This window comes from Adiantum capillus-veneris, chromosome 5 (genome assembly GCF_014529385.1).
Source record: "Adiantum capillus-veneris isolate H3 chromosome 5, ASM1452938v2, whole genome shotgun sequence".
Classification (NCBI taxonomy): Eukaryota; Viridiplantae; Streptophyta; class Polypodiopsida; order Polypodiales; family Pteridaceae; genus Adiantum; species Adiantum capillus-veneris.
Window position 1 is genome coordinate 96,759,628 of NC_140935.1, and position 72,089 is coordinate 96,831,716.

Sequence of the window (72,089 nt, forward strand, 5' to 3'; positions counted from 1 at the left end):
GTGGTCTTTGCAATCTTGTTTGCGGTAAGGAAGTTTCGATCGTATCTTCTTCCTGTGCCATTTGTTTTTCTCACCTTAGAACACAATCTACCATATGTAGTACAACATTTGAACCTCTCATCTAGAATAGCAAAGTGGGTGGTTGAACTCCAAGAATTTGAATACACTTTCCTTGTAGAAGATAGCACAAGAGTAGGAGGTGCAGACATTCTCACCTACAAAGTGAGAGAAAGGGAAGGATCACGACTACAAAGAGAGGAAGGCTCAAAACAGTTCAAGGTGAAGGAGATTGATAATGCACATACTTTATGCTTTGACGGAGCTTATCAACGCCAACAAGAAAAAGCAACAAGGGGGATCATCATTTTGAACCCACAAAAGGAGGTAATGGTTAGAAAAGGTATCACTCTACCCAATGTTCACTCTAACAATGAGGCTGAGTATGCTACTCTAACTCTTGGGTTAGAAGAATGCAAAGAATTAGGCATACAAAGACTTATTATAAAAGGTGATTCTTTGCTAGTGGTCAGGCAAATCCATGGGACTTGGAGGTGCAAGAATCGTACATTGTTTGAGTGGCTTAGTAGTGTAAGAGCTTTGATGAAGGGTTTTAAAGCAACACAGGTACAACACATTGTGAGAACTCATAACAAGGAAGCAGACTTACTCGCAAATGAAAAGCTTCAAATGGCGGTAGGAGGTGTGAAACTATATGAACCCAAATATCAAGGTCAAGAGGAGCTGAAATACATTATTTTCTTTCTACAAGCAGGTGAGTGTCCCAAACACTTAGACAAGGTGCAAGGACATAGACTAGTTAAGAAGGCCACACCTTAATACCAGTTAATCGGGGATGATTTATATCACAAAGGGAAAGATTTTGTCTTGAGAAGAGTACCAGGTGTGCAAGAGATAAAGAAAATTCTTCTTTCATGTCATGATGATGTCTGTGGTGGTCACTTTTCTCAGGATATTACAAGTAGGAAGATTTTACAAGCAGGGTTTATTTGGCCGAGCTTACATCGTGATGTCCAATATTGGTGTAAGGCATGTAAGCAATGCCAATTTGCTGGGGATAGATGACTAACATATGAGCCTCGAGTCCCAATAATATCTTATGGCCCTTTTGAAAAGTGGGGTGTGGATGCAATAGGTCCCCTACCTCGTACTTCTACAGGGAAGGTTTTCATCATCATGGGTGTTGACTACATGACACGATGGGTGGAAGCAACAAGCACAACCCGAATCACAGCTGAAGAGGTATCAAAGTTTATTTTTTATCATATTTGTAGTATGTTTGGAACACCCTAGAAATATTATGAGATCAAGGCCCGGGTTTTAGGGCTGACCTTCTGAATGATATCTTGAGGAGGTTAAAAGTGAAACACTTGCATTCCACACCCTAGTATCCTCAATGCAATGGATTGGTGGAAAAGGTGAATGGAATGATATGTAAGATCATTTCTAAGCAGGTTGTGGACCGGCCTAATGATTGGGATCACCATTTGACGGCTGCTCTTTGGGCGTATAGGACATCTTTCGAAGTATCTACCCAATTCACCCCTTTTCATCTAGTTTATGGACAGGAGGCACTTCTCCCCATTGAGGTAGAGCTCTCAAGCTTGCACGTTCTTGCAAGAGTGGCAAAAAACCAAAAGAGGTTCTACATGAAAGGATCTTAGATCTCCAATGACTTGAGCTAGATAGAGAAGAGTCCATTGATCACTACATCACCAAAGCGACAAGCCAAAGGGACAAAATCAACAAGAAGCTCAAGGGGAAAGGATTGAAGGAAGGTTCTTCGCTATGATAACCGACTTGATACTCGACTTGACAAAAAGTTTTTGCAAAAATGGGAGGGACCTTTCGTGATAATTTTTTTTTTTGGGAATAGTAGCTATAGATTAGCAGATTTATCAGGAAAACTCCACAAGACCAGAGTCAATGGATGGAGATTAAAGCCCTACTTTCAATGTATCAATCCGTTGTTGATAGGAAGTCATCTACCTACATCATCTAAGCTCCAAATTGGCATGGCTCCCTTCAGCTTGGCAAATGCTCCACCTATTTTTAAAGCTTTGATGTCCAAAGAAGAACCAACCTTGGAATCTGAACATACCCAAGGCAACCCTCCCATCTCCGATTTATGGGATTGAGGTAATGAAAAGCAGGTCGAATGGAGTAAAAGAGTGCATGTCCCTCCTCCTATTTAAAAAAAAAAAAAGGAGGAAAAGAAAGAAAAAAGAAAGAAGAGAAAGCAGTAACATTTTCCTCCTAAAGATATGAATATCTCTAGGCTTGGGGAGAGCTAATATGAGTGGCATAAAATGGTAACCATCTTTTTGCAACATTTTTCCGTCTACTCAACGTCCTCTTCCTCATATGTGTATATATTTTTCTACGCTATTAAGTTATCTAGAGTAAATTCTCCCTCTTCGTTTAACCTTTGTGGCGACACATACATTGTACTCTTCCCAAAAATGTCACCTTAGTCATATATTTATATTACCACCCTTTTCTTTTTTGCTTTGTAAATAAAATTAAGCATACAATAACCAACTATCTACCCCCAAACTTTCTTACCTCTTGTAAATTAGTAGTAGAAAAATAATATATCCATCTTCCATCCCATATAGATAAATTACCATGGAAAATTAACTCTCCACTTGTCTTTACCAAAGATTATGGTCTATCTCTACAAGTCTTCTATGCCCCCTACATAGGTGGCCTAATATCTCTTAAGAATATACATATAGTTTTTCTCCTTTCAAAAAGATTCAAATTGTATATTCTTTTCACAAGAAAATAATATTGGGCCCTCCTCTATTTGTTTAAGCATCATACCCATTTGAAAAAGCATGATGCATACAAGCAAAGGGCCCATACAAGCAGACTTGGAAGCAAAAGGTTCCCTAACCTAGTGTGGACCTTCCAAACCGAATTCCTTGGTGCATGGACATGAAGAATAGTCCAAATTCATATCAAACATGTTGAGAAGGTCAAATTTTCCTTTTGAAGCATGTCATTCCGAGCTACAGGTAAAAAGTTATGGTCACAATAGTGTAAATCTATCAGATTCGCAGCAAAAAGGAACTGTAAATCAAGTAAATCAAGAGGGTGAGATCTTATTTTCCCCCTACTCATCTTCTAGAGGAGCAATGAGTGTTCAAGGTCACTTGCATGTGATGGGACCAACCTAAAGATGCGTTCTAAATGCCAAGACAGACAAGTTGAAATACCCCGCAGGAGCCACCCGTAGGGCCTCATGGTGGGGCCCACCTACATTATGCACCCCTATGATGCCTTCAAGGTCTAAAATGATATTTTTGGTGAATAAATAGTCCATTTTATGTCCAATATTCAATGAGTGGTCAAAGGACACTTAATTAGGGCTAATCACTCACCCTAATTAAGTGTAGCATAATCCCACTCCTACACAACTATAAATAGCCCCTCTTGGAGAGACTCAAGGACACACACCCCAACTCTCCCTCTTTCACATCCTCTCTCCTAACCCTCCACTTTGGAGGAAGTGCAACTCTATCCTCCACTCTTTCTGTTCTACAATCTCTTACTCCACTAACCCAATAAATCATTTGTAGCACCTCAATAACTTGTAAATACATCATGATCTCTCTCATGGTTATGTTAATGATCATTAAGTCATCTTCAAAACATTCAAGTGTCGCGATTCGTGATGGTTAGCCAGCGTCTGTCTTCCCCTTAAAAGGTGTGCGAGAAATCAAGTAAGTGTTCGATTCTCAATTCACCATTGGTTTGTTTCTCCACACTTATTCAATTGGTCTAATGAAATTTCTCACTCCAACTCTCTTTTGCTTCATTACATATGCATGTGGCTACCTCTCATGGTGGCAGATTCAAAGATGATGCGGCATGTATGGAAAAAGAAACCTTTAATGCCAATTTAATCCTTCACTAATCCACTTTTTTAGGATTCAAGATTACTTTTAAATGAAGAAATTTTCATAGTAAGCTCAATAATGTAAACAATCAAGTGTCCATGGTGCAAAAAACACTCTTTGGCATAGTAAAAGTTAGGCTGTTGAGCCACTAAATGAGAAAATTGTCAATCCCAAAGCTTCAAGTCATGTTAGACTATGTGCTAAGAGTCACAATTATCAGGCTTATGCTCAAGCTGTAAGATTTGAGCATATCTAAGTTGTGTCTCTCATGTTGGATGAGATGAGCATAAGAGTTAAATTCTATACTTAGTCATGGTGGAGTGACATAGAATCCAACACTCACGTGCAGTGCACAACAGAAAGATGAGATCACATATCCTCGACAGCGAGAGCCCTTCCTAAAGGGGTGACAGTTGGCAAAACCACAACATATGATTTTATCACTACACCTTCTTTTAGAAGAACCCCCCAAAAAAATTTATTGCACAACATATTGTTTTCCATGCATTTCTATGTATGCATATAGGATATCCCATCATTGAACATATACATTAGACACTCTTTTTTGTTTCCAACTTTGCACCTTGATTGTACTACATCAGGCAAACCCAAAATTCCATCATGCTACTCTCATATTTGCTACCCTCTTATTTCCATATCAATCAACAAATAATTACTTCAGTAATTTACTACTATTTTCCTTGCTAATAAGTACTTTGATAATGCTTGTATCCTAAAAGCATTTTTTCCCATTGGGTTTTTTCCCTTTGGTCATCTAGGTATTAGACCCTAATTTAGATATTCACCATTCTACTTCTCTTGTACATAATTTTAATAATAAACAAAAGCCTCACCATACGTTGCTACAACGGACAAATGCGACATCATCTTTCACATCAAACACGAATTTGAACCAGTAAAGATTCTCCAACAGAATGGATCCTATCAACCAATTTAAAGACAACTGAAGACAATAAAAACCATCGACAACCAATCAACAACCTTCCAACCTCCACGGACACTTTTCAACAGTGCTCTAGGATGGGCACTAAAATTGGAAGAGGGGAATGTTAACTGAGCCAACGTCAATTAACAAAAGCTGCTAAATTCCCAAGCCTTATGAATGCACGTCAAAGACAGATACAAATAAGCAATGAAGATTGGAGTTACACATTTTTCCAAAATGGCCATGTATTGTAATTTGTCAATTTACTTCAAGCCATTGTAATTTTTGTAACGTGTTACGGGATCAATGGGAGCTCCAAGTTATAGAGAATAGTTCAGTTAGTGTGCCTAGGTTACAGATTCGGTAAGTTGTGGAGCCTTAAAGGCTTTGGTCACCCGAACATTGCATATTTTTACCCTGGATATATAAAGAAATGTGTAAATGGAATTAGGGTTTTGAGTCTCATTTGTTGAGACCACTCTTTGATGAGATCTCATGAGGTGTTTGGCTATGGATTTCTTAACACTAGGTTGGTAATGGGACACTTTTATGTCCTATTAAGTGACCATTTTCCTTGAATTATGTCAAAGAGTTTCAAAATGGATATTGAGGTGCTATCTGTCTAGAAAGTTGTCTCATGACCTGAAAAAAACTCGACATTTTTTTGGAATATCAATTCCATCTTTAACCTTGTCCTTGCACAACATTTCACAACCTAAAGTGTGTGAAAAAACGGGTCCTGATTTTGGCTTTTTTCAACTTTTTGCAGCTATACCACTCTAGAATTCATGTTTGTGAGGTCTATAATGCTAGAGAACTATCTTTAGTGGTCCTCAACATGCCTGATGCTTCTAGGGAGAAATAAATGCTAAAGTTTTAAGTTACGACCGAATTACAAAAATTGTCAAATCCTGTTTTTTAGCCAATTTTAGCTCTTCTATGATTTTTTGGTGTCTTTCATGATATCCAAATGCAGTTTTGATTTTCTATGTCACATATTGTAACATAAAGCTAATATTCCTTGCGTTTTGGGGTACCTAATACCCTATTTTGCATAGTAGACAATGATGGTTGATTTTTTCAAATATAGAAGAAAACGAAACATTCTAGTATATCAAGTATAGCTTTTTCAATATTGTTAGTTTCTTGTGACAACTACATGCATTTTGTAGGTAGTAACCATATTTAGTCATAAGGATCAAATTTGGCTAGATATTGAATAGTTTCTATGGGATTCTACAACTCATAATGTTGAACCCAGTTTTTTCATGTTTGCTGTATTTAGTACTTCATCTTTGTCCCCAAGATTCCCCTTGGTAAGAGATGTATTATTCTTTTGACATGCTCCATGGCTCCTTATGAACCTAAAGGACAATAGAGAACCAAGAAAACATGCATATATTATTTGTATTGAGCGTGGCTATAGAAACTTTGATGATAGGTTTGCAGAATGGTAAAAATTCAACTTTTTGTACCTATTTCTTTTGGCAAAACAAAAAATAGTGAGTGATAAGCAATAATATGTTCTGATCACCAACCCATTGAAGTTAACTAGGGAATTTATCTCAAGTCCTACAAAAATCCCTAATCTTATTTTTATGCAAAAAAATGTAAGAAATGACTGTTTTGATGAAAATGTACTGGTCCATCAACTTTGGAGGCTTGGTGTGACCAAAAGATGAGAAATTTTACAAGTTTCTTATTTTTTCCATGTGTAGTAGGCCTTTAACTATAACCTCATGAAAGGATTTTACAAAATAAATGGATCTACTATGGTTTTAAAAGCTTTTTTCAAAACCCTGAAAGGACACTTTTATGTCCTGCCAGGTTACCAACCTAGTGTTAAGCTTCTTCTTGCACGTGACTTGATTAACACTAATCAATGCTTAATTCTCTTTCACTAAATGATACTCTCTTGTGATTTCTAATGATGCTTCATTAGCTAGATTGTAACTAATTAGTGGTTAATCCCTCCTTAATACCGCCCTAATCATGTGATTGCAATCTATTCTTTGTGTGTGCATCTAGGTTTGATTGGAGTGTGGATGCTCAATAGAGCTATGTGTATGCACTTGTGATTAGTGTGTTGTATGATAGGATTAGTTATGTGTGCATCTTTGCAATCATTAGTGTGTGTAATTGGGTTGATTTGAGGTGAACAGAAGTGGATGTGGATATTTCCAGACATCGTGGCTTCCCTCCCCCATAGGTTGATATGCTCATCTCATAGAGTTATCAATTGTGTTTCCATGATAATAAGCTCACTAATAAGCTCAAACCTTCGGACTGACAACGTATTGTTGGTCATTGGAGCTATGCTATGATGGTACCCCCATCATTAGGTGGTTTAATTGCATTTTGGGTATAATAACTATATTTTTAGGTATGCTAATTAGCATAGTAGCTATGCTAACTAGCATAGCATATTTACCAACTAACATAGGAGTTTCTATAATAGCTCAATGGCATACCTACTATAATAATTAGCATACCTAAAAAAGCTAGCTGGAATACTTGAAATTCCAACTAGAATACACGTATGCTAACTAGCATACCTGATTTTATTACCATAGACTATGTTGACCCGTGGGTCAACAATACAATTTTTGTACCAAAGTCTTATTTCTTGAGAGTTATCAAATGCTATGCATTATGGTTAAAAACATCATTTGTAATGAGTACTTAGTCTAGTTGCAAAGGTAGGATGCAATGGAACTTCCTGTTTGTACGTACAAAGCCATTTTAAGCCTTGAACTCTAATTTAGGTTTAACCTATGGTAGCCTTAGTATATAAGGTACCTAGGTCATTTTGTAAAAAACTTCTATCACAATCTAAGTCTTAAGCTGTCATCGACTGTGTGTGAGAGAGAAAGAGAGAGTGCGTGAGATTCATCCTAACACATCTCTCGGCTTGTTCATCACATTGGAGATCCAAATGCACCATTGCACTAGGCTCGGCAAGAGCTACGCTTTAATGCCAAGCATTCCTTGTGGAACAGAGCACGTGCACTAATGAGTCTACAAGCTATTTGCAGCTATAAGTATATCAAACAACCATTGTCTATTTTTTGCTTGCAAGTAGTCATCACAATTGTGGCGACATAAGCTACGCATAGGTACTCATAGACTTCAATTTCAGGCACTTTTAAAATCCGGCTCTGTCTTCATATGTGTTTTCCGCAAATGGGTCTAGAGTGAGTTTTTTGAGTGTAGAGGCATTGTTACAGGTGTATCCTAGTGAGGGGTTGGTGTTCCTTGAGTTTTGTACGATTCTGGCATGGTTTGGTGAGTTTCCTTTCGTGTGTGTGTGCGTGGGCTCTATGGTGTAGTTGAGAGTAGCGAGATTCTAGATGTGGTCTAGTTGGCCTTCCAGACTGTTGTATGCATGGGATGTCTCATCCGGGAAAGCTAAATCTGTGTCCTTGATTGACATTATGTTGCTCTAGGTTTTGTTGCATGCACTTTATAGGTGGTGTGATTAGCTCACGCAACATTGGCGTCGCTTTTGAGGACACAAGGACCCAGTAATGAACACTTGTGTCATGATTGCTTGCTTTAGTTTAGGCTAAAAAAATCATTGTTCTTAAGTGGATCTGGAAGAGGTTATTCCTACATCAAGTGGATAGCCAAGAAGCGTGTGTCTTGCCGAGAGTCTGTGACAAGGTATAATTAGTTAGGATTTGTAGTATTAGTTGTAGATTAGTGTAATTCTTGGTGGTTAAGTGTTTGTGAGGTAATAAAAGTGTTTGCTAGTCCGTGTGTGGCATTGAAACGTTTTCCTACTCATAAATGAAAAACCCCATATGATTTGTACATGTAGCTTTAAGTGAGTGATCTAATTTTGATCTAGCACTATTCATCACTGATTTTTTTGTTGAAGTTCTTGTTTGCATTTAAAATCATGAAAAGTCTGCTTATGAGGGGAAAATTCAATAAACAGATTTCTGTCGACATTTTTGCATGACTGATTGGTGTTGTTCATATAAGAGGGCATGTGCAATGGTTCTGTGAAGAAAAATTTAAATTATGTAGAGTCGAATATCATACGTGTATGATGTCTCAAGAAGCATTTGGAGACCGAATTTGAAAAATTTGACTGCACTACAGTGTTCATAAGGGGGGTTTTACTCTATGTAAAAAAGTTCAAATTTGTTGCCAGAATCACCCTTCGTACATCATACATGTATGATGTTTGTTGATGAATTTTTGGATAGAATTCATTCACAAGCATCCTCAAGTCTTCTACATTGGTTTTCAAGGTTTTCTACCAATTTTCATGCAAAAATGTGCTCAAGATCACAAGTTTCTATTTTTTCTGTTTCAGACACTCTGTATTTTGTCTTTTGGGTGTCAAGAGTTGGACAAAACTCTAGTCTCAGTGTGTACATAGAGTAAAACCCCCCTTCTAAACACTCTAGTGCAGTCAAATTTTTCAAATTCGGTCTCCAAATGCTTCTTGAGACATCATACACGTATGATATTTGTTGAGCTTATATGTGAAGCTACTCAATATATGGCTTCTCTATATATGGCACCCAGGTCCCCTCTATATATACATCATCTCATGTGTGTATTCTACACACTTTGGGGTTCTACTTCTGTGTTCTCTCCTTCTCTCTCAACATGGTATCAAAGTAGTACGTTTTTGTTTTCAATTTTTCTCCTGATCAAAATCGATTTTGCAGAAACTACCCGCAAAAGGGACCAGATTCGATGTGGTCTACAACTTTACAGAAGGAAGTTTTTTCAAATTCTGCACCGATTTTGAGTTATCGTTCACGGACTGCGTACATACCTGAAAAACAGCTTCCGCGTTTTGTTTTTAATTTTTCTGCTAATTCGAAATGATTTTGCAGAAACTACCCGCCTAAGAGACCGGAATCGATGTGGTCTACAACTTTGCAGGAGAAAGTTTTTTCAAATTCTGCACCGATTTTGAGTTATCGTTCGCGGACTGCGTACATACCTGAAAAGTAACTTCCGCTTTTTGTTTTTGATTTTTCTGCTAATTGAAAACGATTTTGCAGAAACTACATGGATGGGAGATTGGAATCGATGTGGTCTACAACTTTGCAGATGGAAGTGTTTTCAAATTCTGCACCGATTTTGAGTTATCGTTCACGGACTGCGTACCTACCTGAAAAGCAATTTTCGCTTTTTGTTTTTGATTTTTCTGCTTATTGAAAACGAATTTGCAGAAACTACCCGCTAGAGAGACCGGAATCGATGTGGTCTACAACTTTGCAGAAGAAACTATCCGCAATGGGGATTGGAATCGATGACATTGTGGTCTATAACTTTGCAGAAGAAAGTTTCTCTAAATTCTGCACCGATTTTGGGTTATCGTCTCGGATTGCGAATACGTTTGAAAATCAAAATTTTACTTTTTGCTTTTGATTTTTCTCATAATTGAAAACTTCTCAATTATATTTTTCTTCATCAATCATATATTTGTTACTGACGTAACTTTACTGCAGAAGCCAGTTACACATCGTTCCGATTCAGTCGAGCCGTTGATGATCGTCCAAATTCTATCGAGCTACTGTTGGTACATGATCTTTTGTTATATGATATACTCGTTCATTGATTCTCGTATAATTATTCTTTTAGAGATATAGTTTACGTCGTTTTATTGATAATTTCTCATTGATACCATAGTGATTTTGATGGTACCATGATGATGTTTTGTATATACTTTGGTCATGGTGATTTTCGTTGATACCATGATGATATGTCATTGATACCATGGTTATTCTCAGTGTGGCCATGATGATATTTCGTTGATACCATGGTTATTCTCGGTGATTCCATGATGATATTTCGTTGATTCCATGGTGATTTTTGTTGATACCATGATTATTCTCGGTGATACCATGATGTTGTTTCGTTGATACCATGGTTATTCTCGGTGATGCCATGATGATATTTCGTTGATACCATGGTTATTCTCGGTGATGCCATGATGTTGTTTCGTTGATACAATGATTATTCTTGGTGATATCATGATGCTTTTCGTTGATACCATGATCATTTATTCATTTTTATTGATATAATGATGATATTTTGTTAATACTTTGATGGTATTCATTGATCACTACATTGATAAATGTTGTTTTATGTAGTATATACACATATCATTTGTATCACGTAATCACACATTTTGTACTTTTACGTTTATACTTTATGTACCATATGTTGTCGTGCGTATATATGTCGTCAAAAGAGTGGCGTCGCGAACCATCTCTTATGGCATTGTGAACGTAATTATTTCATTAACGATGCTAATAATTTTCATGACATGTTTTTTTTGGAGTCTATGATCTATGTAGGATTGATCAAAGAATTGATTTTATGAAGACAAACTTGGTGACAATAAAAGATTTATGAAGATATGTTTGGTGATGCCATATTGATGACAACATGAAGACATGTTTGGTGATGCGATATTGATGACAAGCTACACAGCAGATTCATAGAGACACTTTTGATTACAAGCTAATCGATAGCTTTTACACCTCTTTATTGAACCTTTGTATTCATTATTGTATTTGATAGGAGTAATGTAACTCCTCATAAAACATTCATCGTAAAAGGAGTGATGTAGCTCTTCGTAAACATTTGTATATTCAATGATTTTTATAATATAACGGTGGGTGTATATAGAGCTGTGGGTTTTTCCCTTGATCCCCCAAGGGTTTTTTCATCCACAGTTAGGGACCCTTATTTGAGCGGGGGTGTTGAGCTTATATGTGAAGCTACTCAATATATGGCTTCTCTATATATGGCACCTAGGTCCCCTCTATATATACATCATCTCATGTGTGTATTCTACACACTTTGGGGTTCTACTTCTGTGTTCTCTCCTTCTCTCTCAACAATATTCGACTCTACATAATTTAAATTTTTCTTCACAGAACCATTGCACATGCCCTCTTATATGAACAACACCAATCAGTCATGCAAAAATGTTGACAGAAATCTGTTTATTGAATTTTCCCCTCATAAGCAGACTTTTTCATGATTTTAAATGCAAACAAGAACTTCAACAAAAAAATCAATGATGAATAGTGCTAGATCAGAATTAGATCACTCACTTAAAGCTACATGTACAAATCATATGGGGTTTTTCATTTATGAGTAGAAAAACGTTTCAATGCCACACACGGACTAGCAAACACTTTTATTACCTCACAAACACTTAACCACAAAGAATTACACTAATCTATAACTAATACTACAAATCCTAACTAATTCTACCTAGTCACAGACTCTCGGCAAGACACACGCTTCTTGGCTATCCACTTGATGTAGGAATAACCTCTTCCAGATCCACTTAAGAACAATGAATTTTTTAGCCTAAACTAAAGCAAGCAATCATGACACAAGTGTTCATTACTGGGTCCTTGTGTCCTCAAAAGCGGCGCCAATGTTGCGTGAGCTACTCACACCACCTATAAAGTGAATGCAACAAAACCTAGAGCAACATAATATCAATCAAGGACACAGATTTAGCTTGTCCGGATGAGACATCCCATGTATACAACAGTCTAGAAGGCCAACTAGACCACATCTAGAATCTCGCTACTCTCAACTACACCACAGAGCCCACGCACACACACACGAAAGGAAACTCACCAAACCATGCCAGAATCGTACAAAACTCAAGGAACACCAACCCCTCACTAGGATACACCTGTGACAATGCCTCTACACTCAAAAAACTCACTCTAGACCCATTTGCGGAAAACACATATGAAGACAGAGCCGGATTTTAAAAGTGCCGGAAATTGAAGTCTATGAGTACCTATGCGTAGCTTATGTCGCCACAATTGTGATGACTACTTGCAAGCAAAAAATAGACAATGGTTGTTTGATATACTTACAGCCGCAAATAGCTTGTAGACTCATTAGTGCACGTGCTCCATTCCACAAGGAATGCTTGGCATTAAAGCGTAGCTCTTGCCGAGCCTAATGCAATGGTGCATTTGGATCTCCAATGTGATGAACAAGCCGAGAGATGTGTTAGGATGAATCTCACGCTCTCTCTCTTTCTCTCTCACACACAGTCAATGACAGCTTAAGACTTAGATTGTGATAGAAAGTTTTTACAAAATGACCTAGGTACCTTATATACTAAGGCTACCATAGGTTAAACCTAAATTAGAGTTCAAGGCTTAAAATGGCTGCGTACAAACAGGAAGTTCCATTGCATCCTAGCTTTGCAACTAGACTAAGTACTCATTACAAATGATTTTTTTAACCATAATCCATAGCATTTGATAACTCTCAAGAAATAAGACTTTGGTACAAAAATTGTATTGTTGACCCACGGGTCAACATTGTCTAAGGTAATAAAATCAGGTATGCTAGTTAGCATACGTGTATTCTAGTTGGCATTGCAAGTATTCTAGCTAACTTTTTTAGGTATGCTAATTATTATAGTAGGTATGCCATTAAGCTATTATAGAAACTCCTATGTTAGTTGGTAAATATGCTATGCTAGTTAGCATAGCTACTATGCTAGTTAGCATACCTAAAAATCTAGTTATTATACCCAAAATGCAATTAAACCACCTAATGATGGGGGTACCATCATAGCATAGCTCCAATGACCAACAATACGTTGTCAGTCTGAAGGTATGAGCTTATTAGTGAGCTTATTATCATGGAAACACAAATGATAACTCTATGACATGAGCTTATCAACCTATGGGGGAGGGAAGCCACGATGTCTGGCAATATCCACATCCACTTCTGTTCACCTCAAATCAACCCAATTACACACACTAACAATTGCAAAGATGCACACATAACTAATCCTATCATACAACACACTAATCACAAGTGCACACACATAGCTCTATTGAGCATCCACACTCCAATCAAACCTAGATGCACACACAAAGAATAGATTGCAATCGCACGATTAGGGCGGTATTAAGGAGCGATTAACCACTAATTAGTTACAATCTAGCTAATGAAGCATCATTAGAAATCACAAGAGAGTATCACTTAGTGAAAGAGAATTAAGCATTGATTAGTGTTAATCAAGTCACATGCAAGAAGAAGCTTAAGAAATCCATAGCCAAACACCTCATGAGATCTCATCAAAGAGTGGTCTCAACAAATGAGACTCAGAACCCTAATTCCATTTACACATTGCTTTATATATCCAGGGTAAAAATATGCAATGTTCGGGTGACCAAAGCCTTTAAGGCTCCACAACTTACTGAATCTGTAACCTAGGCACACTAACTGAACTATTCTCTATAACTTGGAGCTCCCATTGAGCCCGTAACACATTACAAAAATTAAAATGGCTTGAAGTAAATTGAGAAATTACAATACATGGCCATTTTGGAAAAATGTAAAAAAATGTGTAACTCCAATCTTCATTGCTTATTTGTATCTGTCTTTGATGTGCATTCATAAGGCTTGGGAATTTCGCAGCTTTTGTTAATTGACGTTGGCTCAGTTAACATTCCCCCCTTCCAATTTTAGTGCCCATCCTCGAGCACTGTTGAAAAGTGTCCGTGGAGGTTGGAAGGTTGTTGATTGGTTGTCGATGGTTTTTATTGTCTTAAGTTGTCTTTAAATTGGTTGATAGGATCCATTCTGTTGGAGAATCTTTACTGGTTCAAATTCGTGTTTGATGTGAAAGATGATGCCGCATTTGTCCGTTGTAGCAACGTATGGTGAGGCTTTTGTTTATTATTAAAATTATGTACAAGAGAAGTAGAATGGTGAATATCTAAATTAGGGTCTAATACCTAAATGACCAAAGGGAAAAAACCCAATGGGAAAAAATTCTTTTAGGATACAAGCATTATCAAAGTACTTATTAGCAAGGGAAATACTAGTAAATTACTGAAGTAATTATTTGTTGATTGATATGGAAATAAGAGGGTAGCAAATATGAGAGTAGCATGATGGAATTTTGGGTTTGCTTGATGTAGTACAATCAAGGTGCAAAGTTGGAAACAAAAAAGAGTGTCTAATGTATATGTTCAATGATGGGATATCCTATATGCATACATAGAAATGCATGGAAAACAATATGTTGTGCAATAAATTTTTTTGGGGGGTTCTTCTAAAAGAAGGTGTAGTGATAAAATCATATGTTGTGGTTTTGCCAGCTGTCACCCCTTTAGGAAGGGCTCTCGCTGTCGAGGATATGTGATCTCATCTTACTGTTGTGCACTGCACGTGAGTGTTGGATTCTATGTCACTCCACCATGACTAAGTATAGAATTTGACTCTGATGCTCATCTCATCCAACATGAGAGACACAACTTAGATCTGCTCAAATCTTACAGCTTGAGCATAAGCCTGATAATTGTGACTCTTAGCACATAGTCTAACATGACTTAAAGCTTTGGGACTGACAATTTTCTCATTTAGTGGCTCAACAACCTAACTTTTATTACTATGCCAAAGAGTGTTTTTTGCACCATGGACACTTGATTGTTTACATTATTGAGCTTACTACGAAAATTTCTTCATTTAAAAGTAAGCTTGAATCCTAAAAAAGTGGATTAGTGAAGGATTAAATTGGCATTAAAGGTTTCTTTTTCCATACATGCCGCATCATCTTTGAATCTGCCACCATGAGAGGTAGCCACATGCATATGTAATGAAGAAAAAGAGAGTTTGAGTGAGAAATTTCATTAGACCAATTGAATAAGTGTGGAGAAACAAACCGATGGTAAATTGAGAATAGAACACTTACTTGATTTCTCGCACACCTTTTAAGGGGAAGACAGACGCTGGCTAACCATCACGAATCGCGACACTTGAATGTTTTGAAGATGATTTAATGATTATTAACATAACCATGAGAGAGATCATGATGTATTTACAAGTTATTGAGGTGCTACAAATGATTTATTGGGTTGATGGAGTAAGAGATTGTAGAACAGAAAGAGTGGAGGATAGAGTTGCACTTCCTCCAAAGAGGAGGGTTAGGAGACAGGATGTGAAAGAGGGAGAGTTGGGGTTTTCTCTACTATTGATCAAGAACAACATGAAGTTGAAAATATAGGTGTGTGTCCTTGAGTCTCTCCAAGAGTGGCTATTTATGGTTGTGTAGGAGTGGGATTATGCTACACCTAATTCGGGTGAGTGATTAGCCCTAATTAAGTGTCCTTTGACCACTCATTGAATATTGGACATAAAATGGACTATTTATTCACCAAAAATATCATTTTAGACCGTGAAGGCTCCATAGGGGTGCATAATGTAGGTGGGCCCCACCATGAGGCCCTACGGGTGGCTCCTGCGGGGTATTTCAACTTGTCTGTCTTGGCATTTAGAAAGCATCTTTAGGTTGGTCCCATCACATGCAAGTGACCTTGAACACTCATTGCTCTTCTAGAAGATGAGTAGGGGAAAAATAAGATCTCACCCTCTTGATTTACTTGATCCCTTTTGCTACGAATCTGATAGATTTACACTATTTTGACCATAACTTTTTACCTGTAGCTCGGAATGACATGCTTCAAAAGGAAAATTTGACCTTCTCAACATGTTTGATATGAATTTGGACTATTCTTCACGCCCATGCACCAAGGAATTCGGTTTGGAAGGTCCACACTAGGTTAGGGAACCTTTTGCTTCCAAGTCTTCTTGTATGGGCCCTTTGCTTGTATGCATCATGCTTTTTCAAAAGGGTATGATGCTTAAACAAATAGAGGAGGGCCCAATATTATTTTCTTGTGAAAAGAATATACAATTTGAGTCTTATTCTTAAGAGATATTAGGCCACCTATGTAGGGGGCATAGAAGACTTGTAGAGATGGACCATAATCTTTGGTAAAGACAAGTGGAGAGTTGATTTTCCATGGTAATTTATCTATATGGGATGGAAGATGGATATATTATTTTTCTACTACTAATTTACAAGAGGTAAGATAGTTTGGGGGTAGATAGTTGGTTATTGTATGCTTAATTTTATTTACAAAGCAAAAAAGAAAAGGGTGGTAATATAAATATATGACTAAGGTGACATTTTTGGGAAGAGTACAATGTATGTGTCGCCACAAAGGTTAAACGAAGAGGGAGAATTTACTCTAGATAACTTAATAGCGTAGAAAAATATATACACATATGAGGAAGAGGACGTTGAGTAGGCTGAAAAATGTTGCAAAAAGATGGTTACCATTTTATGCCACTCATATTAGCCCTCCCCCAAGCCTAGAGATATTCATATCTTTAGAAGGACAATGTTGCTGCTTTCTCTTCTTTCTTTTTTTTTTCTTTTCCTCCTTTTTTTTTTTTTAATAGGAGGAGGGACATGCACTCTTTTACTCCATTCGACCTGCTTTTCATTACCTCAATCCCATAAATCGGAGATGGGAGGGTTGCCTTGGGTATGTTCAGATTCCAAGGTTGGTTCTTCTTTGGACATCAAAGCTTTAAAAATAGGTGGAGGATTTGCCAAGCCGAAGGGAGCCATGCCAATTTGGAGCTTAGACGATGTAGGTAGATGACTTCCTATCAACAACGGATTGATATGTTGAAAGTAGGGCTTTAATCTCCATCCATTGACTCTGGTCTTGTGGAGTTTTCCTGATAAATCTGCTAATCTATAACTACCATTCCCAAACTTTTTTTTTATCATGAAAGGTCCCTCCCATTTTTGCAAAAACTTTTTTTCAAGTCGAGTATCAAGTCGGTTATCATAGCGAAGAACCTTCCTTCAATCCTTTCCCCTTGAGCTTCTTGTTGATTTTGTCCCTTTGGCTTGTCTCTTTGGTGATGTAGTGATCAATGGACTCTTCTCTATCTAGCTCAAGTCATTGGAGATCTAAGATCCTTTGATGTAAATTCTCTTTTGGTTTTTTTGCCACTCTTGCAAGAACGCGCAAGCTTGAGAGCTCTACCTCAATGGGAAGAAGTGCCTCCTGTCCATAAACTAGATGAAAAGGGGTGAATTGGGTAGATACTTCGAAAGATGTCGTATACGCCCACAGAGAAGCCATCAAATGGAGATCCCAATCATTAGGCCGGTCCACAACTTGCTTAGAAATGATCTTACATATCATTCCATTCACCTTTTCCACCAATCCATTGCATTGAGGATACTAGGGTGTGGAATTGTTTCACTTTTAACCTCCTCAAGATATCATTCAGAAGGTCAGCCCTAAAACCCGGGCCTCGATCTCATAAGATTTCTAGGGGTGTTCCAAACATACTACCAATATGATAAAAAATAAACTTTGATACCTCTGCAGCTGTGATTCAGGTTGTGCTCATTGCTTCCGCCCATCGTGTCAAGTAGTCAACACCCATGATGATGAAAACCTTCCGTGTAGAAGTACGAGGTAGGGGACCTATTGCATCCACACCCCACTTTTCAAAAGGGCCATGAGATATTATTGGGACTCGAGGCTCATATGTTAGTCGTCTATCCCCAGCAATTTGGCATTGCTTACATGCCTTACACCAATATTGGACATCACGATGTAAGCTCGGCCAAATAAACCCTGCTTGTAAAATCTTCCTAATTGTAATATCTTGAGAAAAGTGACCACCACAGACATCATCATGACATGAAAGAAGAATTTTCTCTATCTCTTGCACACCTGGTACTCTTCTCAAGACCAAATCTTTCCCTTTGTGATATAAATCATCCCCGATCAACTGGTAAGGTGTGGCCTTCGTAACTAGTCTATGTCCTTGCACCTTGTCTAAGTGTTTGGGACACTCACCTGCTTGTAGAAAGAAAATAATGTCTTTCAGCTCCTCTTGACCTTCATATTTGGGTTCATATAGTTTCACACCTCCTACCGCCATTTGAAGCTTTTCATTTGCGAGTAAGTCTGCTTCCTTGTTAGGAGTTCTCACAATGTGTTGTACTTGTGTTGCTTTAAAACCCTTCATCAAAGCTCTTACTCTACTAAGCCACTCAAACAATGTACGATTCTTGCACCTCCAAGTCCCTTGGATTTGCCTGACCACTAGCAAAGAATCACCTTTTATAATAAGTCTTTGTATGCCTAATTCTTTGCATTCTTCTAACCCAAGGGTTAGAGTAGCATACTCAGCCTCATTGTTAGAGTGTACATTGGGTAGAGTGATACCTAAGTTCTAACCATTACCTCCTTTTGTGGGTTCAAAATGATGATCCCCCTTGTTGCTTTTTCTTGTTGGCATTGATAAGCTCCGTCAAAGCATAAAGTATGGGCATTATCAATCTCCTTCACTTTGAACTGTTTTGAGCCTTCCTCTCTTTGTAGTCGTGATCCTTCCCTTTCTCTCACTTTGTAGGTGAGAATGTCTGCAAGTCCTACTCTTGTGCTATCTTCTACAAGGAAAGTGTATTCAAATTCTTGGAGTTCAAGCACCCACTTTGCTATTCTAGATGAGAGGCTCAAATGTTGTACTACATATGGTAGATTGTGCTCTAAGGTGAGAAAAACAAATGGCACAGGAAGAACATACGATCGAAACTTCCTTACCGCAAACAAGATTGCAAAGACCACTTTCTCCATTTCAGTGTATCCCTTCTCGGCCGGAGTCATCACCTTGATTGAAAAATAGATCGGCCTCATGTATGATGTTTTAGGATCCTTTTGCATCAAAACAACACGAATTGCTTAGAAACCTACACTTGGAGTGACATAGTAGGTCTCCTTTGGATTTGGTGGCATTAGGATTGGGAGAGAGCTAAGAATGCCCTTCACTTCCTCAAAACATTTTGCATGTTCCCTCTCCCATTCAAATGTAGATTGGTTTGCCAACCTATGCAAAGGGGCGATGGCTTCTGCTAGGAGATGGATGGAGCGAGACATGTACCTCACTTTGTGGTTGAAGGTCATTAGCTCCTTAGTTGTTTTTGGTGGAGATAATGACAAAAGGGCCTCTACTTTAGAGGGATCCACTTGAATTCCTTGTGAAGAAACCACATGACCTAGCAAAACCACCTGAGATTCACCGATATGAAACTTCTCTCGGTTGAGTTGTCCCCCAAATTGATGGATCCTCTTAAGCCCCTCTTCAAACTTTGGGCAGTGAAGTGATCTACAACTATAAATACAGAAATCATCCATAAAGACTCTTATAAATTTTCCAAAGAATGGCTGAAATACAAATATTGTGAATCTCATGAAGGTGATAGGAGCATTGGTGAGCCCAAAAGGAATTACTCTGAATGCAAAACATCCCCAAGGTGTGATGAAGGTGGTTTTTGGTTGGTCCTCTTCTGCTATTCTAATTTGAAAATATCCTGAATACCCATCACACACAGTGTAGCATTCATGACCTTTTACTTCATTCAAAATTTCATCTTGGAAAGGGAGAGGGAAGTGGTCCCTCTTTGTCGCAGCATTGAGAGGGAAGTGGTCCCTCTTGGTCGTAGCATTGAGGGGTTTGTAATCCACGCAGACCCTCCACTTACCATTCTTCTTGGGAGTGACTACAATAGGTGATACCCATTCGGAGTTGGATACTCGATAGATGAAGCCAGCCTTCAAGAGTCGATTCACTTCTTGTAGGAGAGCCTTTTGTTGCACAGATCCTAGTCGCCTTACCTTTTGAGCCACGGGTTTGGTCCCTGGTTTCAATTCAATTCGATGCTCTATTACATCTACACCTCTTATTTGTGAGTAGTCGGTGATGATAAACAAATTGGGATACCTCCTTAACATGTTGATGTAGGACCTCTTCTCCTCACAAGTAAGATCTTTTGCAAGCATCTTCTCAAATCCTTCTTCAAGGTGGTGGCATCTTTCATCCCCTCATGTGTGATTGTCTGTTGGCTTTCCTTCTACGGAAACTTCTTGGGTGTTGGCGTTAAATACAATTCCCATTACCTCCACAGAAGACTCCTCTTCAGTGGTTGGTGCACTGGTTGATGCTTCCTCATCACTTGAGTAAGGACTCTCCTCCTTGCTCTCTTCATCTGCCGTGGTTTCATAGTTGATATCTAGTTGCTTTCCTTCTCGCCAATCATACACCACCGGTTGGCCCTTATTAAGAATCAAACGACCACTTCCCCATTTTTGATATGCATTCACGACAATGAGCCAAGGCCTCCCTAGGATGATGGGATAGCCCTCCCCCTTAGCTCACATGACATGCCTATCCACTCGTGCATCTATGTTACATACAGAGACTTTTACATTTTCAATGATCCCCAAACACTTCACACTTGAGTTGTTGGCTAGTTCATACTGCATATAATCTTTGTGCAAGGGGTCTTTTACTTCTAAGACCAGCATTGAATTTTGTCCTTGCCGACTCCGAAGTGGATGTCCTGGCTGGATCTGCAAATTCCTGCGCTCCTTTTCCCGTGCTCGTAGTGGGCACCTCTGTTTGATGAGCTTCAAATGTGGACTATTCAAATCCTCCTTCTTGCTTAATTTCCTCTGGGGCCTACTGTTACTTTGTATGATTTTCTCTCAGAGTTGCTAAGTCTCCTCTTGCCTCAGCCAACTGCTTTTTTAATTCTTCAATTTCCTCATCCTTGGCTTGTTGTATGGCCCTATGTCCTGCTGTCATGATCTGTCTGTCATATTTTTCTTGAGTCAAGGCTTCTTTCAACTCTTTAATTTCTTGATTCAAGGAGGTATATCTTGCAGTCATTGTTAAGGAGGAGGGGGTCTCTTGTATGGTTAGGAGCTGAGTCAGAGATATGCTAACCATCGCATACGAGCCTTGAAGCTTCTCATTTTTTTTTCTTTCTTTGGTTAGCTCCTCCTCAAGACGTTGCTGCTCAACCTTCAATGTGGAGTTTGCCTCATTTAATTAAATGTTGCACCTCCATCTAATAGTAGGCTGCATTCTGATTGTGCCTAAAGTTGTGCCTTCTCTAGTGCCTCTATTTTTTGCTTTAGCTGCAAGGACTCTGCTGCCGTCTTAGATGCTTCTTTCTTGGTATCTTCTAACTCCAGCTCTCGTTGATTGTAAAGATCCCTTTGACATTGAAAGTGTAGCTTGATCTTCTCTAAGTGAGCATCAATCAAAGGATTTAACTATCTCCACTCCTTCCTCCATAGCCGCTTGTGATTGTGGCGATCTTGGCCTATGCTAGCCTTTTTGGCCCTGATCCGATTGTTCAGCCTCCTCAATTTTCTTTTCTCTTTGTTTCAAATCTTCTAGAGCAACAGAAGTTGTGGTAGGCTTTGTTTGTGCGGCCTCTGTTTCTTGATTTGTTTTGTTGTTCGTCTGCTTTTCCTCCACGCCTTGTTATGACAAGCCTTCAATTTTTTCCTTCCCTTTTATTGAAGTCTGTGGAGGTGCCTCAGTGTCCTTTGGAGAACCAAAGTCTTGGCCTTGCTGGTCCCATGTGTTTGGTTGTTCCTCCCCTTGCGAGTGACTTTCCTCTTTTTTTCTTCAATTAGATTTGTCAGATGATTCAAGATCATCGCCGTGTGGCTTCTTTGCTTCTTCTTTTTTCCTTTGCTCCATCTTTCGCTTGAGTTCATTATGAATTTGTTGCCACATGGAACTAGCAATCTCCCATTTTTCTTCAGCTTCTTGCCTGTTCTGTTGCTTGATCCTTTTTAAACCTGTTGTTTGCCTACATAGCAGTGGAATATTTTTGGCTTCTTCCTCCTCTTTTTCATCATTTTCTTTGATCCCTTGGGTTTGTTTCTATTCATGCTTTTGTTGGCAGAGCCTTTTCCTCAATGCCTGAGATTCTTCCATTGTCTACCTGGCATGAGTAATGGGAAAAGCCTCTACCACATGCACATCTTTTTTCCTCAATCGGGTATATCCAAGTGTGTAGGGGTTGTTCTGCTCCTCCTCTGAAGATTGGTACTTTGGAGGAGTGTCTCTTGGTTGGGACCTTCTTCCTGGCTACTCCGAGCATCTGACTCAGTCTTCTTGCTGCGAGAATCCTTTAAAGGTGTGCTTTGCCTCATCTGTTTGACTTCTGGTTTTGGCCTTGTGGAAGGTCCTACCATTGGTCTTACTGCTCTTTTGGATCTATGGATTAGATCTATCTGTGCTTTGGCTCGTAGTAGATCATCGATCATTCCCAATGCTTGATAGGCAATACACATCAGCATTGGTCCACCGTTCATGTAGGCTTTTCTTCTTTGGCTCCCCTTCAAGTTTGCTTCGACAATATTGTCAAGGAGATAATTGATGAATTTGCAACTGACCATTCTTCCTTCTCCCAAGCCTATTGCCATCACTACTGCCATGTGCAACAAAGGTTCTGTATATCGAGGTCGCTTCTGCACTTTGAAATGTTGCCATATAAGGCACAATGGCAGTTAAGTTTTTGAGTATATCAGATCTTGATACGTGAGTTTGTGACCTCGTTGCTTCAGAAAGGCTTTATCATTGTCTATTGCGATCCATGTTAGTTTGCCGATTTTGTGACTTTGTATTGCACTAATCTGTTGTTTTGGCATTGTTGATGCAGTATGGGAGACACAGATGCTCTTGCAAGGTTAATGATCATACCTGTCAAATTTGGTGTAGTAAGATCCACCGAGGTGGTCGCGCCGGGCAAAAACAACTCCGGAAACTCTATGCTCCTGTGGTTCTCCCTCTCTCTCTCTCTGAATGCAAATGAGCTTATGTTGCCCCATTTGACTATATGTTCCTAGTCTACCCAGACTGCCGCATTTATCTTACCTCCATTGATCCTATCTTGTTGTTCATATCACTTGGGTTCGAACCATTCGTCATTCTGACACTCTCTTGACAAATGGCATTCGATCTGCAGTTTTGATCCTTCAAAAGTTGGCTCAAAATTCATCTTGTGTTGAATCTTTCCATATTTTCCATGTTCCAAGTCCTTGCTTTGAAGTTTTGGCATTTGCTTTCAAAAGTCAATTCCGACTTTCCTGGCTTGACTTATAAAATTTTTGTTGATTATCTGTCGTTTTTTTCTTTTTTTGTGAAAGAAAAATATTTACAATGATTATTAGTCGGCCAAAAATTAGACAAAATTAGTGTAGCCTTCCTTATAAACATACTCTTATTCTTTATTAGATGGTGACGGTATGGCTCATGATTATGCCAACTAAGAGTTTATAAGGCTTTGAAAAACTTGTTTAAAAAAGAAAAAGAAAGGAAAAAAAAAGAAAAGAAGTAAGATGATAATAATAATATATACAAATGATAATCCTACCACATTTTCTCCCCTTCCTAGAGTAAGTCATCCCTGACGAACATGTGTCAAAGTGCATGGGAACAAAGTGCGTGTCAATGTATAGTCGTATAGTGTGGCTCTATGATGCTGATGGAGGATATGCATGGGGAAACAAAATGCTGTGCAAGAAAGAGGTGCTGAACAATATCTTCAGTGATTGTTGGTGGCGAGGTTGCCTTGAAGTTGCCTGGTCCGAACAATAGTGATTGGAGAAGATGCACTCTGTGTTTGACTAAGACCTGCAAAAGTTTTGATGCTAATGGTTATGTTGCTTTTTGGATTTGTTTTGGTCGCCACTGAAATTGCTTGGGTTTGAATTCACTAGAAGAGGCATCGTGTGAGCGAGTTTGTTTTGGTTTCCATACCCTTTTGACAGTGTTTGGTTTTCGAAAGTAGTGTTCCATTGGCTTAGGTCATGTGGCAAAATCCGTAGGCAATTTGTTGAGGTTTAATTTCTGTGTAGGCAGTGTAGGCTGACTTGTATTGGTTTGTCGTTTGGGTATCTACAATTTCTTAGGATTGGTTTGCATGATAGATTTTTTAACCCATATTTTCTTGACCATTTTGTGGAATATCGCAGAGCTGGTGCATGTGGTGATGGTAGAGGTTCCCATACATGGTCTGTTTGTACAAATGGCGTGGCAAAATATTGGCCCTCGTGTTCGAGGAGTAAGGTATTGCCCTGCGAGTTTGGCATAGATTGATAAGTGCACATCCACGGCACTCCTAAAATAACTGCTTCGTTAAGATGTTGATCATCTCGATGACATGAAATTGATGTGGATAAACTGTTTCAGCAATGATGATTGGTAAATTTATGTGGCCTAGACTGTCCATAGTGCCTTTGTTTGCAACTTTGAACCCCATAGTGTTTAGCATTAGAGGTTCCCGCGTGATTTTTGTGAAAGTGGAGTAGTTAACCACATTAGCTATGGGCCCTGTGTCCATTAAGGCTCGCTCGGTGGTGTCGTCGGTAAGTTGTAATTGAATGCGAAGATCCATTCCTCCTAACCATGTAGTTGTCGTTTGTATGGATGCTATCGGAAGAGTCTCAATAGCATCGTTCTGTTGTGCCTTCCTTTGGAAGTTTACTTGCTCTTTGTGCTTTAATATTCTGAGTTTAGCTTCTTGCTGTGCTTCTTCCCGAATGTCCAATGCCTGACGTCTGCGCTCAACTGCTGCATGAAGTGTTGCGAGTGCTTCTGGTGTCAGCAGAAGAATATATTTCTTTAATCTAAAGCCACTCATCCAATTAGGCATCTCCTCGCCAGCTAATGTCGCAAGCTTGATGGCGCCACTTTGTGATATATCATGTATTACAAAAGGCCCCATCCCTCACTTCTTGAGTTTTTTGCAGTGTTGTTTGAGGGTATACATTAGAATGTAATCCCCTTTTTCGAACTCCTTGCCAATCACGTGTTGATCATGGAAAGCCTTCAATTTTTTTTCCTGAGCATACATCCCAACTATCGCTCTAAGTCTCGTTTCATCTAATTGTTATAGGGTGTCTAGTCTCTTCGATAGCTCATGGCCCGTCCATCGTAATTGTGTTGCCACTCTTAGGGTTTTGATTAGGAATTCCATTGGTAGGATCGCATTAATCCCGAATACCAGGCTAAAGGGAGTCGTTCCGATGGAAATTTTAAAAGCTACTCTGTAAGCCCATAAGGCTGTGCGTAGATTTTGATCCCAATCATTTCTTGAGTCACGTACTATTTTGGTGAGTACGGTGTATAAGATTTTGTTGGTACTCTCTGCCTGCCCATTAGCTTGAGGATGATAGGGTGCCGATTTGCAATGGACTACCATGAATTTGTCAAGGAGGCTTTCAATGACGTCGTTTAAAAAGTGTGTTCCCTATCGCTCACTATTTTGATCGGTAGTCCATATCTGGTAAAGACATTTTCGAAAACGGAACTGAGCTGTAGTTCTTGCATCATTGTTTTGGGTCGCTTTTACTTCCGCCCATTTCGTCATGTAGTCTGTTGCTACTATGATTTATTATGCGTGCGTCCTGTATACGGGAGGTATGATGGGACCAATGAAGTCAATGCCCCATTTGGCAAAAGCATGTAGTCCCATCATTGGCCTGAGTGGCATTTCATCTCTCCTTTGGGGTGGTTTTGTGCGTTGACATCCATCACATCGTTTGACATATGTCTTTGCATCCATAAACAGGGTTGGCCACGATATGCGTGAGTGAAGCACAAGCTTTGCCATTTTATGAGCTGAGAAATGTTCCCCTGGCTACCCTAAGTGTGCTTGATCTAAGATAATGTAATATTCGCTTTCTCTAGCACACAATCGTAGTTGTTTGTCCTTTCCCCGCCTATACAGTTGGTTGTCAATCTGCATATAGTGTTTGGCCTCTTCTTCTACAGTTCTCATTTTTTTAAGTACTCAACTATGTGAGCACTCCATTTAGGTGCTTGTACTACTCAAAACAGGGTGACATGTACCACTCGGGGGTTGTTTTATACAACTATTGCAGGAATATACATATGTATGGATACTGTGTTCCATGTTTGGCAAACAGATAGCCAGTCTCTATAGCCATTGGCTTGTCTGTGTTTCTCCATTGTGAAATTCCATATTTTGTATATGAGCCTGTTTGAGGTAGTAGGTGGTTTCTTTGGGCTGTACACATAGTCTCAATATCTCATCCTTATCGTGTTTGTACAGTCGTCCGGCTAAAAGCTGGAGCTTTCGTGATTGATGGATAATTGATGGTTGTCTTTCTATCTCCAATGAGCCAATTGTGAGTAGAGGAATATAGCAAAGCCCATCATTGGAGAGAAGGGTTTCTCAAAAGAGGGTTGCCCCCTCAGCTTTACACCCAGGCAAGGAACCGACAAATGAAGACGAGCCGATAAATGAAGACGAAGTGTTCAGGAAGAAACTCATTTCCACATGCTACGAGGGGCCTTCCCTGATCCCCATTTCAGAAAACTCCTACTTAAAGAAGTCAATTATATATGAGCTTCTCATACTCGATGATGTAAGTGGAGGATGAATCAGTGTGGACAACCTCAGCTGCATATCAGACTACCCTGGCGCTCGTACGTGAGAGAGAGCACACATCTAACAGCTCTGGGGTTGAGAGAGAGAGAGAGAGAACCCTGCTCCCGTATGTGAGAGAATCGCTGCCAGCCTTGCTGAGCATCTGTTCTTACCATCCTCCTTCGCTAGCCCTCGCCCCTTCCATTTTCCTTATGAAGTCGACGAAATCTGCTCTATTAATGTATGATTTTATGAATCTGTCTGATCTGCTACACCTTACTAGCAAACAAAAAAACACGCCTCATCAGCGAGCAAGTAGCTGGAGATGGAGGGTATGCTTGCCTTATGTGAGAAAGGGAGAGGGTGAGAGGGATCCAATACAGTCAGCCAGTGTCCCCATTGTTGTGCCTGCTCATGGTGTAGGGCAGCCCTACGCAGCCTGTCCCCTTGCCATCCTCCTACCCTCCACCTTCTAAAGGATGGGAAACTTTGGCTGTAGACAATATGCTATTGTAGACGGATGAGCCGGTGAGGGGTGGACGATGTTGTTTTGTGAAACCTATCGATGCCAGTCCGTGCTGGTGCGGAATGGTTCCAACAGGTTTAGCATAATATACAACTTAACAAAATCACCATTGAAACATGAGCATGAAATCACGCCATGTATAGGATGAAGTGGTACTAGCAGGAGGTCGAGGAGCACAAAGTTGGGACCTGTTTCAAATCGCCTTAGTGCATTGGCATACAAACACTTGTGAAAGCACCCCACTCAAGCTATCTTTTGTTCGCATGCACAATAAGAAGTGTGATTCGAAAGAATCTCTTTTGCTTCTAGCCCCATCGCAATATTATATTGGCTATGGCGTCAAGAGTGGCTAAAAAAACCGTGAAGAGACAATTTATGGGGAGGAAGACGAAGTGAGACCCCATAGCAAGTCCTCTTATGAAGTGTGGTGGGTGATAATAAGGGCCTCGACCTCCAATAACCTTATAAGAGATGATGGACCTCTTGATGCTTGATACATGAGTGCAATACCTAAACTTGAAGATTGGTTTTCTCAATCATGCATCAGGATCATCTCTTCTGATGACATAAGGCTCGTACACCTAAGAGCTTGGAGGCATGTAGGCTGCTTCACCAATAGGAGTATTGGGAGTAGCAAGAGCATGGAATGCTAAGTAGGTAGCACCTAAAAGGGGTAGGGCCTGTGACAATAGGTTTTGCAATAGTCAAGCTACCAAGGAAGACCTCAATGAGGGTTGCATCCCCATCAACATCGGTATCTACAACATGGAATGTAGAGGGGGGTCAAGAAAATCTACATGCAAGAAGGGTCTCCACCTTAACAGAAGAGCAAGGCATGGTTTGAGCAGTCGTGCGACCAGTGGCCTTGAAATTGGGATACCTTACCACATAAGAGCATCCATAGAAGGCTTGGCACGCTCCTTTGCAGAAAGGTATGGTGGGATCACTCCTCTCACAACTGTGTCACCATCATTGTAGGTTATTACTGTGATTATACCATCATAGACTGAAAAGGAAGAATGAGATAAGAGAGAGATAGTGCAAGAGCAAACATGTAGAGGCCCATCCACATAATGGTTACCTTTATGCCAATACCTTTTTTTATTTTTTGATGTATCCATAATTAATCACTTTGCATATACTTCTCTGAGTTGGGATTTTGTTAGGGCCTCAATGTGTAAAGAGGTTTGGGATTTTGAAGCCTTCGCTATTTTATGGTAATATTGTGTTTAGATGCTAGTTGAATATAGTATGACATGATTATTTTCTCCAATATACCTTGCTCTCACAACAATTGTCAAGGGTGTTGCTCATATTTGCTCGAAAACCTGGCTTCGCTCGGTTTTCTTTGCTCGTTGATTGGAAAGCCTCCAAAATATGTATATCTCTCTAATTCCTTATGATCCATTGGAGAGTACTTTGAGTCATACTTGTCTATTATGACCACTTGAATACTTCTCCCCTCCGTGTACGTGTAAACATACAAGTTTTTTTGGTCTGTCGATTCCTTGATGCGGGCTCCTCACATCTATAATATAGTGTTTATTCTCCATAATTGAACTTATAAAGACCCACATATGTGTTGTTTGTATTAAGGTGCTCTATCTCATTGGTGCGTCTGAGTACCACGTTTTGTTTCTCCATTTTGGGTGGTTCATCGGACAACTCATTCTCTACCTTGTGCTTGGTGCCAGTCATTCCCCATTTATCCACAATAAAAAGGTTATGAACCACCAGGTACATTATTCCCTCTCGGTCGAGATATCAATCCCCGTCATAATTAACATCTACAAGGTCTTGCTCGGCTTATTTTTCAACTTAACACAATAGCGGTCCATTCCATCCTTATAAATTTTGGCCTTAAGCACATTTTCAAATTGAAACTTCAAATACAACAATTTTACATCAGATGTAGGCTGAGAAGGACCTGCCCCCATCAAAGCTTTTCCCTTAGGGTTTGACTTGTTAGAATCTTCAATCATGAGGCTGTATGATCTCTCAGACAAAGTGTCATAGAAACTCTCCTCTAAAATGGGTTCCAAAGGCAGTAGCGGTCTCTAATTCACACTTTCTTCTGTCGAGTTATTGCTCCCTTGTCAAAGGTGCTGGGATTCCTATTCTGCTACAATCTTCCTGATCACAAATTCATGAAGAGTTGGTAATACAAAATCCAAACCGAGTTACCTCATTAAATAGTTTGAATCTCCCGTTTGATCTTTCTTGGTGTGTAGTATCCTTTAGTACCCGCAACTTGTCAAAAAATTGTTTGATAGCTGTGAGCGTACAACTGTTCTTGCTAGTTCTTGCTTTTAATAAACAAAATTTAGCTAGGTTTTCTAGTAGTACACAATTCCTCACACAACCTCAACAATTTAGGTCCAATTTCAATTTTGAAAGAACCACCAGGATACTGTGGACTAGCTCTTTGTGTGGTAAAATTTTGTTTCTGTTCTGACTCAGAGGTACATGGATCACGATCCATGTTCAAAAGCCAAATGCACTTTTGTTGATACCATTAGGTTGAGCATGATTAAGAGGTCTTATGGTATCAAAATTTCTAGAAATGGACCTCTGGATTTCAAGCTAGGATGTTTTTTGGAATCCAAATTCAACTCTAGAAGGACCACTAGACTCTCTGTGATGCCCTCTAGCTATGGTGCTAGTTTGGTGTCAAAATGTGTCAGGGAAACATGGATCGCAATCCATGTTCATTAGTGTCAGTATGCACTGAAATTTGGCCCATAGATAGTCCCGGTCCTAGTGATGTTGGCTATATGGTTTTTTAATTTTTGGAGTTTTTTAGGTCAGCCAAAAGTCAGCTTTAGGGTTTGTTTTAGTGCTTTTCCCCTCAATTTGATTTTTGCCTCCTTTTGCCCTCTTTTTGATATTCTCTGATAAGGGTCCTTTGGGAGAAAGTGTTTCAATTGTTATCACTTTTCTGCTTGCCTATTATCAGCTCAAAATTCCAAAAAGGTACATGGATCGCGATCCATGTTTGGCAGGATTTTGGAGTGATACTTTTGAGCTGATCACACAAGGTATGGTAATGTTATTCCCCAAATCTTTTTGGATTTGATCAATTTTTTCCAAGTGAAAAGCAAGATTTTGTGTCTATTTTGCGGTTTTTTGCATAAAACCTCTTTTTTGGTATTTTGATCAAAATTTTTCACTTTTTGTCTATGGCTTCTTTTGGAAAATTTGTTCAACTAGTAACTAGGAGTATACTGGTCAAATCTTACTGTCAAATGTCTACCTGGAACATGGATCGCGATCCATGTTGGGAAGCATCTGGACATGAAATTGGTTCTATTGAATCCCTGCTTCTAGTTGATCCCAATTCTTATCTCTTTTGAATTTGGACTGTTGAGACGTAGAGAGAAAGAGAGAGAGAGAGACGAGACAAGAGACACACCATATACGCTCCCAAAGATTGATTCATATTGAGGACAAGATACAAATATATAGGTGAGACCAAATTCAGTAGAGTGAGCCATATATAGCTCCAACACCCCCACTCAAACAAAGGTCTCTAGCTTTGGATGAAAAAACCCTTGGGGAGTTCAAGGGAAAAACCCAAGCCCCTATACAATGTGAAATATGAACCAGCGGTGATGATGTGAAAGTGAATTGTGCATCTATGTACAAATATTCAAGTGACTTAGATATCACAAGGTGCAAATGTGGAGTGTGCATAGTGCATGGTACCTAAAAGATTACAATGTCATATGTACAAAGCTATTACAATAGAAAAGAAGCTAATCTAGAAAGAGTGAGGCCGAAGCAACTCCAAGCTCCGAGCGCAAGAGGATGAAACGTGACTCATTGAGGCCTTTGGTAAAAATGTCTGCAATCATCTGGTCACTTGGACTATGTTCAACCATAATGGTTCCCTTGCGTACTTCATACCTGACATAATGATAATGGACAGCAATGTGCTTTGACTTATTATGTTGAACATAGTCTTTTGCAAGACTAATAGCACTTTGGTTGCCACACCGCAAGGGTGTGCTAGAAAGAGGAGAGTGACCAATATCAACCAACATTTGTCGAAGCCAAATCAACTCACGAGCTGCAAGTGATGCCGCAACATATTCTGACTCAGTCGTAGAAACTGCAACACAACGTTGTTTCTTGCTGGTCCAAGAAACAAGACAACCATTTATAAAGAAGCAATTTCCACTAGTATATCGCATAGATAAATGTGAGCTTGCCCAATCTACATCTGTGTAACCCAAAAGAGAAAGAGATTGCATAGAATCCCATGTGAGTTGTCATCGATAGACTAAACCAAAATCTGTAGTGCCTTTCAAGTATTTCAATACACGCTTTGCAGCAGACCAATGCTTAAGAGAAGGACATGCAAGATGTTGTCCAAGATAGTTAGCAGCAAACAGAATATCAGGACGAGTGTTCATGCCAACAAACTGAAGACATCCAATCAAGTTAGCATAAGGTTGATTTGTGACAAGTTGACCGCCATTGTCAGAAGTATTCTTCGTAGAGCTCGCAAGACAAGGTGTGTTGGCTGAATGTGCAGATTCCATACCAAATTTTTTAATAGTATCTGCAATAAACTTTGACTGTCGAAGGAATAAAATACCTTTTGTACGGTTCCGTTGGATTTGAATGCCAAGACAAGAGTGAATCTCTCCAAGATCCACCATATCGAATGCAGAAGACAATAACTTTTTCACTTGCTGAAGAAACCCCAAATCATTGGAAACAAGGATGGTATCATCCACATAAAGAGAAAGAATCACAAAATTGCTACGTTGGCGTTTTATGTATAAGTTGGGGTCTGACGAGCAAGAGATGAATCCTTTAGAGGTGAGAAAAAGATCAAATTTTGTATACCAGGCTCGCGAAGATTGTTTGAGACCATATAGTGCCTTATGGAGTTGAGCAACAAGGTCTTCTTTACCTGGAATAACAAACCCTTCTGGTTGTTCCATATAAATTTCCTCTTCCAAGTTACCATTAAGAAAAGCAGTTCGCACATCCATTTGATGAGCTTCTAAATCAAATTGAACAGCAAATGCCAATAAAACTCGAACACTTGTAATGCGAACAACTGGTGAAAAAGTCTCTTGGTAATCAACACCAGCTACTTGGGAGTAACCTTTTGCAACTAAACGTGCCTTGAACTTGTCAAAAGATCCATCTGCTTTTACTTTTGTTTTATACACCCACTTACATTTAATAGCTGTACGACCAGGAGGTAATTCAGCTAGTATCCATGTACCTTTAGAGATAAGAGAATCGTACTCTGCTTCCATAGCCTCTTGCCATTGATCCTTTTGTGGTGAAGAGATAGCTTCATCATAAGTAACGGGATCTTCAGAAGTAGAAAAAGCATTATCAGCAATATCATCATCATAAACATGACATGAGCCATGTTCAAAATCAATAGGCAGATCAACAAAAATATCAATATCATCATTGGCAACATTTGGAATGGATGGTTGTGAGGAGGAAAATTGCTCTATAGAAAGAGTTTCATCTTCTGAAAGAAATGGAAAATCCTGAAGCAATGATTTAGTATCATCAGAATCATCCATGGATCATGAGCCTCCCATAAGCTGTTCGTTAAAAGTAGCATCACGATTCACAATTACTTTCTTGGAGGAAGGGTCATAGAATTTGTAGCCTTTGGAAGTGTCAGAATATCCAATAAAAATAACTTTAAGACCAGGAGCATCAAGCTTTGTTCGTGTTTCTTTGGGAACATGAATATAAGCAATACATCCAAAGGTTCGAAAATGAGATACAAAAGGAATGTCACCTGTCCATGATGTGATGGGTATCTTACTAGAGGGTGCAGTAGTAGGAAGATGATTCTAAATAAATGTTGCTGTCAAAGTAGCTTCAGCCCAGAAAACACGCGATAAGCCAGAATGAATCAGCATACATCTTACAGCATTGAGAATAGTGCGATTCTTTCGTTCAGCAACACCATTCTGTTGAGGCGAATATGGAATAGTGTGTTCATGATGAATTCCACTGTCAGCACAGTAACTCACAAACTCTCGAGAAACATATTCGCCTCCATTGTCACTACGAAGCTTCTTAAGGCGACGACTAGTTTGAAGTTCCGCAGCCTTGTGGAATTGTTTGAAAGCAGATAAGGCTTCAGATTTTTGTCTAAGTAGAAATACAGTCGTATACCTTGAGAAATCATCAATGAAAGTAATGAAGTAGCGATATTGTGATCTCGAAGAAGGTAGAGGTCCACATATATCAGTATGAACAAGATCCAATATGTCATGAGAATGAGTTGTATTTGAAAGAGGAAAGGGTTCACGATTGTGTTTCCCAAGAGCACAAAATTCACAAATTCCCATATGGGGATGGGCTTTAAGATCCATGCCATGAACAAGATCACGACGTTGAAAATCAAGGAGTTTTGAGAAATCAGCATGAACAAAACGGTGATGCCATACTTTGCAATCATGATCACCTGGAGCAGTGACAATATTTGCTACAGCATCGTTGAGAGAGAGTTCAAACAAATTACCGTTTCGAGGAGCAGTGGCTATAGTCTGTCCATCTTTCTCAATTCGGCATTTGGTATAATCAAATCCAACAAACAGACCAAGATCAACAAGTCTAGCAACTGAAAGAAGATTACGTTGAAGATCTGGTACATGTAATACTCCTCACAAAATTCGAGTGGAAGAAGATAAGGTACCAAGATATAAGTCTCCAATACCCTTTACTTGACAAGTAGTATCATCAGGAAGATAAACAACACATTGAACTAGCAGTGGATGATAGTTATGGAGCCACTTAGACTGATATGTCATATTTCCTGTAGCACCAGAATCGACAATAAAAAGTGATCCATCACGTACATGAAGTATTCTGTCTGGAGCAACTGAACATAGGACGCAGCTTGTTTCTGGTACAATGTTTTTTCGATGTTCAGTAGCATATGCTCTATTCCGATCTGTGTCGAATCGACGCTTATAGCACATATGAGTGGGATGATCAGATCGTCCACAATATTCACAACAAGAAGAAGAAGAGTCTCTAGATAAACGTGGTTGTTTTGTGGTAATATTGTGTTCTTCATCATATTGACGTGCCTAACAATCATCTTCAGTATGGCCATTTCTGTTGCAGTAAGAGCATTGCTTATTAGGAAATTTGAGACGAGAGAAAATATTACCGCGACGGCCACCTATGCGGTTTCCTCGTTGAAATGGATGCCTTCGAGCATAAAAAGCACGTTCCATCTGTTGTGACTCAGTCTCCTTTTGTGAAATCATAGATGTATCGTGACCAGCATTCCGACGTTCTTGACGTTGAGAGTATTCAATTAAAGACATGCAAGCTTGGTCGAAATCAAGACCATCTTTATTAGAGAGAATAGTAACAATGTTATCATAAGAAGAGTCCTTCACCGTATCAAGGAAAAGTGTAATCAGTTGCTTTTGTCGAACAGGATCACCGGCAGCAGCAAGTTGATTAATAATAGATTTGAAAGACTCAATATGTCCCGTCATGGCAGTACCAACTTCATATTATAACTTGTTAAGCAACCCTCTCAAATAAAGTATTTCTGTAACAGATTTCTTCTGAAAGTTTGCAATAAGGTACTTCCATACGTCATGGGAAGTAGGCAGTTCATACATATCAAGCAAAAGGGAATCAGTAAGAGCAGAAAGAATATACGGACGAGCTGCTTTATCACATCGTTGCCAATCCGTATAGGCAACATTCCAATCTTCAAATATAGGTCCTTCAGTGATAAGCACGTTATCATTATCCGTATCAACAGGCTGAGGCGGACAATCACGATTTCCAAGAACAACATCGGAGAGTTCATCGCCTTCAAGAATTAACAACATCTTTGCTTTCCAGCCTGGAAATCCTTGACCTTGGAAAGGAGGAACAGAACGCTGGCCAGAAGGAAAGCCGTTGACGAGAATATTCATAGCCATATCTTGTTGCGAGAAGACGTATAAGATAAGATCGCAGAATCTGCACACCATATATGGTGAAGGCCGCAATTGAGAATGAGAGAGATATGAGTACTGCGTTCTGTCAACGATAAACGTAAGAAGAATGCTCAAGGAACGTCCAAAGATGTGAGAGACGTTACCCAAAAAAGACAGGGTAAAGGAGACGTTAATAATAAACGAGTCCTCAAAATAGAGTGGCGTGAGACGCAAGATTGACGGCCACAATACAAATAGCAAAAAGCTAAATCTTCTCGAAAAAGTTAACGCCAAAATAAGAAAAACGATCGCGGACGCTTCACGAAGAAGTAGGATGAAGAAAGCTACATCAAGCTCTATTGCAGTAAAAACAGAATAACTTTCTGCTGCGAACTCCGATTGACGCAAACCTAGAACTCAAATCGAAGAGCTCGAGGAGACGAACAAGTTTTGGATGAAAAGTGTCATTGCGCTACGCTCCATCGCGCTTTTCCCGTTTCTCCAAATTTTGAGCAGAACAGCAAGAAAAATTGAGATGAAGTTCAGGGTGTCATTAACAAGAAAACGTAATCAACGATTAGATTGATTATAAATAAACGCCACATAAAACACTAATCATATTCTTCTTAACACAAAACAACCACAGTTAACAAGAATCAAAGTTCAAAAATAAAATTTGTAACAATTTTGAATCTTACATGCGAATCGCATACACATACTGTTGTCACCATGAATTGAATCGGCGCGTGATCGTTACCGCTCTGATACCATGTTGAGATGTAGAGAGAAAGAGAGAGAGACGAGACAAGAGACACACCATATACGCTCCCAAAGACTGATTCATATTGAGGACAAGATACAAATATATAGGTGAGACCAAGTTCAGTAGAGTGAGCCATATATAGCTCCAACATGGACAAGTAAAAGTTTAGTTTTTCCACAATATTCCACCTTTTCCAAGGTTTTGCTCTGCTCACCTGAATCTTTTGTTTTTTATTATCTTTTAGCACTCTATTTTTGACCAAACTCAAGGTTCTAATGCCTGAGAGCCTACTCTAAGCAAAGAAAATAGTTTTATCACATTTTGCCAAAAAGGTATATGGATTGCAATCCATGCTGGACAAGCAATTTGGATTTTTTTTGCATAGTCTTGTTCAGCAAGTGTTTTTATCCCCTTTTTGAAGGTTTTGCTGGGTTTGGTCCAGCTTTGAAGCTCTGACCATCACTTCTTCAACTTTTCAGAGTTATGGTCTTCAACACCAAAATAAGGTTTTTGATAGTTTTTTCCTCGATCCTTGTGGCCCCAAATGATGGTGTATTTTGTTTCCTAATCTACTCTTATAAACTGAATGTATATGCAAACATAAATGAACTTAACAATACAAAAATAACAACAAAGTGTGTGGTGGAGCAACCCCGTTCCAAGCATGTGAAAATCAAAGAACAAAATACTATCTTGTACTTCACTCACAGCTTTCTTTGCTCTTAAGGAGTAGCACTAGCTACTCTCGGACTCCACCCTCTACCAAGAACTAAACCTACGTATCGCTGCTTCACTATCTATGTGTAAGCAGAATGGGTGTCAAAAGCTTTGAAGGGAGATTTCTTTTGTACACTGAGTCACTCACCACCTAAGGATCGATTTCCCCACAAGATCACCCATGTTAGCGGGTTGCCATGACGGATGACTGCAACAAAGCTCTTTTGTACTAACATAATGTCAATATGCAAGGACGCGACTTGGGATGGGGCACGAAGACTTAATGAGAGTGTCAATCTCACCAAAGTGAACTCAGAGGGCTAATCATTCTACGACCAAATCAAATCAACCACTTCCTAGTCAGACAATTAGTATGCATCCAATCTCACCGCTCTAGGTCATCACGCCTTTACGGCATCCAAACAAATCCGGAATGCAATGAAACTTAAGGAGAGGTTTCACAACACTTAAGGGCTTAATCCTACCAAGTTTTGTCACCATCTGCAAAGGTATATAAATCACGATCCATCACAAAAATGTGTAAAAAACTGAAAGAGAAGTACTAAAAAAGGTCCTCCTTAAGCATGGAAACACTTGTCCATGGTCAAAACATAAAAAAATAGCCATTTTAACCTCCAAATCAATGCATTTAGCTCACAAACAATGCGTCGCGAACCACAATAGAATTGAAAATGACTACACTTATATTGTAGAGCAAGAGACAAGGAGTGCAATGTGCTATTTGGAAACAAATTCTGATTACCAGTCTAGGAGAAAAGAAAATTACAAGTTGTAGCAGTAAGAGACTCCCACAATGCACATTTCAAAACCTTCAAGCTAATGATAATTCTCCTCTCCAAACTAAGGGTTTTGACTTTAAAAGTTAAGGGAGCTTTTCCATGGCCATCTCGACTCTTACAAGGGTTTAGACACAGAGAAATAGACAGGGTATTGTCTAATTACATCACAATTACAACTCATCATAGGCTGAATTACATGGATTTCTTTGAAAAATCAAGTGTTTACAGGGTTTGGTGTGCATACGCCTATATCCACCAAACAATGGGTGACTGGTAGCCAAATCTTTGTATAGCCTAAGTAGAACTCTTTTGCAAGAGGAAGATTCTTTGAAGACCATGTCCGCTTTGTATCTTCATGTGGCCGGTTGTGGTAGACTTTAGCATTTGATGTCATCTATCATATACTTGCTTCTTAGGTATCTCTGGATAGTGTGAAGGATGATATCTAGTGGTCCTTCTACTCTGGGAGGGTCTTGATTTCACTTTATATGCAATGAATTTTGGTTTTGGTACTCATATGCGTATATTACCTCTGTAGTTATCTTGTTCCGTTAATATCCATCGTGATGCTATCCATCCAATATGCTTGTCTTTCTGTGTTGATCTTCCATCTTTTATCCACAATGGATCATTGACTTTCACTAGAATGCTTGGAACAAACACTTGCGTGGATTTCATTTGGCACTTTCTGTAACAAGACTTGATTTCGAGGTGTTTTAGTAATAAATTTTGTTTTCTAGGAAGTTTTTGTCATTTTAAAGTTAGTCCACTATGTAGAAGGATGTGTGGATTGTTTTCGTCCGATAAAATTTTTTGATCCGCAAGGCACTTTTTGGGGCATTTTTGAAGGCGTTAACGTGGGATTTTGAAAAAGTGATGTATGAAGCGATTGAAGCCTGCGTTATAAGGAACAACTTTGGTTCTTTGAGTCTTTAGAGATTTTGATGTTTTGATGCTCGTTGAAGGCCAAAGATTAAGAAAAAAGTTGGATTTGCTGTTTTTGCATCGTTTTTGTAGAAAATGCTGTTTTGCAGGTTGATTTTCAGCAAATCGGAGCAGGCTATGGAAATTTTCCATCACATAGCCGTCGAAGAGCGCAGCGAGGGCAACAAGATTGTATGAGACGGACTTGGGCTGTTTTGGCTCCGTTTGGGAGTTATGTTCAGTTGAAAACAGCTGAAAAATTGTGGACTAACCTCTACAGATCGCTTCGCGATCACGTTTTTTCACCTTGTTCTCGCAGGTATATTGGCGCGCAAGTCGAGTCGACCGAGCGCCAAAAATAGAAAAGCGGCTATTTTAAGAGGTCGCAGGCTTTTGGAGGAGAATAGAAGGACGGGTGGTGCGTTTTGGGGGGATTCACCATTCTCTCTTCTGCGAGTGCGAGTGCGAGTGCGAGTGAGACGCTGCATGCAAGCGAATTGAAGCTCGGGGGTGGTCGGGAGGTTCGAGCTCCATACAACGGAGTGCGCCCATATATATATTCAATTGCTCCTCTGTTGTATCAAACACTATCAATACAAAGATTTCTTTCTCTGTTTTGCTGTCTATCTCTATTATTCGGTTCCCATGACACTTTCTTAAGTACAAGGGATGATATACGTTTGCTTTTCTAGGTGACTCCCTAGAGGTTTTGTTTGGGTCACCAATTGACTTGGAGTTTATATAACCTATGCCTCTTGAAGAAGCTGATCCATGAGGGTTCTTTGATGTAAAGGCATATGCTATCACACCTTTTGTGCTAGTCACTGGAAGGTCCGCTTTAGCTTTACCTTGGTCTACAAGAATTTTCATTGATTCTTGTGACATTTGCAACTTTAAATTTAGCATTATTGATACATGTAATTGTTTCTTGCTACCTCTTGTAATAGCATTGTATCTTCTCTATAGGTTTTTTATCTAACCACTAATGTTCAAGGATGACATCTACAAGTATGTCCTTTGAAATATTTACTTGAAACTTCACATGCTCTTTATGCTTTTGGATACTCATAATAGAAACTTTTTCTTCTTGACTTGTAGTCATGCCTCACATTGTTTTGCTATTATGTTTGAATGATGTGATCTTGGGGATTCTTTGGATGTTTAATGAAACCATATTAAACGGTTCTTGTTTATCCAAAAGAGCATTGCATCTGACACTTGCTCCTATTATCTTGAAGATCTCTGTCCTATTTTTTCCATAGTCTCGTCTTGATGTAGCTTAGTCTCTATGGAAAGTGACTTGAGACTTTGAGTTCCACTTGGACATACATTGGTTGATTTAATTGGAAATGATTTATTGGACTTTGGATTTTTCATTACTTCTTTGTTGTTTGCAGCCTTGTTCATCTCTACTTCTAGCTTTGAGGGAAATCTCTGCTCAATAGCTTTTGTGGTTGTTGTTTGTTGTATTTGAAATGCACTTGCTTTTGCCTAATTTTTTCAAAGCTCTTTGAAGGTTGGAGATAAATCATCTTCAATAAAATCTTCTTTGGCATCGTTCTCCATTTTAACTGTGCTCAAAGACTTTGAGCAATTTTTTGCGGGTGACTAGTCCTGTTATTCATTCTTGGTCGTCTTTGAAGACTGTTTCTTGTTTGAAATTTGCATCTTTGTAATGGTCTTCTAGGCCAATGGAATTCCCAATATGATATCTGCTAGATCTCTTGATGTGATCACATGGAATTGTGCTATGATGGTCTTTGTACCTATTTGAATGGTGGTGGAAATGACTCCCGATCATTTTGAAGTTTCCTAGTATGCTAATGAATTCAAGAGCATCTTCTAGCTGTCGTTGGCTACATTTTCTCCAAGTGTGAAAAGACATGAGGTTATTATTTAGCTAAATGTCTAGCGTTTCTTTGCTTGAACGTTTTTCTTCATGTTCAACGATAATGTTGCACTTGATCGTCTCGAGAATTGTTTTTATATTGACTGATCTTGCTATGGTGGTGTCCTTGGGTTGAACTTATTTTCATCTTCTTTGCTTTGGTCACCTATTTCAGTCTAGGTTCTCACGATTAGTTGTGATGTGGCACCTTTTTCTTGCAACTATTGTGCATTGTCTACCTGCATTTGAGTAACCTTTCATCTCAAAAGATCCACTGTACTTTTTGGTAATATCTATCCCTTTGGAGGAGATTTTGGTGGTGACCTTTGTGTAGCTTTCTGAGATTTAGCATCCATCAATTTTGACCTATGTGGTAGCTTGAGTCTTTGCATCATCTTGAAATAGTCTTTGAATTTAGGCTTACCATCTCTAGGGGATTGTACAAAGTCATGGACTTTCTTTTATTCATTACCATCTACATCTTGATATGCATATGTGAGTTGGTCACATGCAATTGCTTGAACACTATGGGATTCATTGGCTTTTGACTTTGCCTTGTGGAAGTCACCTGGAACCTTTGTCCTTGATGATCTTCATACATGCATTTGTATGCAAATTCTAAAGGAATCTAGATCAACTGGGAACTTCCAACAACCATATGGTCCTTTAATGGCTTTTTCTTTGAAGGGGTCTATTGGCTCCTAGTACAAGAGCTGGGTTTGATGTAGTAGAGTTCCCCTCTTCCTTGGGTGACTAGTAAAGCTTTCTTTATGAGCTGATATCAAGACTTTTTGGTTTGATCTTATTTTTTGAGACTGTAAAGGCACACGTGTATAACACTCTTGATGTTTTGCACCTGCAAACCTTTTGTATAGCTTCCTATGTAACTCTGTGAAATATGAAAAATAATTCCCCAAGTCAAGCTATAGATACCATTATATTCACCTTGATATTCTCTATCATGTGGGTCTCCTATGATATGAGCTTTTGTGGTTTCCACAACGTTGAAGCTTGTTTTTTGATTGTGAGAGTTTGTCTCTGAACAAATTTCTAGGTTCACTCTCGTAATTATTCATCTTTAGAGAGGATGGGTTGTAATAGATTCTTTCCTATGAAATGAACCATCCTTCTTGATCTATCACTAGGCACAGTTTTATGAGCTGGTATGTGGGCCTTTCAAACATTGGTCAACTCTTTTTGTACAGTTGCCCTTCTTGGTCTATACATCATGCATAAAGAATTATATGTGCCATATAATGCTAAATGAATTTTCTTTGATGTGTCCTTAGACTTGTGAGCACTTTGACTAAATTTATGGAGGAATTTGTTGCTCAAAGGATCAATTTTAAGCATTTTAGATGCTTTTGCATCTTTATGAATCTTCTGAACTTGTAGTGCTTTTACCGGTGTTTCTAGTGGTAACGTTGAATCATCAAAATGCATAAAAAATGATGAGCTAGATGCACTTACATCGAGATTCACATTTCCAGTTTGCTTCGTATTTTTCTTTGCAGTTGCTATGTCCCTATTGTCTCAATTTCTTGGACAATCCTCAAGAAAATGTCCACCTTTTTTCCACAATCTGAGAAATACTCCATCACTTGTGGTATTTCAATTGGCTTTTCCATCTCGAAAAGAAGTTTCAGCTTCTATGTTCACAAAGTTTTCAGCATCTTCTTTCAGAACACTAAGCATCAACTTGTAGACTGCTCCATCTTCTTTCAGAACACTAAGCTAGCATCAACTTGTAGACTGCCTTTACCTAGTTTGCCAATAAAACTTTTTTCTATTGGGTTATCTATTGAATCTTCCAATTTCTAGTTCTTGATTGTAGATCCAACCACTATAGTCTATGTATAACAATTGCACATGCACCAACTCTATGGTTTACTTGATTGTACAAATGTCTGAATACTCCCTTGGAACTATTTCTAGCACTACTATCTATACTTCATATTTGAGCTTACAATACCTGGCTCCACTAAAATTTGTAAACATCTGGGATTTCTTTGAATTTTGGTTCACTCTAATCAATAAGATCTTGGGTCTTGTGCTGCTTTTGCTGCTCATAAGATATTTATGGCCTTCTAAATTTGCATATAAAATCTTATCTCCATTATAGCCATATAGATACAAGATTTGCTATTTTGTACTGGTGCATGTGTTGCCACTGCTATTGCTTGCTGTGTCTGCTATACTTGAATTCTTGGATTGACTTGAATCCATGCTAGCTTGGTCTCTAAAGTTACCCTTTAGCAAATTTTGATGTTGCTCAACACAATTTCTTTTTCTTTGAGCTGACAAGACTGATGATGCCCAATCAATTTTGGCAGTTGATTGCTCTTTAAACTCAATGAGTTGGATAATTCTAGCTCAAATGCTTTAGCTTTGACTGCAGTCCTTGAAATAATGAAAACCTTTGCTCATAATAGCTTAATATGCAATCACATGTGAGTGGTGCCCCAAGTCGTGCAATATTAAGCCCAATCTACAATGCAATTGCTTGCACTTACCAATTTGTTGCATACACAATCACTTCTAGCTAATCGATTGGATTATTACAACACTTTTCAAACAAGGCTAGGCTAGTGATGTCCTTGGTTGCAATAGTTACCAACTTACTATTGAGGATTCCCTTATTTTTAGGTCCAAATTTAAAATCCTTGCAAGTTTTACAACTCATATTCTGTTAATTTTGCCCAAAGAAGCTCGAAATCTTGACTTTGATTTGCAATTTCAGCTCGTATAAACTACCTTATATTCGACTGGATTTTGTTGAATTCCATGTTGAATTATGTTTTCTATGACATGATTTTAGTTGAACGGGTATCGATGATTTTTGACTGCTCAGATTTTAACGGTTTTGTTTTCTGCTCGTTTTTAACAAGTTTTAAATTTTCTTCTCTAGCTTGAGGCTTGCTCATTCCGGCTTGATTCAGATGTTTCTTGACTTTTTTCTAGCTATCTGCTTTCTTTTCTAGCTTTTTTGTGGCTCGCTCGCGGTGTGATTAACTCTTTGACTTTGTTCCTCTTCTTTTTTTGACACCTCGCCTTTTATTTTTATTATTTTTGTGGAAATTTTTCTTTTAATGGTATTTTTATAATTTGTTTTAGAATTTCTTTTTAAAGATTTTTTTGCATTTTCTCTTAATGGCCTTTTGAAAGTGTTTATGATTTTTTTAATAAAAAAATTTAATGAATTTTTAGAGTTTTTTAATGATTTTTCTTTTTTTAATATTCAAATCTTTTTTATTTTTTGAGTTTTTGTGTGCTTTTTCTATTTTTATTGTATTTTTAATGGCATTGTATTGTTTCTTGGAGTTTTTCAAGGTTTTTGTGATTTTTTGGTTTTTGGAGCTATTCTTATTTTTAAAAAGTTTTATGCTTCGTTTTTTTAAAAATTGAACTTTTTAAATCATTATTTGTTATTATCTTTCCTTCCTTTTTGATTTTTCTCTTTCTTTTTTTGTGGGACTTTTTAAATGATATTTTTTGTTAATTAGATTTTTTTGAAAATGGAATGAACACTAAATAAAATAAAAACTAAAAATACTTAAATCCCTTATCTGCTTACCTGGCTAGTGGCGATGTTGACCAACTATGGTGACCTATAGTTATGGCGGGTGCAACAAAGGAGTAGATAGGGCATGGGAGTATGTACGTGCACAACAAACTGCAATAGGGGCAATGAGAGCGGTGATGATGGAGGTAGCACTGATTGCACGCAGGGCTACAGAGGTTGGGGCCATGTGGACATCGCACAAGGTGGGTCCAAGGAAGAAGAGAGAAAAACAACTAGTTGCCAAATCAAAGAGAGAGATAAAGAGCAAGTGTCGCACTATCAGTGGTGATGGTAGGGCCTCATGCACGGGGTGGTACCGAGGGCATGTGTGTGTGAGCCTCGTGCCACGAGGAGAGAGAAAGAGAGTTTTTTTGGAGTCGCTTGCAGATAGCGAAGAGAGTGAAAGAGAAAGAATTTCCTTGGTGCTGCTTGTAGACATCAGAGAGAGAGAGAGAGAGAGAGAGAGAGAGAGAGAGAGAGAGAGAGAGAGAGAGAGAGAGAGAGAGAGAGAGAGAGAGAGAGAGAGAGAGAGAGAGAGAGAGAGAGAGAGAGAGAGAGAGAGAGAGAGAGAGAGAGAGAGAGAGAGAGTTGACCTTAAATAAACAAAACAAAGAGCCTCCTTTAGGCGCCGTAAGGCAAAGCAAAGAGAGGAGAGTGAGAGAGAGAGTTGGTGGGTCCCACCTGGACCAAGGGGGGGAGAGAGAGAGAGAGAGAGAGAGAGAGAGAGAGAGAGAGAGAGAGAGAGAGAGAGAGAGAGAGAGAGAGAGAGAGTGTTCTATTATCATCCTCGGAGGTCAGATATGACCTATGGGACCAAATGAACATGTCACATGGTGTGAGTGGAGGTCATAAGTGACTCTTGATAATCAAAAATGGCTGACATGAGGGTCGCAATAGAGAGTCCACATCGTGGTTGGGAGAGGAAGGTATGTAGGGAGAGCTCATGGTGGTTGAATATATGGGGAAAACAGGACCTAATGTGGTCGAACGCTGAGCACTCAAGTAGTGTGTGGTACTCACTCTGTCGCACTTGACGAGGGCATAAGGTGCAAAGTCGATGAGAGAGAGAGAGAGAGAGAGAGAGAGAGAGAGAGAGAGTGAGGTGGAGATGATAGAGAAAGTGAAGGGAGGAGAGAGAGTATCTTAAGCATGCCCTGGATGGCTGGGGGAGGGGATTATTATTTTTAACTTATTTAAACCTTAATAGTCGCAAGGGGTAGTTCTCACCTAAACAAGCCGTTGGAGTCCGATCTTTTGTGTCAAAGCGGAGAACCAAGTTCGTACAATCGTTGAATATTGATCGAAGCGTATGCCGAAGCTCGTGATCAACCGCTGGATCAAGTGAGAACCATTTTGTTTTCAATTCTTAGTTTTGAAATGTTCGAAAATGCCAAAATTAAACGTAAATGCTAAAAAATCATCCAAATAATTCAAAAAACTTTTAAAATTCTATCAACCTCAAAATTTATCGATAATTGCACTCGAACACTTTCAACATGCATAAGCAAGTCAAAAATAGTAGTTTTTTGTCAAAAATACCAATTATAACAAAATCATCAAACCGATCCTTGAAAATAGCAAAACGCACACAACTTGACTGATGAGGACACAAAAGCACTCTAAATTAAGCCATAATTATGCACACAAAACAGATTATCAAGATCAAAAGATATCAAGTTTTTACGGAATTAATTAGAAATTAATGCAAAAATTAGCAAGACAATTGCAAACATTATCCAAAAAATATCCAAATGTTTTTTGAGAATTTTCCATACATAGATGAAATGTGTAGACAAATCAAAACTCAATTAGCACATCAATTCAAATGCCAATTAATTTCACCAATAAAATTCAACACTAGGCAATTAAACGGGCAATTTTAGGTCAAAAATTGTCACATTTGGTGTGTATAAATCCTTGGTTTGAACTAAAGAATACAGTAATTAACCCTTACACATATCAATTTTGCAATCAAACATCAAATTAGTCACTTTTTAGGCACACACACACACACAAATTATTGATAGTTTTTACCAATTTTTAGGTGCGCACACACAAGTGTTAATCATGTCAAAATTGCAAATTGATCACACAAATCTCCAATTGGGTATGACCATAAAACAAATCAAACATTACATTTGCAAAATCAATATCCACACATTGATTTTTAGGTGCACACACAATGAAAAAATATTGCACACACACCTAAAATTAAGCGTACACACACTCAATTAAAGTGCACACACACTTGATTTTAGTGCACATACTTGCAATTGACCATTCAAGCATGCAATTAGGAAAATTATATTGCATATTAACACATGAAACCATGAATTTATGCACAATTGATTCTAGCAAAATTTTGGCTTTATGACGGCATGCAAACACACAAAATCAAAATCTCAAAATCATCAATTTGATACAATGATGCATATTATGCAACTCTTGAATCCAATGGCACCATCCAGTTTCTGATTACACAATGTGTAGGCCGATTATGTCGATGCTCCAAGTCCTGATCTTGCATTCCAAATTCAACAAATTCTCAAGTGATTAGCACAAAGTGGCATTGTTAGAATGCAATCAAAGCCTCTAATTAGGAAAATATCAAAGCATAAACATAAAATGTTAGTCCAATTAGTAGAAAATCAATTTTTAAGTTAACAAAAAATAGTGAAAATTGTGAGGGGTTAGTGTGCAATTAGAGTGTGTAGGCACACAATTAGCAATAATTAGGGAAAATTGAACATACTGCCTCATCAAACACATCCAAAATCCACAAAATCATAAACACCCAAGTTAGTGAGGAAACCTATCCAGTTATGCCATAACTACACTAGCCTAGGCCATCTCTCCTTGTGAACGATGCCAAATGTTCGGGGTACCTTTGTAGCATAGCTCCAATTACCAACAATAATTGTCAATCCGAAGGGTTGAGTCACCTTTTGATTGCTTCTAGAGAAGCCATCTTTTTTACGGTTACACTGTGAATCAAAGAAGTCTATACTCTCCAACAGACAAGGCATACTCACCAAAGTAAAAAATCCTTGCTTGAAGAGGAGATGAAGCTAGAAAGAGCTTTATGCATGATGTTGGTGAATAGAGAAGGGAATTCATCAAGGTCTATAAGTATTTTGGAGATGGCAAGGTTCATAGGGTTGCATCAAAAAAAAATTGCAGCATCTAATTCAAGGCTAAAACAGGCTGAGGCAGGAGCATTTCCATTGCAATTATGTCAAAGTCAACATCCTCAAAGTTATTGCATCATGCAAGAGGTAAGAGACGTTTTTTTTACTTTTTGGGAAACGAGATGCAGGTGTACCCAAACAAAAAGGATGTGTGTCAAAAACATCTGGGGCATAAATCCTACATAAAGCATCCAATACATTTTCACGATGAGTCACATGTATGCTTAAGAAGTGCTTGAATTATTATTTTCTCTTGCTTGCTCTAGTATAGGTACCATGCGTATAGGTGGTAGTTGCATATAGGTAGTATTATATCAAGTACAATGTTGTTTGTGAAGCACTAGAGGTGTGTACATTCCAAAAGGCAGTCTTTTTGTACTATTAGAGCACCAATATAAACTCAAATATAGTTTACTGACACCATTGCAATCACCATAGGTATAGTATATACGAACTCTGTAACCACCAATATATACTTACAGATCTCCTAGAATACTTGGAACCATGAAGAATACCTTCACCCTAGGTAGAAGCTAGCATGAGGTCAAACAAGTACTTCAAATATACATAAAAGTAAAAAAGGTGCATTGGGTCGAAGTGCATAGACTAGGTACTTCAACACTACGATTTTTGCTACATGTACCTTGTAGAGATATACTAGATCAAAAATCACTTAGAGTACTCACATGTAGATGCTAGTAGTACTACCATGTCAAAGGGGTTGATGCTCAAAAGCACCAATGAAAACTCATAAGTTCTACTAGGGTCCTCCTGGACAACCAATGTACATTTCATGTTAGTTTAGAACCAGCTTTGTAAACTCATAGGTCCTTTACGACCATGACAATACATACTAATAGGCTCTCTTGGGCTACTTGGAAGCTTTGAAAGTACCTTGAGATTAGGTAGACGCTAGCATGAGACCAAGATGTACTTCCAAAATACAAACTCTAGGTATATAGTTACTTTTTATGTACTCTTTGAGGTACTTTTTAAAGTATCAATTTAAAAGACTTAGGTACTTTGCAAAAATTGGTACTTCATCTAGTACCATTTATAGTGTCTTAGGTACTTTAGTACCTAGCAAATTTTTAGAAAAGTACCTTGCTATGCAGCATGTTCAAGCTGCAATGACTTTAACCCTTGTCTTCACTACAATTTTTGATGAGATTTTTACTTTGGACATGAGGAACTTTATAGGAGATTCCAATTGCAATATCCACATCAAGATCTCTCTCATATGTTTTGAGGGATTCAAGCCTTGGTGTTTTCTCAAGCTGAAGGATATGTACAGTACTTGTTGTTGCATTGCTCACATATAGGTGATATACCTCAAGGATGCATTCAACTAGATGAGAGAAAGCAATACATGCGTGCATAGTGAAGGGTGTGGGTGCAAGTGTGGTGATGTATGTTTCATAGAAGAGGTCCTAGGAAAGTGTGAAGCTATTGCATACATGCACAATAGCATCAACAAATTGGTTGAGATGGTATTATGTCCAAAGCCAGATGAGTCTACGTTTCATAAGATGTCTTGCTTGAAGGGAGAATGTGATCAATGTGGATTGCAACAGTTAGTGCTCTATCCAAAAGAAGAATCTAAAAATGCATTCCAAATTTCAGTAAAGGTGTTTAAGACATTGGTCCAGGAAATGGGATGTGCAAATTTTACATCCTTACTTAAAAGCATCTAACCACCTACATTAGACACAATTTTATTTCCAAGTGGAAGTCTCAGCAATTCAAAGACTGCATTCAAAGGTTTCCTAGAGACGTGGTAGTCTTTGTTATTGAATTTTCAGAGAATTAATTTTTTGAGAAGAAAAACAAAATCCAATCAATGCATTGGTACTCTTCTTGCTACAACGAGGGCGCGGAGAGCCCTGCAAAATACCATTTCTATATACTATAGATGATGAAACACACAAATCTGCATACCTAGCAACCATCCTTGCACATAATCAAGCTGCACACGAGCAGAGAGAGACAGAGAGGGAGATAGAGTGAGAGAGCACGTGTAGGCGCACCTCCTAGAGCGGAGTGCTACGCCAGCACCATGAGCGAGAAGAGAGGAGAGAAGAGAAGAATAAGACGACACTGGGTGCAATCTCCCCCCGTGCAAGAGTGAACATTTCCCTCTTGCACGTATTTAATTTATAGATTCTTGAATGGTCAAAGTGAGTACAAACTGGCTGGCCGGACATAATTGGCCAAAGCTCATAAAGAGCACTTGAATAATCAAATATACATAAAGTGTAACATCCTATAATCCATTATCTGTTGATGCTCTTGCCACCTATCAGCTGCAATAGATAATAAAATATCAATTCTATAACAATATACCTCTCCGTTGCGAAGATAAAAATCTGCAAACAATACTTGTAAAAAACAATGATTAGAAATATGTATCAACTAGTAACAAAATTCATAAACTTAGACAATATTTCTTATGCCTGCCGTCATCCAAATACTACCTATTCTAGTGTCCCATACCACTAGAATAAGCAGTATATGTCATACCCTGATAAATCAGGATATCATTGGTCACACTCATCATCAATCTCATAATGTCAAGTATCATCACATAAATACTGCTAAATAATCACCAGATACCAAATCCCAATCCAATTCCAATTCCACAATATAAGTCCAAATCAAAATCACTTTCATTATGTACCCGGGTAACAAAATCATACCAGTTATAGTGGTGTCCAGCCACTACAGCATGATTTTGTGATCGGTGTTGCCTCATCCGGCGAGTCTACACCAATAAAACGTGCTGCCTAAATTGGCGAATCTGCAATATGCTGCCTAAATCGGCGAATCTGCATTTGATACTATTTAAAAATCATGAATCATCAATTTATCCATGTGCTGCCTAAATCGGCGAATCTCCACAAAGATGACTATCTACACACTGCCTAATCCGGCGAATCTGTGTGTCTGTGACCAATGGACTAGGCGAGACATAAAAATATAACATTTATCACAGGTGTAACATCAATGTGGAGCGTGTTTGAGTAGGAGGGTACTTACAAACTGTTGTTTACTATCCCAGAGTACCTTAGCTCACATGAGTAGCTGCATAGCTAAATCATCTCAATGAAAATCCCAGGAGGGTATACTATATTTGAAAATATATATATACCATTGTTGGCGCATGGAGAGAGGTACAAGTGATGCAACTGGCAAACTTACACCAAAGTATAGCTAAAAGATTCAAAATGTGTTAGTGTGAGGTTAATAATTGGTCATGAACTTGCAATGACAACTATAGATGGGATTAGTATACAATTAAGACAAATGTGAGACAACTGAATGAAAGGAAATTTTTGCAGTTCTAATTAAATAGCATAGGTCAACTAGTGTCACTAACCAAAAAATACAAGAACGAAGTGCGACTTATTGCAGAGCAACTTGTGCTTAGGCAGTTGTAGACAAGAGAGTTAGCATACTTAACAAATGAAGTGCTTATTAAGAGGTTAGGTTAGATAGTACCTTCGAAGTCCATGAGTCTTGGTTCTGTCTATACAAATACGAACTTGACATATTAAAGTAGGAAAGGACTTATCTTGCTCGAGAGGGTGGTATATGGTACTTGGCAAGGATTTAGGTTGAAAAGGTTAGCAGTGTCACTACTTGTAGCTTTCGAATCGTGAAGTAACTAATGAAAATTGTGTTGAGTTTGAGCTCTATCAAAGAAAACCATAGAAAGTTAAAAATATAACAGTGTTAAGAAGTTTTTGACTATCATTTGTAACAAAATTTAATAAAAAACCAATATTTGTGCCCATCAAATAGAATAACTTAATGTTTAAAATATTTATTAAAGACTACTATGGTCATATTCGATCGTAATGTCATTCCAACTTTTTGGTTGAAGGTCAACACATATGTTGTGCTGTATCATAGAGTCCTGGCACAAACAATGAGAACATACCAAGGACTGGTAAATTGTGTTCATCTGTGACTGCTTTCACTAGGGTCCTTCAAAAAAAAAACTTGAATATTACAGAGAGAGTGTATTCAAGCCTTTCTATTGCATCATTCTAAAGATGGTCAGGATCTTCAGTCTCCCTAGTCTTGGCGTTGTGAGCGGGATGAAAACACACACAGCGCCTCTATAACGACCCAACACACACTCTTGGGAAGATACACACACACACACTATGGGGCACCACTCGGCTCACACAACACACCTGGCCGAGACAGGGAACACACCTCTAGAGTGAGAGGAGAGAGACTATCCACTTGCCCACTCCACACAGAGACACACACACACACACACACAAAAACTCAGCTCAAAGGAGGAGAACTTCTGATGTTTAGATACAAATGAGCTTGGGCCAACACCAATGGGGCAAACAACTCACACAATATGGGTAAAAGATACCAGATACAATCACAAATTGGAGAAGAAGCTTCACTCACCGGAGAAGATTACACAGAAAAACAGCAGAAAAAGAGTGAGGAATTTGGCAAAATGGACAGCGTCATCGCGTCCGGAACGGCCCAAAACCCCAGTCTACAATGTCAAAGTGCTCAAATCCGACCTCGGATGAGCAGTTTACGGCCAAAATAGGCTCCAAAATGAGCAAAAACACACCTGCGGCTGTTCCCCCTCTCTTCTCCACGTTTTTTCTGGTCTTCTCTCAGTTTTTTCAGTTTCCACACTTAGCTTTATTAGTTGGGCACCCTTGGCCTTTTAGATGACGTCAAACGGACCCCGAACAGGCCAAAAACTGACCTCGCAGTGCATAGTTGTCACCTTTTTGCATCATTCGCACACCTGGCACTCAGCTTTTTTCCAATAATGCACCTCGCCACCACGTGAAGTGGCCCCAAAAAAAGGTCCTCATGATGACCTTTCTGCATAATTCTCACAAGCAAACACCCACGTTGTGTCCATCCTCATGTGCGTGCAAATATTGACCTCGTTCGCCCTCCTGACGCCACTAGATGCCATCTGACGCACCTGCTGACCTCACGTCGTCGGCCCGCGGATAGCTTCCTCGAGAAGTTTTACGCGCTACCAACTCCTCCTTATTGTAGAAAAACACAATGGTACTAGTAACGATGAAAATCGATGCACTATGTACATGGTGTCCTACCTGTACACATGTGGGCCCCACGTAACCACCTGGCTCTGGAAAATGGGCAATACTTTATTTGATGCACCATGCATGGGTATGTACATATGCGCAATCCCTTGCTCCAAAAAACTCCTGACATAATTTGCCCATCCCCTAGCCTGCTAGATCATTCATGATCAGCAGCAGCAAAGAGCGATATGAGACTCGCCGCATCACATGTCTCCTCATCCTTCACCAACATTGCTTGCTCCACAGACAGTTCATCTTGCTCCACCATCATCAATCTAGCATGATACAATTTAAGACGCAATCCATTTACCCTTGACTTATGTAGAACACCATCCAGGTTAGCCAGCTGATATGTGCCATTTGGAAAACACTCTACTATCTTGAAAGGGCCTTCCCACTTAATTTGAAACTTCTTTTGGAAGGTGTTGTCCAGCTTACTGTTGTAGCGCAAAACCAAGTCATGTTTCTTGATACCCTTACTTTTGACCTTTTCATTTATCTTTGTCAAAGCCTTATCCTGCATCTGCCCATAATGCTCCAATGCGCTCATCCTATCCAACTGGACCTCTTGTAGCTGCAAGAGCCTCTCTTTGAATGCATCACTAGGCGGCCCAAGCAACTTCTCTAACATCTTGACCGCAGGAAACTCTACCTCCACAGGCAATAGTGCTTCCTTTCCATACACCAAATGAAATGGAGTAAACCCTGTACCTGTCTTCACCGAAGTACGGTAAGCCCATAATGCACTAGGCAATTCCAAATCCCAATTCTTTCCTTGGTGCTCTGTCACTTTCGAAAGAATCTGTACCAACTCACCATTGAATCTTTCATTCAAGCCATTACACTGCGGGTAATAAGGAGTGGTATGCTGGTGCCTAATCTTCATCTTTGCACATAAAAAATCTAGCAGTTTAGCTCTAAATCCAGGCCCCTTATCTGAAAGTAACTCCAGTGGCACCCCAAACTTGCAACATATTTCATCATACACAAATTTTGCCACATCCTTTGCAGTGATCTGTTTTACTGCTACAGCCTCTGCCCATCTAGAGAGATAGTCCACTGCCGTCAAAATATAGCTTTTGCCCCTGCTTGTGATAGGTAACGGGCCTATTGCATCAATTCCCCACTTTTCAAACACATCAAACGCCATAATGGTTTTTTGTAGCTCTGGCTTCAACACTCTCTTCCCACTTGCTTGACACCTATTGCAAGACCTACACCAATGGTGAACATCCTTGTGCAAACTAGGCCATACATACCCCTCTTGCAAAATCTTATGCAAGGTGATCTTTAGAGCAAAATGGCCACCACATGCGCCTTCGTGATTCTCTTCCAACACTCTGTAAAGCTCCTCCCGCCAAGGTACACGTCTCAACACGAGATCAGCCCCTTTCATGTATAAGACATCACCAATCAATTTGTACCTGTATGCTCTACGCACAAAGCCATACTTCTTAGACTTCTGAATCTCCTTTGGAATGATTCCTGTTAGCAAAAACTCCTCTTCTTGAGCCAAACTTTCCCGGCCATGATAAAGAGGTAAAGTGGTCCTCAACACAAATAGCTCCCCAATCATGCCTTGAGCTGCTTCATGTGCCTCTCCATTTAGAGCACGTTCAATGTGTCTGATACTCCATGCTTCAAACTTTTTTAACAGGCCTTTAATTCTGAAGCACATTTCCTTCAATGAGGTGTTCTTGCTCTTCCACACACCCAACACTTGCTTCACCACTAACAAGGCATCACCTTTTATGCTCAACCTTCGAACCCCATGCTTCAAACAAATGTGTAATCCGGCTTCCAATGTAGCATATTCAGCCTCATTATTACTATGCGCATCCAATTTGAACCCTCTCTTGCATACTAGCTTCCCCTCTGGATCATAAAGTGCTATACCCCCTGAAGCTGCATCATGGCTCTTTCTATATGAACCATCAAAGAACAACACATGTGCATTGCTGATCTGTGGCACTTCTTCAACTACCTTTCTCACCACCTCTTCCTTAACAATAAGGGGATTCTCCTTGTAGGTCAACAAATCAGCTAGGGTAGCCCTTGTACTATCTTCCACTAGAAAAGAGAACTCAAACTCTTGCAGCTCAATTACCCATTTCTTCACCACATTTGACATGTTAATACCATTAATTAACTGTGGCAAAAAGGCATAACTCATCAAGAAAACAAAAGACCGTGGTAGCAAGTAATGACGAAATCGTCGACAAGCAAATATTACACTGGCCATCACTAGCTCTACTTCCGATAACTTTCTCTCCGCTACCAACTTCACTCGGCTTGCACAATACACTGGCCTCATATAATGGCTGCCCTTCCCCTTTTGCAATAGCATGGCTCCAATGGCATCATCCCCTACTGATGGATTTACATAAAAAACTTTCTCCCAATCAGGAGCCTGCATGGCTGACAACCCCCCTAACACCTCTTTCACCTCTTGAAACACTTCTTCACACTTGTCATCCCATTGCAATGGATCATGCTTTGCCACTTGCTGTAATGGATAAAGAAGCTGCGAAGACAATGGAATAAACCGTGCCATGTACTTCACTTTGTGTATAAAGGTTGCCAATTGCTTCGTACTCATAGGTGATGGAAGAAGAATAATAGACTTAACCTTATCTGGATCAGCCTCAATGCCATTTTCTGACACCATATGGCCCAATAACTTCACCCTTGGCTGTGCTAGATGACATTTCTTTGGATTTAGTTGTCCTCCACATTCATCATATCGAGCCAATACCATCTGCAACTTCTCATGATGCTCAGCCCTACTGCTATAGACACAGAAGTCGTCCATAAAAGCCTTAACACAACTACCAATGAATGGTTCCAACACCCAATTTGCTCTTTCTTGATAGAAAGATGGTCCATTTGACAACCCAAATGGCAATACTGTGTAGCAATAGCAGCCCCATGGCGTAATAAAAGTTGTCTTTGTGCGGTCTTTAAGAGCAATCTTCAATTGAAAATAGCCTGATAAACCATCACACACACTGTACCTCTCATAACCTGCCACTGAATCCAAGATCTGATCGATGAATGGAAGAGGATATGGGTTCTTCTTAGTGGCTGCGTTTAAGGGTTTAAAATCCACACAAATTCTCCACTTCCCATCCTTCTTTGGACTGACTACAACTGGACTCACCCATTCTGTGGTCTCCACTGGAACTATGAACCCTGCCTTCAATAACTTGTCCACCTCTATCCGCAAGGCTTCCATTTGCTCTTGACCCATCCTTCTTAGCCTTTTCCGCACTGGCTTAGCACCTTCTTTCAGCTCTATATGCATCTCTTCACCCTTGAACCCTCTGATCTCTTCATATGAAGTAATGAACAAATCAGGAAAACTAGCCAGCATATGCAAATATAGATCCTTCTCCATAGCTGAGAGGTCTCCACTGATCATTTGTGTTATCAATTCCTGCTTCTTTGACAACTCAACCTTGGTTTGCATCAGCCCTTCAATCACTTCATAAGGCCCTTCACTTTCATCTTCAACTTCCTTCGCAAATGCGACTAAACCAATCTCCTGGATTTCTTTGTCCATCAAAAGAAATGCAACATCAGCATCCTCATCACTGCTGGTAGGGCTATCACTATCCTCATCTGTCACCGTGGAAGAGTCTTCATCACTAGACTCATCCTCATCTTCATAAAGCTCCTCTAATCGTTTCCTTGTGTCCATATTATAAAGCTTCTTGGTACCTGTCTTTCCATAGAGGCTAATCGTACCATGTCGCCAATCTTGAACAGCTCCCACTGCACGTAACCATGGTCTGCCCAGTATAATAGGATATGCTCCCAACCCTGCTGGCATCACATGAAAATCAACCACTGCCTTTGCATCATATGCCTCCACTTCTAAGCTCTTTACAACACCCAAGCATTTTACTTTTTGATGGTTTGCCAATCTGATCCGAAAACCTGACACCCCAGCCACTATGAGACCCATCTTCTCAACGCATGAGTGTGTTATGACGCATATTTGGGCTCCGCCATCCACATAACCTTGTCCCAAATTTTTCCTTTTATGCCACACATCTACTATTGGACAAATGTCTGGTAGCTCGTCCATTGCCAACACCTTCACTGAACCTCTCTCTGGCTCTTTCTCCATTGGGTTAACCATCCTCTTCCACTGTCGCTTTAGCTTAGGCACCATCTCTATAAGCTACCCAAAAGTAACATCTGCCTTCCTGCTCGTCAGATCCTCCTTCAAGTCATAGCTTAATTGCCCATCCCCTAGTGGAAAATCTGAAACATGAAACTTTCAACGAGCTCTCCTTTTCCTCTTGGCCTTGACATCCTCGCCTTCATGGCTCTTTCCTTTCTTCTTACTAGGACCTGGGGCACTTCTTCCTTCCTTTTCCTCTGTGGTCCTCTTCCCAATAGGCATCACTAATGTATCCTCTAGCTTTGATGCCTTCTCCAAGGTGACTACACTTAGCACTTTTGTCTTCCCTTTTTCCTTCTGGGTCAGTCCACTGGTTCCTTCGTCTCCCTTAATTTCGATGCCATAATCATTTGACCTAGTTAGCACCTGTCTTGGAAATGGATACATGTCTCCCCCCATCCTTGGTGGCTTATCACATTGCGGGCTGATGTGACCCAACTCTCCACAATTATAACATGTGGGCGTCTTCCTCCAAAACCTACCATTGCTTTGTCCAACACCATTCCTAGGCCTTTCTTCACCTCCTTGCTGATTTGCAAACCTCCCTCGACCTCGATTATTTCCCACTTGACCTAGCATGTTTAGGCTGAGATTCTTCATCAAATCAACCACTTGCCTCATGTCTTGCCTTAGGCCATCATCTTGCACTGCTGTAGTGACCACTGCTGGCATAACCTGAGTAGTAACAGGAACCACTGGTTCATGATGAACCCCTGACATGCGCCCTTGTAAAGACTCTATAGGCTGAAATTCAGACCTCATTGGCAAAGACTCCACCCCTAACTGGCTCATTTTCCTCAGCTTCCACTCTTTGTTCCTTGCTACCTCTAGTGCATCTTCATATGTCCTAGGCTTCTTTAGCTCCACTCTCCAACGTATATTCTCCCAAAGACCAGCCAAGAACCTGTCCTTCTTCATCATGTCAGGCGGGGGTACCTGTGGTGCTAAAGCCTTGCACATTCGCTCCCATGCCAATGAAAACTTACGTATGTACGCATCTACTGGCTCACCTTCCTTTTGCACCAAAGCCTGTACTTCTTGCCACACTTTGTCAGGGTCTTCTATCTTCACAAACTCCACTTCCAATCCATGCCTTAGATTGTCCCAACTCAATCTTATAGGTGGATCAGCCATACGCAACTCCTCTTCAAATGCTTTGGACCAAGCTCGTGCATCACTCTTCAAACAAATTTGGAGAAGGCGTAACATTTGCGTAGGGTCATGAATCTGGCTGCTAATGCAGGCAACCTCCATCTTTTCCAAAAATTCTTCCACATCTTCATCACTTCTTCCATGAAACTCGGGATAAGAGAAAGCCATGGCTACCCAAATTATGATGCTTTGAGAACCCCTTCGAACACACGTGCAAGAACCCAAAACTTTTCACTTCCCAATCCCTAGAAACTTCAATGGAGCTCAACTTTAGATAAGGACAAACACATGCACATCAAATGAGTTTTCATAGTTGATCATCAGAATGACAACAGGCAAAGGACATTCCAGGATCTCTCTCAATCTTCTTGGCCCAAACATAAAGACTATGAGCTGCTGGAAAAAGATCTTCCTGGACACATGAACATTAATATGAATTCTTTGCGTTAAATGAAAAGGAGTGAACTGAGGGCCATTTTGATCATCCATTAAAGCCAACCATGAAGCTCCCAAGAAGGCACACCTGACTCAACCTCTGATTTTGCCAAAATTTCAGCAGCATAACAGCATAAATGGCTCAAAATACCAAAAAACCAGTCATCATAACTTGGGAAAATTTCGACAGAGTTTCCCCAGAAGTAGAGCAGTAGGAACCCAAAATATAGATTGTCTATGTATGCATAAACTGTCAACAATAGAACCCGAGCATCAAGTAGGACTCACTAGTACATAGCCTATGGCGAGGTCACGAAAAGGGTGCTCTAGCTACCTGTATCACCGAAAGGATCTCCACATTTGAGAATCCCCCAGCTCAATAAAAACCTCACGCTATCGACCCTCACACGAAAGCTAATGCAAATCGCGTATAGTCAAGTCTCAGAAATGACTATCTTCCAGACCAAGTCTCAGAAATGGCTGGGACTGCCAAATAAAACCATATATGGCTCCACAAAGGCGTACAATGGCAGTTTCCACAAGTAACGTACAATCCAGCAGACAATGCGCTCAAATAGGCGCCAAGTGATGCATTCCCACAACAACTGCAAGTGACATCATTGCTAGTATATCACTGTACTCCAGCTACCTGTACCTGTGTGAATCACTTGTACCTGTACCTGTCCCTGTAACCTGTAACCTGTAATCTTCAACCTGTAATCTTCAACCTGTAATCTGCAATCCCGAAGCTAGAAGCTCGAAGCTCGAAACAGAAGGTACTCGAAGAAGATCCTCCGTGGGGGCGCCAAAAGAATGTGAGCGGGATGAAAACACACACAGCGCCTCTATAACAACCCGACACACACTCTTGGGAAGATACACACACACACTATGGGGCACCACTCGGCTCACACAACACACCTGGCCGAGACAGGGAACACACCTCTGGAGTGAGAGGAGAGAGACTATCCACTTGCCCACTCCACACAGAGACACACACACACACACACACACACAAAAAAACTCAGCTCAAAGGAGGAGAAATTCTGATGTTTAGATACAAATGAGCTTGGGCCAACACCAATGGGGCAAACAGCTCACACAATATGGGTAAAAGATACCAGATACAATCACAAATTGGAGAAGAAGCTTCACTCACCGGAGAAGATTACACAGAAAAACAGCAGAAAAAGAGTGAGGAATTTGGCAAAATGGACAGCGTCATCGCGTCCGGAACGGCCCAAAACCCCAGTCTACAATGTCAAAGTGCTCAAATCCGACCTCGGATGAGCAGTTTACGGCCAAAACAGGCTCCAAAATGAGCAAAAACACACCTGCGGCTGTTCCTCCTCTCTTCTCCACGTTTTTTCTGGTCTTCTCTCAGTTTTTTCAGTTTCCACACTTAGCTTTATTAGTTGGGCACCCTTGGCCTTTTAGATGACCTCAAACGGACCCCGAACAGGCCAAAAACTGACCTCGCAGTGCAAAGTTGTCACCTTTTTGCATCATTCGCACACCTGGCACTCAGCTTTTTTCCAATAATGCACCTCGCCACCACGTGAAGTGGCCCCAAAAAAAGGTCCTCATGAGGACCTTTCTGCATAATTCTCACAAGCAAACACCCACGTTGTGTCCGTCCTCATCTGCGTGCAAATATTGACCTCGTTCGCCCTCCTGACGCCACTAGATGCCATCTGACGCACCTGCTGACCTCACGTCGTCGGCCCGCGGATATCTTCCTCGAGAAGTTTTACGCGCTACCAACTCCTCCTTATTGTAGAAAAACACAATGGTACTAGTAACGATGAAAATCGATGCACTATGTACATGGTGTCCTACCTGTACACATGTGGGCCCCACGTAACCACCTGGCTCTGGAAAATGGGCAATACTTTATTTGATGCACCATGCATGGGTATGTACATATGCGCAATCCCTTGCTCCAAAAGACTCCTGACAGCGTCGATCGAGACAAACGATTGAAGGCAATGCCAATTCTAGGTGCTCAAAATTGAGGCCTTGGCCTTCGAACTTGTCTATACTATCTTCGGGGGCACGTTTAAATTATCCTCTTTGTTCATGGCGGTTTGCAACTTACTTGGAAAATTAAATATCCCACGCATGTGAAAAAAAACCCGAAGAACACATCAGATGTCACTAGTGGTGGGAGGGTAACATTGCATGGTTCTCGTGATCTGGGCGAGTTTGAAAGAAGGGAAAACGGTTGATGAGGATGCACTCCAAGTAGCTCTCGTATTGACTTCAATTTCCCTACCATGGATAGCCGAATAGACAAGTCTGGTGTCCCTCTAGACGAGACATGAAAGTGCATGATTAAAAATAGATGAATAAGTAAAGATAAGTCTCATTGTAATCTACAAAGCAATACCAATTGAAACATAATTTCCTGTCTTATGGGAGCGATCTACAAGAGATTTTGCCTGTCAAAAAACTAAATGAAATAAAATGAAATGGTAATTATTAAACGGCTACAAAAAGCCAAAATCACTCGTGAGTAATGAGATCAAATTGAGACAATCCTTAATCCTTGTGGATCTAATGCAATGTCTGGGTACAAAATCAAATGAAGTAAAGTGAAGTACCTAAAAATAAGACTAAAACTATAAAAATAATAATCCTAAGATCGTTTATTGAAATCAGCTTCATCCTCTTCGAGTCTGTTCTCCGAGAAAGTATTGCACAGGTCGTCAAAGAGCTTCGTCAGTGTGTACTTCTGCCACTGTCGTGGGGGGGGGTGGGGTGTCAGATGCAGTAGATGAGGGGGAGAGCGAAAAATGAAATGAAATAAATTATTACATCAAACGCCTTCAAAGGCTAAAATTACATATGATACAATCTTGATGGAGCTAATTACAATATTTGGGTATAAAAATAAAACGACGTGAAGTGTGAAACTAAGGCAGAAGCCTAAAATTTGCATGCTAAAATCATCATCATCATTGTCGTGAATGATCGATTGTGCTAGCAACGAGCGGTGTCGCAGAAAACGGTCGTTGCAGAGCTGCGTCAATGTTCGCTGCAGTAGGTAGCTCCACTGGTCGCCGAAGAGCTGCATCAAGTACCGCCTCTATAGTTAGTCAGATTGGGCTAGGGGGAGAGGGAGAAAGTGGGGGCAAGAGGGAGAGAGTAGACGAATTCGAACTACCATAAGTGGGTGTTTTGTGGCAGGTTATGAGCAACATTGGGGTGCTAGTGTAAGGGGAAGAGCAGGTTGGTACAAATCGATAGCAATGCGGAAAGCTATGTGAATGTGTTTGCCCGAGATTTTCTTTGAGCCTGGGTCTTCTCAACGCGTGGATGCAGACCTCTTTTTTTTTTCCCCTTGTGAGGCACGCCTTGTGCATTTGGAGTCCCAAAGACAGAGTTACGCTTTAGTTGCTGAGACACTTGGGCCATTTGTGTAATAATGGAGAGCTGCGTCTTGTGTTTGCTCCTCTGGTATGCGAAAAGTGTTGGTTAAGGTTGCATGCAAGAGGGAGTGTGTGTGGTTGAGAAATAGAGAAAGGTTTGATGGGGTGTTGGCGGCAATAGCGAAAGAGAGAGAGAGAGAGAGAGAGAGAGAGAGAGAGAGAGAGAGAGAGAGAGAGAGAGAGAGAGAGAGAGTTGTGGGTGTGTGTAGCTTCCTGTTGACGAGGGAGGGAGAGGGTGAAATATATTTTGGCACTTTATGTTGACATGATGATGATGATGATGCGCACAGAAGGGAAGTTGGAGCATGCTGCCGATTTCGAGCACATGTAGCAAGGCCATGCTATCTTCTGTTGTCGAGAAAAGTAGAATTAATTAATTAATGTATTTATTTATTTCTTCTACAGGTTTGAATTGTTGACCCTTTGTCGGGGTTCCTTCCCACTATGACTTGATGCCAAAGTCGGCTCAAAAGTTTTCAGTCTAAGTGTTCATCAAACCACTCTCTCAAACTTCCTCAAGCCCTTGATCTCAATTCCCTTAAGGTCTATTTCGATTACTCCTATTTTTCTAAAATCTCTTTACTACCATCTTCTTCTTTTACAAATCCCAAATGAAGCCTATATACATCCTCCTTTTTGTATTGTAAACCTTCACCTGATTGATTTTCTCTAAAATTCGTAGAAATCATAACATGAACTACTTTAAACATCAAATGCTTCATATGTTTGATTAACATTAATACTCTAATTTTCATACTGGCTCTAATCAATCAAAAATAAAGTTAACAGCGAGCATGTACAATCACAGGTCAGTCACTTGAAAGCATATTCAAGTAGAATAAAGAGGTAATTTAAAAAAATGATTTACTTAGATTTTGATTATTGAGATCTTAATATTTGGAGCGTAGCACCTCACTCTGATACCACTGCTACAACGAGAGCACGGAGAGCCCTGCAAAATACTAATTCTATATACTATAGACAATGAAACACACAAATCTGCATACCTGGCAACCGTCCTTGCACATAATCAAGCTTCACACGAGCAGAGAGAGACAGAGAGGGAGATAGAGTGAGAGAGCACGTGCAGGCGCACCTCCTAGAGCGGAGTGCTACGCGAGCACCATGAGCGAGAAGAGAGGAGAGAAGAGAAGAATAAGACGACATTGGGTGCAATCTCCCCCCGTGCAAGAGTGACCATTTCCCTCTTGCATGTATTTAATTTATAGATTCTTGAATGGTCAAAGTGAGTACAAACTGGCTAGCTGGACATAATTGGCCAAAGCTCACAAAGAGCACTTGAATAATCAAATATACATAAAATGTAACATCCTTCTGCATAATCCATTATCTGTTGATGCTCTTGCCACCTGCCAACTGCAATAGATAATAAAATATCAATTCTATAACACTTCTCAAGTCACAATCTTGGTGCATATCACGTATGTTTGAGATGAGGCTGATAGTGTGTTAAAGTATATACATTTTTACATCTCTGATGACAAAGATCATGACATATTGTTTATGGAGCATTGCATGCAATTTCATAGTGTGAGGCTACATGAGAAAGGATTCATCTCCTTGAAGTGGCACTGGTTCTGGTCAGACAGATGTTCTCCTCAATTCAAGGCATCCATGCCATTGTTCTTTGTGGCAAGGTATTTTGGCTTCTTTGATCTCTTGAACTTGATTTCAGGTTTTTTGGTTTTTCCTAGGCTTTGAGATGTGTCATTGACCTAGGTACTACTCTTTGACTTGCATTGAGATGCTATGGAGTTTCTTTGTACTTGGCCATGGCAAAGGAGAGCATGATGGGGCCGGTCTTCATTGTTCTCGGTGCTTGCTTGCTTGTCGTATGTGTGTGATTATAGATAGATAGATAGATTGAATTATTGTCTATGGAGGTTAGATATGACCCATGGGGCCAAAAACAAAACACTAGAACCACTTCTTCTAAGTGATGGAAATCCATACATATCAGTTATGGCAATCCATCTTCTAAGTGATGGCAATCCATACATATCAGTTAGGGACTGAGGGTCCATCAAAATAAAAAGAAAATCCTAAGGGGGGTCCTATGGGGCAAGGGCTGGTTTAGGAGTTTGAAACTCCTTGATGATGGCCTTCCCTCCACGGTATACTATCCACTTGCCCTTGACTCGTGCTTCACGCACTTTTTTTTATCTTTGCACCTTTGTGCTTGATTTGTGTCTGGGTGAGTTCTTTGGCGATCCAAAATCCAATGTCTCTAAGGAGACGCAATTGCTGGAGTAATTGGAGCCGTTCCTCTTTGTCTTTGAACTCAAGAATTGCACTTGGTGTTGAACTTGTTGACAAATACATTCTATTGTATCGTGGTTGACATGGACCGGTTTAAGATTCTCGTTGAGGAGGTCAATTAATTTGCAGAAGTCTTGTTGGCACTCATCCCATGCTTGGGGAATCCCTCCAATGTGAAGCTTGAAGGCATTCTCTTCTTGAGGCTGACATTCTTGTAGTTCTATCTTCACACACGTTTCCACTTCGGCAAGTGAAATCGTGTGAGTTTGAGTGACTTTTCTTTAACTTCCTTCACCTTGTATGTTGTGAGGCCGATCATGGAGACAAATCGTTCCTCAAGCGTGCTAAGGCATGCTTTCAGATTAGGGTTTTCTTCCGTGATCATGTCGAGGCCAACTTGCAATTGCTCGATGCAATCTGTCTTGCTTGGAGCTACGAGGACAACGACAAAGCAAGCCTCTGCTATCCCTGATGTTTTGGGGCTGTTGGTCGCCACCTTCTCACTAGTTGGAGGCTTTGGTGAGAACATGATATTAAAAAGCCCAAAAACTCAAATGCTAAAAGAACTTCTTGAGGTTGTAGCTCAGAGCGGGTGTACTGGCAACCTGTACAAAATGTGAACCGGGGCAATACAGAAATGTGCTTCGCAAGGGTCAAATCAGGGCCATACTGAATCCTACTTTGTTGTGCTTTGTTACACTTGGACTATTGGGGTGGGTATGGGAAAGCGGGGCGTGTTGAAAAGATCTCGATGTTGAGGGGGGGCGAAGATGAGGCTTAACGCCTCCCCAAGGACAGCCCCTCGTGCAGGGGGGGTTGAGGAGGATGTTGGGGACGGATTTGTCTGTGTAGAGGGGCTAGGGTTACGCAAGAGAGAGAGAGAGAGAGAGAGAGAGAGAGAGAGAGAGAGAGAGAGAGAGAGAGAGAGAGAGAGAGAGAGAGAGAGAGAGAGAGAGAGAGAGAGAGAGAGAGAGAGAGCGAGAGAGATAGAGATAGAGATATATTCATGTTAAATTAAAGTAATGTGTATGTTTAATATGTAGGTGTGATGTTTAACGTTTAATGTTAAATTAGTGCTAAACTAGAGAGAGAAAGTTGAACAATACATATTAAAAATCACATCTACACATTAAACTTGTTGTATGTTCAAGATTAAATTAGAGAGAGGAAAATTATTGAGTTAGTGGTAAATTAGAGAGAGAAAAAGAGAGACTAGAAAGAGGAAAAGAAGTAGAGGAGAGAGATGAAGATAGATAGAGAGGGTGTGGAAAGAAATGGTAAAGATTAGGTGTAGAGAGGGTAGAGATTAAGGTAAAAGTTAGGAAGAGATTAAGTGCAGATTAGGTGGAAATAGATAGGGAGAGGGTAAGATTAGGTGTAGAGAGAGAGAGGTAGATATGAGGGTGTAGAGAGAGAGAAGGTAGAGATTAGGTGTAGAGAGGGTACAAGGTAGATATTATCAGTAGAGAGGATAGATATTAAGTAGAGAGAGGGGTAGATAGAGAGGGTATAGATAGATAGGGTGATATAAGGTGCAGATAGGTAGGGAGAGGGTAGATATAGAGAGGGAAGAGGTTAGGTGTATATAGATAGGAAGATGGTAGAGATTAGGTGTAGAGAGATGCTGAGTTTTGAAGTGCATCCAATATGAACTTTTAACTATCTCTAGTATAGAGATATAGATCTTCTGTCAAGATATTGTTAACCATGGATTTTGATCCATGCTTCTCAACATTTGGCCTTGATCTATGGATAGGTAATGATACAGCATGTGTTAGATGCTCCACCTACTCTCTTTCTCAATTTGGACCTCTTTCGATGCGTCAAACTCAAGTTCTTTGGTCTGTATGGAATTTTTTGTTTGTCTCTCTATTTTTATCAATTTTCGCAGGATTTTTGAACTTTTTCTTGTGAACAAACCACCTAGATATGATTCTATTATTGATCTTACTTCAATTAATAGGATTTGCTAAAGGCCCAAGGTTAGCTACTGCACATCAAGGATGAATAAAACGATGTATTAATGATTGTATTTACACATTTTTCCAATATAGTTGTCTATTGTAGATTCCCTATTTATTTCAATCCATTTTAATAATTGTAATGTGTTATGGGATCATGACAGTTCCAAGCTATAAAAATTATGTCAATTAGTATGCCTAGACTGTAGATACAGTAGCTTATGGAGCCCTAGAGTCCTTGGGTGCCGGACGTTGCACATGTTAACCCTAGGTATACAAGGGATTGTTGTGTAAAGGGCCTTAGGGTTCGTAGCCTCATTTGTTGTGACAACCTCTAGTAAGAGCTCATATGATGTGTGTGGCTATGAAGTCCCTAAGCTTCTCCTTGATCATGTGACTTGATTAATACAAATCAATGCTTAATTTTTGTCCACTATGCCTCTTTCACACTATATTGATTGTCTAGATGCTTTGATTGACTATATCTTAACAAATTAGTGGATAATCTCTCTCTAGTTTTGTGTGATTTCCCTCTATTCTTTGTGTGTGTGTGTATGTAGGTTTGACTGAAGTGTGGATGCTTGATAGATCTATGTGTATTTTCTTGTGATTAGTGCATTGCATGATGGGATTAATGATGTTTTGATTGTAATTGTTAGTGTCTATGATTGAGTTGATTGAGGTGAAGAGAAGTAGGAAGAAAAGAAAAGAAATAAAGAAAAAGTCAAGCATTGATCCGAATAAAAACTCAAAATTTCCATTCAAAAAAAGTGAGAGCTGATTTGGGAGCAAAGTGAAACACACACAAATGTTTTTCAAGTATCAGAGTCAACAATGGAAAAGAGGGAATCGGAAGTGCCAGACGTCTAGAAAACAAGAGATGTTGTAGCACTTGGCCCTTGAAAATGCCAAACGTTTCAATAGGAATTTTTATTTTTATGATCCAATAGGATACTTGGATTGCTATGAACAGGAGTTGGAGTTGCATGCAGTGACAAAAGATAATAAGATTCTAAAATTTGATAGGTTTATGATTCGAAATTTTGTTGAGAGAGTCCAGGAGCTTCACAAGTAAAATCTGCATAGTTGGAGCAAGTTTAAAGCTGCTGTCATCCAAGAATGATGGGATCCAAGCATGTATGAAGATGATGAGGATTGTGTTAATATGACTACGTATGCGGAGGTTTGCAAGTAGATTAGGGTTATGTTGGAAACTACTATTGATGATGGTTGCTTGAGCATGATAGGCTATTACAAGATAAAGATGATGAAGGTTTCGTCCAAGTTATCTATGCAAAGCTTGGATTTGCATATTCCATGCTAATAGCTCAAGCTGAAGACTTACATGGTTGAGAAAAGCATGAGTATTTATAGGGTCTGTACACACATCAGGGTTCACAGGGTGTGGATGTACATGAGCAGCTACACGACTTGTGTATATTAAATTTACAGGGTTTGGACACACCATATTTTAAGGGCTTGGATGAGCAAGGGTATGACCTTAAAGATCTGCATGGTAGTGATTTAAATGGGATGCAGACTCCTTCTTTATCAAGATTTTGTGATGTAGAGCTCTCAATACGGAAAAGTGATTGTGAACTTGATGATGCCTATTCAGTGGGGCTGCATAATGAATTGCAATTTTTTGGTGCTGCATATGATTGGGTTCATTTTGCCAATGATATGGACAAGGATGTAGATGCATTTTCCAATATGCGTGCTTAGCTTTGTGCTAGAGAAGTAGAGAGATATGTGGATGAGGGGAGAAACTTGATGAGAAATCTACAACAAATGTGGCTAGTATGCATACCATATGTGGAACTCCTTGCAACTTGAGATATGCAAGGTGGAAGATTCTTCTAAGCGGCGGGGAATGTAGAGCCTATGTGCTTATTGGGTGAAGCTTTGGTAGGCTTCTCAATGATGGATGAAAAGGGTACCGAGAAATTTGGTTTCATGCATAAGCACATTTATTCAGATGTGGTTGATGGTGACCTTATGCAGTTGTTGGATGATGCTCTATTTTGGTTTTTGGCATATACAAACTAGGGGAATGTGTTTTAATGCATTTTGAGAGTCTGATGAAGAGAATTTTTCCAAAGACTTGATGTATCCAAATATGCATGATTCGAATTCCAATACTGGACGGGGTGAAGCAGCATTGTCAATGCTCCTACCTATGATAGCTGATCAATAATTAGGAGATAGATATACTGAATGTTTCCAGATGCTATATGGGATTTTTTGCTACCCTATGATGTAGGGGATTTTGAAAGAAAATGTGAATACAATAAGGATCTAGTAGCCCACCACTCAAATCCTTTGAAAACAACACTTTGAAACATGTGCGGCCTCTACTCCACCTCAATGTAAGCGTCCCCCAACCTGTAGCTTAAAAAACAGGGAGGGTACAATATTTGAGCAAGCCTGAACTGAGATGAGAGCCTCCAGTTGTGTGAAGGCCCCCATCCATCTAGGTGCTGGTGACTCGAGAGGTGTGAGCCACTCAGTTGGTACTGCCTCAAAGATGTCTTGCCACATGCTCTACACCCCTCTCATGCCCTGTAGTTGCATGCCCTAAAGCTTCTCTGACACGCCTGAAACTGTAGCCAGTCACCTAGAGTGCATGGTGGACCCTCTGCCATGGAACCCTAGGAAACATGAGGCCTACTACCAACCAAGTGGCCTCTTTACCATGGGGTTCCAAACAAAGGGCTGTCTCGGGTGCTCCTTTGTGCAAGTAGGTTGACGCTACTCCAGGACTCTCCGTAGCTGCTCCCACGATCATAACAGACTCACAGCAAAGCGGTCGTCCAATCTCCTGCTCAAGCCAACTTTGGGCATCTCTATGGAAATCCATCTGGTTGAAGGTCGCTAGGGGCCTCGAGCCTAAGGCACTCTAGTACTAAGACATTGAAGCAAGAACTCCTTCCAGATCTCCTCTCCTGGAAGTAGTCCTCTGACGATGAACTTTCCTAGTAGGGATCTGCTCTGCTCTGCTGGGTTTATGATCCCCAACCCTCCCTGAGCACAAGGAAGAATGATGACTTGCCATGCCACTTTGGCCTAGTCTATCTCAGTGTCACGCCCTGACCAAAGGAAGTCCCTAATCAACATCTCTACCTGGCTGATGCAAGAACATGAAAAGATCCAACAAGAAGTGATATACCACATAGTAGCCAATAGCACCCATTTGGCCACTACAACTCTACCTACCAGAGAAATTCATGCGGAGCTTCGATGTGACAACCTCCTCAGGATGGACTGGAAGAGGGGAGAAATTTGCTGCTTGGGAGACAAGTCCAAGCCAATGTGAGAGCCCAAGTATCAAACTGCAGTCCCTCGGGAAATCCATCCAAAACCCTCACATGGCATCCAATCAGGCGTAAAAGCACTACCAACCAAGAAATATAATGTCTTTCTCCAGTTGATCAGTGTGCTTGATACACAACAAAAGGTCTCAAGAGCCTACTCACACATGTGAAGGTTTGACTCCTGGCCATCTAAGTACAAGGCTGAGTCATCTACAAACTCAGCATCCGGTAGATCATCTCCCCAAATAGGGAGCACCAAGCCACATAAGCCAAAATACTCTGAAACCAAAAACCTGCCCATCACCTCATCCTAGAATAGGAAGAGGAAGGGGGCAAGAGGGAAGCCCTATCTAACTGAACGTGTAAGCATGAAACGATCACCTCTACCTCTCGACAAAAGAACCTGAATGTGTGCCCGTCTGTCTAGAGCTGACACACCTCTTATCCAAGCATCACAGAAGCCCATCCTATGTAGAGTGCCCTCCAAAGAATTGTAGTCAACTCTATTGTAGGCCTTCTCAAAACCGAGCAGAAGTATCACTAGATCCTCACCACAAAGCCGCACGAGGGTAGAGGCCTCCCAAAAAGTAAAGATATTGTCAAGGATACTATGCTCCTTGACAAAACCTGTATGTGTCCCATGTGTAATGCTCTCTAAAATTGGCTAAATCCTGAAACTCATAGCCTTGGCAAGAATTTTGTAGGATAAGTTGAGGATGGTGATGGATCACCACTATCGAATCTCATCCAAGGAGCCACCCTCCTTGGGATTGAGGTAAATCAGGAGCTCACTCATGCTATTAGGCATCTCTCTTGTGTGCAGGATGTACTCAAAAGCACTTAGATATCTGAGCCAAGCAAGTCCTAGTACTCCAAGAAAAAAATGGGAGTCTAACCATCCTCAACACGATAGCCACCACGGGGGAGTGCACTAAGAGCCGCGTGTAACTCCTCTAGCTAAGAGGAAGCTCAAGCCTCTGGTGCATCTCCTCAATCACAAGACAAGGCATTTGTGCCCCCACCTTCTCTCTGCATGCATCCTGGCAGAATGGGTCAGTTGCTGTAGAGATAGAGGACATGGGTGCAGTTTCTACTAAATTATACCGCGATCTACTATCTAACAAGCTCTTAGTGAGTGTGCTACAATTTCTCCTCCAACCAAGGACTATTTGAATTCTGCTCTTGCATACTCTTTAGGGAGCATCACCCCATCGGAGAAGATGCTCCTCCTCCCTCGCTGCATCCAGGCAAGCCAAAGACTTCTGAAGAAAAGGTCGACTAAGATGAGAAAATCCTGAGGCCACTCTGTTAACAGGAGAATCGTGCATGTTAAAGCTCTCTATCCAAAGAGCCTCCACTCGCTCTCTGAGCACAGAGTCTAGTTGTAATGCCTATAGCTCCACAATGGAGAAATAAGAATTATGGGAATGGATAACCCCACACTTCCTTACATTAGATGAACAACAATGTATAAGAAGACAGAATAGAAGATAATACACAGGAACATAACACCATCTTCTTCATTAATACACAACAGAACATAGGATTACATGAGAATAATATATTGATTCATGGTTACATATCCCACAATGACTGATGTGCCTTCGAAATACACCTGCTACTCTAGTGCAGATCAAGAATGGTGCAAACCCCATCCTGTCCCATGATATCCCATGAAGAACTACTGTCCATAGCCGCATGAAATCCTAGTTTATAGAGTCCGGGCATCCGTAGGACCTGCAGTGTGTGGCTTATGCCATAACACCTGCCAGGACCAGTGGACTGTGCAAACCCACCGCTTATCCCCTCCGTGTCGAAGGCTCCGATTTTCTGCTCCTCTTCATGCTTTGGTGATGATAAAATGTGGATGTAGCCGAACCCCCAAAAGTCTTGTCGATGGGCCCTCTAAACCTCTACCAGCAACTACAGGTCTATCTCAGGCTGCTCTGGCCAAGGTTCTTGTGGAAATGAACTACGTTGATAAGGAAATAGACTAAGGGACCTAGGGTAAAAGAGAAATAGGGGTATGGATAGGATAATACTAAGCCTCTGTTTAGAGCGGGCCAAAATGGTGGATATGGTGGGAGATTGAGTGAAAAAGAGTGAGCAAGTGTCTCTACCCAAAAACAGACCCTACACAACTCCTCACAAAGACGATGAATGAGTCTCTCCAAACAAGAGACACGGGCTTGGGCTTCAGCACATTCTTCAGTAGCTTTTGTCCAATCAGAAATATCAAATCCTTCTTGCATAATTCCCTTACCTCTGTCATTAGTAGGTGGCTCAGGCTGGCACACGACGAGCTATTGTGTTGGTTGCGGAGTGACCGCCGCATTGGTTAGCATAAATCTCTAATTTTGCATTTGGCCCTCCCAAAATTTATGCAGGTCCTATTGCATCTCCACTGTCAGTCCATCAAGGTCACTTAGATTAATCAACACATCTCCTGGATGTGACACTAAATAACTTGCTAGGCTATTCTATGTGCATAGGTGAAGAAGCTCATCTTGAAAAGAGGAGACAAGGGCACAATTAGCCTCTTTGAGAGCTTGCATTTCACCAGCATGTTGCTGGACTATATTATGTAGTGCTGTGTTTTAGCCCTCCAGCTCCATATTGTGAGCCACCAAGGCTATCAGTTGCAATTTGAGCTCGGTATCTTGTGCCTCAGTCATCGATGCTGGCCAAACCGACCTCGGAATCTGCCATGTGTTGCAAAAAAGTTCCTCATGTCTAGAGTTGATGAGCACGATTTGTGGTTTGGGCTTCCCAAGGCAAAGGGATTGGAATTGTCCCCGCCGCATCTGGAGCTACACGGACAGCTTCAGCATTGTCCTTTGCAATTTTTGAATCTTTGACATCTCCCTCATACACTAGCTCTGTTTCTTTCGCTTTGACTCTTTTCTTCACTAGAACTTCATACTTTAGGAAAGGGTC